This window comes from Phaseolus vulgaris, chromosome 1 (assembly GCF_000499845.2).
Source record: "Phaseolus vulgaris cultivar G19833 chromosome 1, P. vulgaris v2.0, whole genome shotgun sequence".
NCBI classification, from domain to species: Eukaryota; Viridiplantae; Streptophyta; class Magnoliopsida; order Fabales; family Fabaceae; genus Phaseolus; species Phaseolus vulgaris.
Genome location: NC_023759.2, coordinates 36,022,803 through 36,094,151, shown reverse-complemented (window position 1 = coordinate 36,094,151; position 71,349 = coordinate 36,022,803). Strand labels below are relative to the sequence as shown.

General features: G+C 33.8%; 7 protein-coding genes across 11 annotated transcripts; 3 read left to right on the top strand and 4 right to left on the bottom strand.

Annotated features, from left to right (window-relative positions):
• Positions 1-2,431: 2,431 nt before the first annotated feature.
• On the top strand, positions 2,432-8,802 carry LOC137814019 (uncharacterized). 5 transcript variants are annotated; one of them, XM_068616539.1, is made up of 8 exons: positions 2,432-2,915; positions 3,188-3,244; positions 4,102-4,167; positions 4,254-4,552; positions 5,769-5,963; positions 7,079-7,270; positions 7,387-7,696; positions 7,779-8,802. In XM_068616539.1, the coding sequence occupies exons 2-8, from the start codon at positions 3,208-3,210 to the stop codon at positions 8,471-8,473; spliced, it is 1,794 nt and encodes a 597-aa protein (XP_068472640.1). In that variant the 5' UTR covers positions 2,432-2,915; positions 3,188-3,207; the 3' UTR covers positions 8,474-8,802. The 5 variants fall into 5 exon arrangements, with proteins under 5 accessions (XP_068472640.1, XP_068472639.1, XP_068472642.1 ...); XM_068616538.1 differs by having other exon boundaries at positions 2,535-2,697; XM_068616541.1 differs by having other exon boundaries at positions 2,557-2,915; positions 3,176-3,244.
• An 8,785-nt stretch (positions 8,803-17,587) lies between these two features.
• Positions 17,588-22,102, bottom strand: LOC137814018 (glycerol-3-phosphate dehydrogenase [NAD(+)] GPDHC1, cytosolic). Its single transcript, XM_068616536.1, has 5 exons — positions 20,911-22,102; positions 19,542-19,763; positions 18,863-19,110; positions 18,216-18,355; positions 17,588-18,048 (listed from the first exon to the last, which is right to left on the bottom strand). The coding sequence occupies exons 1-5, from the start codon at positions 21,557-21,559 to the stop codon at positions 17,925-17,927; spliced, it is 1,383 nt and encodes a 460-aa protein (XP_068472637.1). The 5' UTR covers positions 21,560-22,102; the 3' UTR covers positions 17,588-17,924.
• Positions 22,103-32,165: 10,063 nt separating this feature from the next.
• LOC137814017 (chromatin-remodeling ATPase INO80) lies at positions 32,166-43,127 on the bottom strand. Its single transcript, XM_068616535.1, has 23 exons — positions 42,867-43,127; positions 42,572-42,659; positions 42,004-42,400; positions 41,485-41,917; positions 41,194-41,394; positions 40,917-41,027; positions 39,868-40,295; positions 39,597-39,705; positions 39,443-39,523; positions 39,201-39,373; positions 38,651-38,776; positions 38,279-38,440; positions 38,135-38,192; positions 37,506-37,736; positions 37,215-37,361; positions 35,822-36,367; positions 35,435-35,692; positions 35,221-35,328; positions 34,658-34,752; positions 34,386-34,542; positions 33,950-34,147; positions 33,623-33,781; positions 32,166-32,812 (listed from the first exon to the last, which is right to left on the bottom strand). Exons 1-23 carry the CDS (start codon positions 42,924-42,926, stop codon positions 32,552-32,554), a joined length of 4,587 nt encoding a protein of 1,528 aa, XP_068472636.1. The 5' UTR covers positions 42,927-43,127; the 3' UTR covers positions 32,166-32,551.
• A 1,431-nt stretch (positions 43,128-44,558) lies between these two features.
• Positions 44,559-47,813, bottom strand: LOC137816165 (alpha carbonic anhydrase 4-like). Its single transcript, XM_068619246.1, has 7 exons — positions 47,625-47,813; positions 46,495-46,706; positions 45,877-45,983; positions 45,673-45,775; positions 45,268-45,426; positions 45,119-45,172; positions 44,559-44,901 (listed from the first exon to the last, which is right to left on the bottom strand). Exons 1-7 carry the CDS (start codon positions 47,710-47,712, stop codon positions 44,812-44,814), a joined length of 813 nt encoding a protein of 270 aa, XP_068475347.1. The 5' UTR covers positions 47,713-47,813; the 3' UTR covers positions 44,559-44,811.
• A 1,891-nt stretch (positions 47,814-49,704) lies between these two features.
• Positions 49,705-54,485, top strand: LOC137815966 (uncharacterized). Its single transcript, XM_068619072.1, has 6 exons — positions 49,705-49,787; positions 51,894-52,027; positions 52,543-52,685; positions 52,772-52,901; positions 53,078-53,898; positions 54,189-54,485. Exons 1-6 carry the CDS (start codon positions 49,705-49,707, stop codon positions 54,483-54,485), a joined length of 1,608 nt encoding a protein of 535 aa, XP_068475173.1.
• A 6-nt stretch (positions 54,486-54,491) lies between these two features.
• LOC137815965 (uncharacterized) lies at positions 54,492-55,429 on the top strand. The gene is made up of 3 exons (XM_068619071.1): positions 54,492-54,992; positions 55,073-55,144; positions 55,265-55,429. Exons 1-3 carry the CDS (start codon positions 54,492-54,494, stop codon positions 55,427-55,429), a joined length of 738 nt encoding a protein of 245 aa, XP_068475172.1.
• Positions 55,430-55,881: 452 nt separating this feature from the next.
• Positions 55,882-57,555, bottom strand: LOC137815964 (protein MAIN-LIKE 2-like). Its single transcript, XM_068619070.1, has 4 exons — positions 57,307-57,555; positions 56,707-57,213; positions 56,554-56,613; positions 55,882-56,460 (listed from the first exon to the last, which is right to left on the bottom strand). Exons 1-4 carry the CDS (start codon positions 57,553-57,555, stop codon positions 55,882-55,884), a joined length of 1,395 nt encoding a protein of 464 aa, XP_068475171.1.
• Between the last annotated feature and the right edge of the window lie 13,794 nt (positions 57,556-71,349).

The following is a 71,349-nucleotide window of genomic DNA, read 5'->3' as shown; positions in this document are numbered from 1 at the left end:
AAAAATTATAAAAAATGAATTATAAATTGAAAACTAGGAATAGATAGAAATTATTAATTGACAATATATAAATTCCAAGATAAGAAAAAAGGTCACATAAAATTTCTTAATAAAGTTTATACTGAACTTAAAATTAAATAAAGTGTATTATAGTTATAGTCTCTTAAGCAATTGTGTTAATTGGGCACAATCTTGCAGAATGAAGAGCTAAAAGCAATAATGTAAGTGGTCACATAAAATTGAATGGTATGGTTGTTTATGAAGGGAAAGTGGTGGAAGTGTCTAACTTGAATAGTTGAGTCAAAACAAGAATTGGAATTGGAAAGGCAATGAGAAGGGAAGAAATAGCAAAATGAGTAACAGGGTGGAATTGCCAAATTTGAGATAGGGTTTTCAATTTAAAATGCATGTGTTGCAGTGCACCACCAAAACAAGGGAAGAAGTGCATGTGACAAATTTCAGAGTGGTTCAGCCTTCCTTGTCCTCTGTTCAACTTTTGCAAACTCAATTGCCAACATCAAACATGTCTGCTACTAAAATGATAAGGGAAATTACACAACATCATAATCATCTCAACAACAATATTGCAACTTTTCTACTTTAATCATCAAAAGGGAACTAAAATATCACAAACTCAACACAACTTAATCTAACTCTTCTTAATCCTATATTGCATTCTACATTTCAAAATACTTCATATCTTCTAACATATACATTTTCCAATACACAAAATCACTTTGGATTTTATTTAATTAGATAAGTTCTCTCTCTGCCTCCATACTTCTAACCCGTATCTTTATATTAATTATGAAAAATTAATTTTAACATTTTTAAAATGAAAAAAAGTGAAGAAAAACACAATCATTAATAATCAAAATACTATAAAACTTATCTCAACAACCAACCTTTATCATTGGTCACTATTAATCATCATAAACCATCAACCATCATCACTACTTAAAAATAAAGAAAAATACTTCACAATCTTACAATTCTCATAAGAGTATTGTCTGAACTTAAAAAAATATAAAGATATTGAGAAAAGGTATACAAATGCAAGAAGAATTTGTCTTCTAAAAAAATAAAAAATGTATATTGTGTTCCAATCAATTTTTTATTTATTCGTAGAGATTGTTTTTATAAGTTTTACATCAAATTTTATGAATATGCATTTGTATTAATAGAAAGTAAGAAAAGAATTAAAAGTCATTAATAATTAATAATAATTTATTACACTGAGAATATTTTTTTTAAATTCAACTAAATTAATTGTTTTTTATTAATTTATGCTACTGCGTTAGAAGTGTATTATTGTATAAACCACGAGAGGAATTGCACATTAGTAAAAAAAGCAATTGTTTAAAGAGTTCATAAATTAACACTACGTCAAAATAATTAAAATTATAATGTACTCTAATAAAAACTATACTGTAATAATTAAATGTCACACTGCAAAATAAAACATTTACGTAAAATCGTAAGTACATACTAAGATGGTAAGACAAAGAAAAAGACGTGGCAAATCGATATTCGACAAATAAATCTAATATATATATATATATATATTTTTTTTTTTTTAATGTAAAACTGGCTAAAACTATTCCGACTTAAAATTAGTTTTAAACCAATTTTTTGTAATAAATTATTGGTTAGTTCCATTTAATAGTAAAGATATATTAAAAGTACTTATAAAGTGACATACCCTTTTCCTTTAGTATTAAACAAAATTTCCTTTTATTAGCTTAAAAGTAAGAGATACCAAATTAACTTTTTAAAATGGCAAAGTTACAGTAATCTTTATTTGTCTTAATCAGTATATCTCACGTATAAGGAGAAAAAAGGAAGCTCAATTAATGTATAATATATTGAAAACATTAATAAATAAGAGTAGCATTAGAAAATAATTAAAATTTTCAATATTTTAAAAAATAAAACGAAGTTAAGACGCAAAAACTCTAAAACAAGAAATATAAAATAAAAAGTAAAAGTTAACATATTTCCATATTTGAAAGGAAAAAAATTTGAACACTCAACAACAAATAAAGAAGAGAAAGATACGAATATAATTAATAACCTTAGGCGATAAGAAAATAAAAAAAATAGAAACTTCATTGTATTTTAAATAGTAAATAACTTAAATAGAGAGACATTCTATAATTGACAAAGAAGAAGAGTGAGAAGAAGTCATTCATAAATATTTATTTAAAAGTTGAATAATGAGAATAATTTTATTAAATCAACATTGTTTAACTAGAAATGGTTTTTAATATTGTATCTAATGGAGATACATTTAATATATTGAAAAAATAATATATACTTTTTTTTTTATGTATTTGGTAAATAAAATAAAAAAATGTAATAGGAAAATAGAATAGACGTGTGGACCCCTATTGGTTAGCCGATAAAAATAGCACCTGAAAAAAAAAAAGACGGCCCAGAAGGGGCCCAGTCAAACAGGGCCCCACAGGAGGCAGGGCCCACGTGGTCACAGTGGGGGAATTTACAAGACAACCCCTCCCACCGCTTTCATTTTCACTTGCAGCTTTTTTGCTGCACAGAAGGCGCACGCACAGAGAATCACACACTCCAATTTTCTTCTTCTGCTGCTTTATCTATGGCGAGGCTCTGAATTTATGGGGATTGCGAAACCCTAGGCGTTCATTCACTTTCGTCGCATTTCGCGGACTCGTTTTCCAGGTGAAGTCAAAATGCGGTTCCTCGTTTTGCACTCTACCGATTTACTCTGGTTTTGTCCCCTTTTGGCACCTTCGTTTTCATAGTTGCATTGCATTTATGAGCGTGACTCGGTGGATGCGGAGAGAGAGTGCGTTGTGGTGTGTGATGTGACGATCATTCTTAATGCTTCCTTCTCTCTTCATTCATTATCAATTAATGCCATGCACTTAGCGTGGTTGGTAAGCACTAATTCCACCCCTTTTAAATTCCTCTTTCACTCTTTCTCTTTTTCCAAATCCCTTCTCTCCTTCCACGCCACTGATGCCTTCGTCGTTCCAACTCAACAACATTAGCAACCACAACAACCGCATGTTCGTTTGATTTTTATTGCACATTTCTTCCTTCAGTTTCTGTGCTTGCATGTTGTGTATTGTTATTTCTTACTATTCTATTTCTGAGGACCCTGCTTTTTTTTTTCTGCCACCTATCAAAGGAATAGTTTATGTTTCAGGTTGTAGGGACTTGCAGTTCATGGAGTGGGATCTGTGGAGTTCGACGTATGACCAAGGTTTCTATTTCTCCCTTTCTTCTCTGCTATTTGCATTCTTGTTAGTTTGTATTGCTGGTATCTGTGATGTAATTAATTGATAGTTTTGTGGGTTGATAAATTCTTTGAAAGTCGCTTTAGAATCATTCTGTGAAAAGGGTTTGTTTTAATTTTTTTGTGAGTGGATGTATTTATTTTATAAGATTTTATTAATCTATCCGTTGAATATTTTTTATTTTTTCTATGTATACCAAATTTTAGAGAGAATCAGCTTTTGTGCTTATGTAATCTTAAATTTGACATTTACTTTTATTTTTTAAAAGTACTGTATATTATATCTTGAATTTATTTAATGAAGTATCAACTAGATTTAGAATTTTATGGAAATTTGTTGTGTCTCCGAACTGTTCTTTATGCAAATTTTGCACCGGATTTCCATAAAATATTTGCAATTTGTCTTTGTTTTGAGGAAACGCAATTTCTTAATTGCTTAAAGCAAAAATCACTGCAAAAATGTCTGAATTGAGGCGGTATAAAGGAAGTTAGCCACAAAATTGTCCCAGTTGTGGTGATTAGTTAGCCACAAAATTGTCCCAGTTGAGGTGATTTTTCAGTGCTGGACTAAGGTTGCTATCTCTGTGAAACTTTGGGACACAACGAGTAATTAAGTCAATTTTTAATTTATGGGTTGAATTAATAAAATTTAATATAGAGCCGTGGAGTTGTTGAACTAAGAGTATATACACGGTAACTTGATCCCTCTTGCTACTTTTTTTCCCTCTTATTTTCTTGTTTCCTATAAATGATTGTGGACGACAGGTATATTCAAACAAATCAAATTGCTTTTGACGTGTAATTTACTTGTTTACTTTTCTCAGATGCGAGTGGTAGTAATTACTGGTCACCGCAACATGAATGTGACTTCTACTTTGGGTGTGGCCCTGGTAATCATTGTTTCTTACTCCCGCACGCCGTGCATTTTGTGTTCTCCTTGTGTTGTGTTTACTCTGGCTTTCTGTTAATTTTGTAGATGTAATAGAGGAGGACGCCTTGAACATGGAATCCTGTATTCGGGTTTTGAGAATTTTGATCACCAAGGCGGATACTGAGATTGACGAACTTGAAAGAGATCTCTTGTTGCTTCAAAAGGAGTTGGCCTGTGTTGAGCATGAAAAATGGCCTGATATATGCTGTGGAATTCTCAATGAGAGAATCAATCAGCTTGATATGGCGATTAGCACTTTAAAGAATGATTGTGCTGATGAGGCTGAAGTGAAGTTACTGCTAGACAGTGAACCTGCTGGGACACTGCATGAAATACTAGCCCAGGTTTGGAATTTGGAATCCTGTTTAAAATTTAATTTTTTGATTCTGATGATTGAAAAAGAGGATTTCGTTTTACATGAAAACTGTGTATTCGCCAGCCATAGGGATATTGTCTTTGATATTTTTCGTGCATAATGATATGTAGTCTTTGGTCGAGTTTCTTTTTGACAGTTAAAAGCTTTACTGTGAATAGTTTATCTTCTAAAGTTTTTTTTTTGTAGCAAATGGGGAGACTTTGTAAAGCATTTTCTGTAATAATTTTTCGGAAAAGTGAAATAGAGAGGATAATTCGAAATCTTTTTACAAAATATATCTATTAGTCTTGTTGCTTATTACCAAATAAAGATAGTATTAAATGCTTCAAAAGTTTCCAAATATTGTAGGAGATATAACATTACAAAACCAGAAAAAATAAATATTGTTTTTAATGTTTATTAACTTATAAAAAAGTAAAATAAGATGGCATTTTTATGATTAAAAAATGAAAACAGATTATGTTATGGGAAACCAAACATTCCCAAGTCCCTTTTAAACTGAGCATAAGCATGACATTATATGCACATCACGAGGGTATACAGGACACTACTAGTAAATAAGAGACCTAATGCAATGCAGTCCTTGTGGAATCTAAATCTGGGTAGTTTATCTGAGGACTTCAGTGTCAGAACAATTTTGTTCCTACAATAATTCAGTAAGCTTGGTAGAGTCTAATCAAAGACTTAAGCTTCAAAGTAATTATTGAAGTTGCGGATATTGAGTGGTCTATGAACCTTGTGTGACCTCGTGAGGAATTTCACTTCTTCTATTAGGAGCTGTATGAGAAGGTAGAAGGAAGATTGAAAGTAGTTGGCTCTTTGGAAACACTGCCATATATTCCTAATTTCTACTATTCAAATATTTATGCAGGAGGATGTAACTGTTATGCTACTATTGATTATAACTTATACTACTATATATAATAACTTATGCATTGTACAACTGTAATTTTTTAGTTCTTAATTTAAGGATGTATTTTCTCGGTCTTGTATTTGCTGGATAAAGAGTAATACATATTAATTTATCCCCTGCTTGCCTTTTAGGAAATATATTTACTCCTGTCTCCTTTGTTGTGTATCTTCCGGTAGTATTATGTGATGTATAAGTATTTAATTGTTAACACTTGGTTTTTGAATGTAACTGGTATTTTTTTTTCCTTCCTTGTCTTTTCGATTTGAAGCAGTATCTAGATATGAATATCTTGAGTCCAGTTGTGAATGTTACTGAACATGCATTAGACAAAGATTCTAGCACCATTGATTCTAATAAGATCATTAAGGAGGAAGGAAAAGATCTCCATGGAACCTCAGAAATCTCTGGAAGCTTGGAACTTCTTTTGGAGCTTCAAAAGAAATCAGATAATCCTGAAAAGATTGAGGTAGAGAAAGATGTTACTAAATTTAATTTAAAAACAATTATTTTCTATTCCTCCATGTGTTAATCGAATTAAAAAACACTTATTTTAAATAATTAATTGCTGCACCAATGTTTTTTTCTCAAATTTTTTAGCACATGGAGTCTGTAATATTAGACTTTTAAGAATAATGTTTATTTTATATGTTTGTGTGATGATTGATTGACATCTCATATGCATTTGCTCTTAATCGTACTAGTTTAACATAAGTGTGCAGTGATTCTTTGGCTCTTTCTAGCCTACATCTAAGGCCATGATTTAGGCATTGGATATTTGTCACTACTAATAGCATTCAAAAAATTTGAGTGTTCCATTATCCAATTGAAAACTTGATATATTGTTACTTTTAGGTCCAATTACCTAAACTGATTTTTGGTCAATGCTCACAGTTGTGTCTAATGACAAGCAGACTTCAAAGAACATGAAAAGCTTACACCCCGAAATTCCATGACCTAGCTGGCTACCCGTAGAGGAGAGTATATTGGCAGTCTCCATTCAGATGGAACTTGAGGAAGTAACTCAAGAAACAAGTTAATTTTAGATCCACCTTGTGTTGCCTGTCAACTATGAGCCATCAGATATCAGCTATGACCTAGTTTTTTTCTTTCTAGTTTTTTTTTTTTTTTTTTTTCTCTCTTTATAAGGAGAAGCTGTAAAATTAAGGACAATATTTTCTATAAGAGAAATGGCGGGTAAATAAGTAGCTTCTAAACAGCTTCACATTTAGGCCTCCTTATCTTGAACTAATCAGCATAGGACAAAGAAGCAGGTTTTAATTTTAAAGGAGCTTTCAAACTATAATGGTCAAACAGATTTTTATTTTAAGCTTTTCTTTAGAACTTTAACTTTAAGGAGCATTTAAGAAGGGATTAACCTGACAGTATGAACTTGTTTGGCGTTGAAACCTAAGCTAAATAGAGTAAATCCCAGTAAGTGGTAGGCCGATAGCAGGTTTCTGACTTTACATTGAGCTTGCGTTGACAAACTGTATTGTTTTATTTTTACTATTTTTTTAAGGTCTAACCTTGGTAGCCATTTTTATGCATGATACATTTGACTAGATTTCTTTTTTTCTTAAGGAATTGTCTGAAGAAACACTTGTGAGAAGTCCTGATTTGGGGGGCATTATTCTTGCATCCTACCACTCTGAAAGAATGAAATTATCAGAAACATTTGATGATCAAGTTGCTGGAAATGAAGTCAGAAAAAGCCAACTCATTAATACAAATACAGGTCTAATGGATTTGTTTTGCGCCAAAAGTGAAGCCAAGGTGCAAGAAGTGCTGCTCCCCTTCTAATCAATTTAAACTTATTGTATGTATCAGTTAGCATTTTACTTTTAATTTTAGACAAGGTTTTTAGTGCATATTTTTCTTAAATTGTGCAGAAAGAAAATGAATTTGTCAAAGAAAAAGATGTTAGCCCAGATGATTTTAGACCTGCAATTGACATCAGTAGGAAGAAAACGGGTCCACATTCCATTTTAGATACTTCACAACAACAAAAACGAGGAAAATTCAATTTAGACAAAGATCTATGTGATTTTGCTCCAACAGCTGCACAAAGAGACGACAGCAAAGAACCCAAGGTTGCTCCAGATGAAGATTTGAAGCCTCTGAATTTCCCTTTGCAAGTTGTTTATCCTAAAACATTATGTATCACTGATACAGAATTATGCTCCTTTAAAGATAGCAATGGTAATAATTCTGGACTAGTGCTCAACATTGAAAACACCACCCCTTATTAATGCTGAAAATTCTGCATTGATTTCACTGATAGGGATGCATACCAAGAGTGCACTGTATGCTGGGTTACAGCTGATGGATGAAGGTGAAGGGGAAGAACATGAACAAGACCTTAAATCCCAACTTACTACTAACCTCAGAAAGTCCAACATGCTTTTACCTTCAAAGCTAAAAGCTTCGGAAAAGCAGAAACTGGAACTAGGGGCATTATCTTCCAGAGAACCATTTGACAGTTGTACGGAAGTTATTCCAAGTACATCTATAATTGTATCAACCAAGAGGCAGCGAAGATCCAAATCCTGTACTGATGTTACCATTTTAAATGAGCCAATGAACCGGAAGATTACTACTAGAGGGACAGTGCAACCAGACAAGCATGAGACTGAAGGTCGTGCTATTGTTCTTTATGATAGTAAATTTTCTGAATTACAAAAGAAACGAAGAGTTACAAAGTTGCCTATCACCGTGGACATACAAAATTCAAGTGTTAATTTAGACGTACCAAATTCAGAGGGGGTTTCTTTGGACAACAAAAACCAGTTAGCTCCTCATACTAACAAGTCACATTCCTTGGTGGATTCCCATGATGAGACCTCATCTTTGAATAGCTTGACATTGACTGATTTGAGGGCCATGGCAAAGGAACACAATGTAAGAAAGTACTATAAGCTTCGAAAAGTAGATTTGGTTGAACAATTAGCTCAGCGACTCAGTAGTTGCGGAACTTAATGGTGTTAACCCATTTCTGTTCTGCCTTACTCTTTTGGGTTTCTCTTGGTTGGTTTGGACCAGGGCTTCTCTGGAATTTGATATAGGATTCTGACGTAGTTATGAATGATACATAGTCATAAAAAATGGTTTTTGTGACAGGATATTGTACAGCCTATAGATAGAATTCTTAAGGTACTTTGTAAATGAAAGGAAGTATAGGTTTTCTTCCTTGAAGCTGGTTACTCCTGTAGGAGACTTAAAACTTAACGTTATGCACCATTCACGTGCTGCTGAGATCGAGTGTAGTTGCCTGTTCCTATTCATATTAAGTTTGAATCATTATCCCAGACTCCAAAGGAAAGAAGTAACTGTAATTATTGTCAAAGCTCTAATCTAACATTAGATTTAGTAACTAAAACTGCAAAAGAATCAGATCTGGCCATGGTCTTTAACAACATCAATTTTCAAAAAGTATTTTTTCTCAAACATTAACCTCCTTACCTGTATCTCGCTGTGTTAGATTCAGGCAACTTCGATTGTCGGTGCTCCATCACTCTTTATTATCTCCAACGTAAAGAAAGGGATGATGCTATACGCAAAAACACTAATGCTTATTAAGTAAGCAAGGAACTCAGGTTTCCAAATGAAGATAGTGGAACTAGATTATCTTGGATAATTTATATGGTGGTTAGAGGTTTTGGAAATAGAATAGATATGTTATATATAAGAGTGAAGGAATATATTATTCAACCTGTCTTATTCCTCAATAGCAGAGATCCATATATACACCATATCATTCCTCAATAGCAGAGATCCATATATACACCATATCACTAGAATCATACACATTCTTTTCTAACTTAGCATCCTATAATTACGTTTCTAATTATAAATAAAATTGATATTACAAAATATGCTAATATACATTATATATTACCCATTAATAGTGATTGTATTCTGATTATTCTCTCTATCACAAATTTATTCTATTATGATTATTCTCTCTATCACAAAGTAATTATATTCGTTAATACCTCCAGTTAATACCCCTCAAGGTGTTGCATGTAAGTCTTGAATTCCCAACTTGACTAGGATGGCCCCAAACTTTTTAGCACCAAGAGCTTTGGTGAAGATATCAGCTAGTTGCGTATGTGTGGGCACATAAGATGGAAGAAGACGCTTGTGAATGATTTCATCTCGAACAAGGTGGCAGTCAACTTCAATGTGTTTGGTGTGTTCGTGGAAGACCGAATTTTTAGAAATGTGAAGCGCCGCTTGACTATCGCAGTAAAGACGAATTGGATCAGGATGAGGGACATGAAGAGAAGCGAGAATGTCTTTAATCCACTTTAATTCTCGGGTGGTCTTAGCCATTGAACGATATTCAACCTCAGTAGAAGAGGCAAAGACCGTTTTGTTGTTTCTGGGTTTTCCAAGAGATTGGGGAAGTGTCGAGTTGAATAAACCACCCCGTGAGAGATTTTCGTGTCAGAGGACAACTTGCCCAATTAGAATCACACCACCCGTTGTAAGTTGTTCTCTCGAGGTAGGAGTATGCCTTGTCCAGGATGCCCCTTTAAATATCGAACAACACGAAGAACAGCTTGTCAATGCTCGAAGCGTGGATTTTGCATAAATTGAGATAAACTTGGACACAGTAGGTAAGGTAAGGTCTAGTGAAACACATATAAATAAACCTCCCAACAAGTCTACAATAAGTAGCAGGGTCAGAAAGAAAAGAACCGATAGCAGATTCCAATTTGTGATTTTTTTCACATGGTGTGGTGGCGGGCTTTGCACCCAACAATCCGACTTCAGTAATTATATCTAAGGCATATTTCCTTTGGCAAAGGAAGATTCCGTTGGGGGAGCGAGCAACTTCAACCCCAAAAAGTACTTGAGGTGGCCTAAATCTTTCATAAGAAAGCATTGATTTAAGTAGCTTTTAAAACATTAGATGATAGTGCCATTATTCCCTGAAATCACAAGATCATAAACCAGCACAACCAATTGTATGTCATTATTATTGAGAGTAAATAGGGAATGATCCTTTTGTGATTGTTGAAACCCGTAATGAGTTAAAGCAGAAGATAATTTAGCAAACCAACACATGGGGGTCTGTCGGAGGCCATAAAGAGACTTTTGAAGCTTGCACACTGCCCCTGGTTGAGATTCTTGGAAGCCAGGAGGGAGTTTCATATAAACCTCATCATCAAGATCGCCATGGAGAAACACATTGTGAACGTCCATTTGATGAAGCTCCCAATCTTTTGCGGTTGCTTGGCTAGAGTTTTGCGAATGGTTACCATATTTGCGACAGGAGAAAATGTCTCGTTGTAATCCAAACCCTCCACTTGATGATTGCCAAGAATTACCAATCGAGCCTTGAATCTTTCAATTGTTCCATCAAAGTTGTATTTGATTTTGTAGATCCACTTACACCCAAGTGCCTTCTTTCCTAGAGGGAGAGGGGTGAGTTTCCAGGTTTCATTGAGGACCGCTTGACCAAAAGACATGGGTTCCTGTTCTGTGTGCAAAGAGGCAAGAAAACTTTGGTGGTGGTTAGAAAAGGAATCACAATTCACAAAATCATGTATAGGATACGACACACGTGAGGATTTTGTTGGAGAAGGTGACTGGATAGAGGGGCTCGATGGTATCGTGGTGGCGGCGACAAAATCGCGCAACTGGATTGAAGGCGTCTTCGCATGGTGCCCTCACCCAAGAGGAACCATGACCGTCGTTGGTGGTGAAGAAGCAGACGACGCAGTTTCCTTCGTACACGACGGTGGGTCTGCGCTCGAGTCTTCTGCGTGCAGATTGGAGATGCTGACAATGGGGTCGCAGTCGTCTGTGAGGGCAATACCCCTCCTGTCTTGGATAGGAGATGCAATAGGTTGGTTGACTGTGCATTCAACTGGGTTTGAGGAGGCAACGTCATGACAGAGGTGTGAGCCAACGTCATTTTCTAAAGGCTCTTCAACAATTAGATCTTGCAATGGTGGCTCAAGAAGTGCAATGACCTTCTTTTGGACTTCAAAATATGGAAATTCATTTTCTATAAAACATACATCACGAGAGACAAAGAAAATTTCTGTGTCCAAATCAAATAGTTTCCATCCTTTTTGCTCAAATGGATACCCGACAAACACACATTTCCGGCTATGACTATCAAATTTATCCCGCTGTCTATTTTGATTGTGAGCATAACATAATGAGCCAAATACCCGTAAGTGCGCGTAATTGAGTACACATCCATGAATCACTTCAGAGGGAGATTTTCCTTTGAGAATGGAGGATGGCTTGAGATTGATTAAGTAGCCCGCAATCAAAACACATTCCCCCAAAATTTAATAGGAAGATTGCCTTGAAACCGTAATGATCGAGCAACATTTAGAATATGTCGATGCTTGCGTTCTATGTGCCTATTTTGTTGCGGGGTCCCGACACAAGAAGTTTGGTGAAGAATACATTGCTTAATGAAATATTGTTTTAGACACATGAATTCGGTTCCATTGTCAGAGCGAACTATTTTAACATACTTGTTGTATTAGCGCTCAACGAGTGTAAACAAAAATTTCAAAGTCACTGATACCTCTATTTTTTCCTTTAACAAATAAATTCAAACTGCTCGTGAGCAATTATCCACAATTGTCAAAAAATATGAAGCACCATAGGAAGAGGGAGTTTTATAAAGACCCTACAAGTCACAATGGATTAAATAAAAAACATTCAAAGCTTGATGATCACTCAAGAAAAACTTGTCTCTTGTTTGTTTTGATTTTTCAAAAATTTCACAAACTTTATTCAACTCATCACGAGTACATTTCCCACTTATATCAGGAAGCATTTCCACAATTTTAAATGACGCATGTCCTAATCTCTGGTGCCAAAGTTTTAGTTGATTTTCCATCTTGACATGACATGCTTGAGCCTTGCGTACCCCACGATACCAATAGAGCTCATCTTTCCATTCACCTGCTCCAATCAGCGTCCTCGAAGTGCGATCCTGCATAATACACATTTTATCAGTGAATGTTACAACACAATTTTCTTCATCCGTCAATTGGGGTAGTGAAAGTAAATTGCATTTTAATTTGGGAACATGAAGGACATTTTTCAATTCAAGTCCTTCTTCAAGAGTCATTGTTCCTTGCTTGCAAGCTAGAACACGTTCACCATCGGGAAACCCCATGGGGCACCCTTATATAGTTTTTTTTTCACACAAATTTTCCAGAGATCCGGTCATATGATTGGATGCCCCACTGTCAATAATCCACAAATCCCAAATGCTCTTACCAGTCATTTTCTCTTATTCATTGGATTTTTGCTTGTTGATCATATCAACCAGTACCTTCCATTGTTCATTGGTCAAACCTGCCATCTCAAGTTTCTTGTTTTTATTGTTGGTTTGACTGTTGCTTCCACTAGCATGTGCCACATTTGCACGTGCTAGATTACCTTTCTTCCTCATCCCTTAATGTCCTTTGTCGTTCCATTTTCCTTCATTTTTGGTTTGTCACCCATCATTCGGGATATCCGATTAGTTGGAAGCATCCTTTCATGTCGTGACCATTTTTACCGCAATGAGTGCACGTCATTGATTTTTCTGCAGTATCTTCGCGCCCTTTTTCTTTGTAGTTGGCCTGCATCGCGAGACCCACGACCAACCCCCTTTCTTATGTGGATTTGGCCATCATTCTCACTCTTTCTTCTTGTATCAACATTGCGTATATGCGGTTCAGAGACGACAATGGGCTTGAGGCCAAAATGTTTGATCTCACTATCCCGTAACTTGCATAGTCCAACCCCATAAGGAGTTGATGAACCTTCTCCTCCTCCCTTCATTTTTCCAAATGAATCCCACACTTGCATCCATCACATGTACATGATGGAATTTTGTCACTGTTAGCAAGCTCATCCCAAAGAACCTTCAATTTTCCAAAGTAAGTTGCCACCATCATTCCTTCCTGCTTGCACCTTGACAAGTCCGACCTTAGTTGCTGAATTCTAGGTCCATTCACAACCGAGAATCTTTCTTTAATGTCTTCCCACAAGTTATGTGCAGTCTCAACATAAGCTATTGTGGATCGTAAGCTTGGTTCAATGGTGTTTAGAATCCAAGAGACGATCATGGACTGCACGGTCCACCAGTCTTAAGATCGGGTGCCCCATCCTTTGGTTGGATGTGTGTTCCATTGATAAATCCCCATTTCCTCCGAGCACGAAGCGAGATCTTCACTGCTCTTGCCCATTCGTCGTAATTTTCACCACGCAATTGGATTTGCGTGATTATGTTTCCAAGGTTGTCACTCGCGTTGAGATCATATGGTGAGTAGGTCTTCTTAGCACCTTTTTCGTGCTTTGGTTTGACTGCTATGGTTGTGCAGCGTTGCCTTTGTTTTGTGATTGTCAGGCATTAGAGCTTTCTGGTCTGATACCATGAAGGAATATATTATTCAACCAGTCTTATTCCTCAATAGTAGAGATCCATATATACACCCCATATATACACCATATCAGTAGAATCATACACATTCTTTCCTAACTTAGCATCCTATAATTATGTTCCTAATTATAGATAAAATTGATATTACAAAATATGTTAATATACATGATATATATTATCCATGAATAGTAATTGTATCATGATTATTCTCTCTATCACAAATTGAATCTGATTATTCTCTTTATCACAAAGTAATTATATCCGTTAATAAAGAGTTTATTTTGTTTTATTTATGTATTTTATATATAGAATAAAATGTAATAAAATATTAAATATTTATAATATCTTAATTTTATAGTTCTAAATAATAGATAAATATATTTTTATGTTTTTTAAAAGATATTTTAAATATTTCTTAAAAACTAATTAAAATAAAAAAATATTAAGTAAATATTTTCAATATTTTTTCTTGTTTTAATATTTGTTTACTTGAATTTTAAATTTAATTACTCTTCTTCCTCTTTATTTGTTTATAGTACTAGTCTTTCTTTATTTTTTCTCCGGATCATATCTTTATTTATCCACTTTTTGCTCTCTTCAAGATATATTTATATTGTGATTTTTGTGATTTTGATTTTTCTTTTGCATTTGTAGCAAACTTATTTTTCATCAAATTTAAAGAAAAAAATTATAAATTTTGAATGTTTTCAAGTTATTAACATCTTTAATCACACAAAATTTGTTTTCAAAAGACACTAGCTAAACTTTCTCTAACACCTTGAGGAACACTTAACAAATTTTTAGTATCTTAGAAATATAGAACACATAAAAAAGTATTAACATCTGAATAAATTTTAATTACAATTGTTCGTGTATCTTTCACAACAAGTTGTTCTCCATTCCCAATTCTTACTTTAGAAATATCATATTTGTTGAGCTCTTTGAAATAGTCATTTGGTTTGTACAACCACTACCTATAACTTAACCTTTTGTAGATTTGTTGGTTGTAACACATGATATCACAAGAAGTAGTTTTTCTTTTGGTTTCTTCTCTACAATCTTGACATTTTCTCGAGATGTTGGGATTTGTATATCTTTTTTACATGTTCCAATTGATCACATTTGTGGCATTTTGCATATGGTCTCCATGAATACTTGTTGCATTGGTGATTATTTTTGTAATATGGACAAAACATGTGTTATTGTTTTGATTGTATTAGTTATTTTTGCAGTTCTTGACTTTAAAAACACTTTCACCAATAAGAAGTAAAGTGTCTTCATCCACACAATTTTTTCTAATTAATTTTCATTGCTCTTGTGCTTGCAAGACATGTATGACTCTTGTCAAAATAGTTGTAGAGAGATCTTGATGTGAGTTGATTTTAAGATTGTTCATTTTATGGTATGACACTTTACTTAGATTGTGATTTTTAAGCAAGAATATGGTGAGAACTCTATGAAGATCCCCACTGGACACGAACTTAACCAAGTGGTTAAGTAAGTGTGAAGGTTCACTTCACAAAAGGAAAAGACAATTATAAGGTGAAAATGATGCTAGATGGTGCGAAATTAAGAACAAGGAAAAGAAACCAAATAGAATTGCCGAATGGAGACAAGGAAAACCAAACAAGATCATAATACAAAAAGTAAAAATGGAATGACAATGGAAGAATAGATGGAGGAAGGAGAAAGCTTATGTGATGGATTTGAGAAGTGGAACACGCCACTTGGAGTGTGATTGGCCTCCAAGATAAGTGATGATAACCTCTACTTGAGAGTTCTCAATACTCACAAGATAAGATCTAAATGCTAAGAAGAATTCAAACCTCACTAACACCTCACACAATTTGTGCAGAGTAACTTTTCTTCTATTAATTTCAACTTCTAAAATACAATGGGTAGGCCTCCTATTTATAGGGGAAGGAGCCTTGGAAAACAAGTAAGAGGGGTAAGATGGGAAAATGGAAAAAAGGGGTTGCCTTAGGGTTTGACTAAGTCAATCCCGTATCCTAGGCTTGTCATTCTAGAAACTAGGTCAAAATGTCTTCCTAAAAGACTAAGAACAAGCTAAAATGATACCTACACCCCCTATTATGCTAAAGACACCTTATTCTAGCATATATTTTAAAGTGAGCCCAAATTATTTACAAACATATTCTATTTTTTAAGAAGACCAAAAGAAAGAACTTATGATATTTTGGTTTATAGTTTCTTCTTCTTTTGTTGATTCTTTCTCAAGGCTTGGTGGAGCTTGACTTTGTATCTTGAGATGACTGACCCTTTTGGGAAGTGTTTGTTGAATTCTTAGTCATCTGTCGGTTTGTATCAAATCTTTTATGTTTTTCAATGAAGTAAATAAATGCTTTGTACCACAATGCACTATTTCATTATCTGCGATCTAAATTCCCTTATCAAATTTAACAATCTTATACCTTGAACCTTCTCACTTCCTTCATATTCTCCTTTCAAATCATTCAAAATTTATTTGATTTTAGGATCATGATCCTAGCGTGCATCATGATCCTAACAAGCATCATTTGCGAAACACTAACAAACAAACATGATTTTGCGTTTGTCTTCTTTGTCTTTTTTTTTCTTTTGCATTTGATGGTCATGGTGGGTTTCTTAGGCAACGAATCAACGATGTAATCATCTTCCACAACTTACAAAAATCTAGTAATTATATAAGTAAGTTTGCACCATCAAAAAGTAAAATAAAAACTTGTGAGAATTTTCGTTCTCCTTCCATTCTAAAGGTGCGTAAGAATAATTATTCTTGATACCACTATTGAGATTTTGGGTTTTAAAAATATATTTTGGAAATAGAAGAGATAAGTTATATGGAGGAACTTGTATTTATTTTATTCATAAACTCTATAGAGTAAAATGTAACAAAATATCAAATATTTACAATATCTCAATCTAAATTTTCCAAATCTAAATAATAAATAAATATATTTTGATCTTTGTATAAAAGATATTTCTAAAAAACTAAAAGATGTTTTAAAAATTAATTTAAATAAAAAAATATTAAACAAATATTTTCAACAAATGCTAGTATAAATATGAAGGTTGTATCCCAATTAAGTTGATTTAGGAAAGTGTTGGAATTTAGCAACCATATAATTAATAGGATAATTAATCTGGATATATTTCTAACGTGATCCTTATAAATGGTCGATTTTAATATGATAACATCAACCTAATTTGACATAGATGAGATCCAATTATAATTGTAATATATAAATAAGATGTAAATTTACTTATTGATAATATCAAAATCATTTAGAATATATTTTAACCATATTTGATGCAACTATTCTCTTAATGTTATCTTTTCTTTCTTTTTAATAGAAATGGTTCTCTCTCGTACACACATTTAAAGTGAATGATGCACTTCAAAAGATAAAGTATAAGCTAAAACAAATGCTTAAATATTTCAGATTCACACAGGAAGGGGAATAATCCTCTTGTTTGGGGTTTGAAAATGCATGGGAAGGGAAAGGAACCCAAGGGTTGTTCTCCTCAAATATACAATTTTGGTAATCCAAAATTGAGGTGGAATTTGGAGAAATAAAGTAAACATATTACATTCCATTCAAGGCATAATTTAACCTCTAAACAAAATTTGGTTCTACTCCTTTCCCAAATTAATCTTCCAAACAAGAAGAAAGCAACCTCTGTTTCATTCCTTCCATTCCATTCCATTAATCAAAAATAAAAATAATCCAAAAACAGTGTTTCTCTCATTTTGGCCACAATGTTGCAGTGCCCATTAGGCAGTAGTGAATTCTCAGCTAAGTTTGGTCCATAAAGATAAACTCTTGTTGGGTAAGTGTAGTGTTTTTGGGACAAATCAGTAGAATTGCATAGGGGATTATATTTGAACATATATACATGCAACTTTGTAAAGCAAAATCCTTCAGAAACAATACATTCATGCTCATGAAAATATTCCCTTCCACAAGTGCTTCCCATATATGGTTGCCTCCACATTGGCTTTTGCCAAAGAGAAAACAATCAGGACTGTCCAAGAAGTGAAGGCTTGTAGAAAACATGGCTTTGTGCAATCTCAATTCGTTCGCGAGGATCATTCAAATTTTCATCCCTCAATGCTTTTAGAATAGCTTGTGATGATTGTTCCCTGAGAAATACATCAAGCACCACAAGCAATTCAAACTTATTTCGTAAGTTGGCAAGATGATAGAGATTAGCAAATATAGTACTTGGAGTTGGGAATGTTCAAAGCTAACTAGCATAATGTAAGAAAACAGACTACCAAGGCTTGAGTCAATCATTGCAGGATTTTACCTTGATATCAAAATTTTGTAGAGTGTCTTCAAGATGGGACAAAGCTCCACAGGAGCAACAGGCTTGTTTTCTTCAGGATGCAACACATTCAGGCTAGATTGGCTCAGAAGTTCAAAGAATGCTTCCACTGCAGACACACCCTGGAAATAAATGGAAGGGATAGCATTTTGTTTAGTTATTGGAATTTGATTGAAGGAAAAAACATGACTCAGGAGAAATACACAAGGATGATTTCTATTTCTTATGTAAATGATATTAGTTCCAACTCTGGTGTGGCATCTATGAGGACAAGAAGTGAAAAGTGTGGCTTATGTCAAGTAAAAATTGGAACATCATATTCATCAACCCATCTAAGAATAACCACATAAACCTTTGAAAATGAAGCATATACATACATAGCGTTGTTGTGTTGTGTTTTGTCCTAACGAGTTAAAAACAAACACTCCTACTAAACTATGAATACAAGTGCAATGATGCAAACCAGCAACCCCTGGCACAGGATGCTGCTAAATTATCTGTGGTGCGTTATCATTTTTATATGTATGTAATTATTGAACTTTCACATTTTAAAGATGCAATTGGAACTCCTCAAGAACGTAGCATGAGTTTGGAAGAAACTAGGACAAGAAAAAAATTACAAAATATACCTGAATCATTCCTTTGCCACTAATGCTGTCACCCATGTCTGGTCTTAATTGACCCTTAGCCAACATTTGACCATACCAAGCGTTACGGCCTTTCAACAAGGTTACATAAGTGTCAGCCAGTAAGGGGCCTGCAAGTTTCTCAGGTTCTTCAGCCAACAAGTGAGTGATGAATATCATTTCTGATGTGCAGTGTGCAAAGTACACAGATTTGCTTGTGGCACTCTCATTGGTAAGGGCAGCTACCATTCCTGACAATATTAAAAATGAAAACAGGATATATAGATTGCAGATCAGAAAGCAAGTGTAGGACATGGGAATTCTTATTATAAAATGAGGCAGTTAAACCCTTTTCTTTTCCAAGTTAATGCCAACTAGAGCTAGTCTCTACAGCATGTGAAAACACATAAATGCCTTGATTTGTATCATGAAACTTAATCTATATACCTAGATATGTTCCATGCATGGAAAAAATCGTATGACTATTTGTCATTGATGCTTCCTTTTCTATTTTCTTTAGATTGTAGAATCTTTTTGAGATAATGTGCATTAGTATGTGTGAAATAGGAAGAGAAGCAACTTGTCAAATAGACAACATTACACGAACCAAAACATGATGATATGGACTACTTCCAGTTTGATATTAGATGTAAAGTGATAACAATTATGATTAGAAACTTACCAGCTCCAATTGCATAGACGTTTTTCAAACCACCCATGACCTCATGTGTGACAAGGTCACTGTTATCCCAGACAATAAATTGTGGCTGTCGTAAAAACTTGGCCAGATGTTTTCTCCATTTCTCGGCTCCACATATTCTTGCATTGGCATACTCCTTGTTGTAGATTTCTGAGGCAATATTTGGACCCCCAAGATAGAGTATGTTCTCCATTGGCACTCTAGCTGTCAAGTTTGCAGTGCAGAGAGTAGTGAATCAGTGAAGAACTCAAATATTATTGCATAGTAAGAAAGAAGGCTATGACCTATGATAATACAATATCAGATGAAGGAAAAAAAGAGTAACTGCTAGAAAACAAGGATGTGAAGTAATAACTTAGCATGAATTTTTTTGCTTAGCATCAAATTCTGGGTTAAAAATAGATGTAATTCGGCAAGAGAATTATCACAATTGATCTGTAACATGCTCGGCATGAATATGAACAATATAGACTTTGTAAATTGAATGTGTTAAGAACAACTCCCAAGATTATTGATAAAATTTCATAGTTACTAACATGAAAGATTAACTATAACAATACTGACTAAAAAGATAGAAGTTACTCATTAAGCATACAAAAAACGCATATTTGTAGATGTTTCATATCGGAAGTAAAAAAATAAAATAATAATGAGATCCTGACACGTATAAAGGTGTTGCTTCCACTCATCTTCACCTTCATACAAACGACTTGTATCATCCCTTCTATTTCTCTCAACCATACTAATTGCAGCATCAACTTAATTTACTAAAAATTGAAGATTCTGAGCAACTTTAATTTGTAGGCTTAAAAGGAAAATTAAACATTACAGTTATTTTATTCCTCATCAAGATTTCATGAGATGATTCATTCCCATAAATTGCTGAGTTCTCACTGATAATGAAGCATGTTTGGATTAGATTCTTCTTCAAGATTATATCTGCTTGATAGAAAACATTGCTGGTGTTACTATTCAAATGTGTTCGTTTTATAAATACAACTAATTTTGTAATTACTTCGACTAACTTCTTACCCTTTTTCTAATTTTGTTATAAAATGTTATATTAAATAAGTCAATCAAAATAACCTATCTTAGAACCACTTTTTACCTAACATATTCAAATATAAAACTTTGTTTCACATGATCAATTATAACATTGATAGATAATTAATTAATTTAGTTCCCACAACTCTTTGAAGGCACACTAAATTAGAACAAGTGACCAAAATGTAAGCATCACACTGTTTTTGGTTATTCATCCTGGCAAAGGCATGATGCAGATACTTATTTTTTACTCATTAGAAAGAAGTAAAAAATGTACAGAGAAAAGGTAACAAAGAAAGGGTCTTACTTGCTTGGTTAATCATCTTTGTGGGAGTAATAATATGTGGCAGAGGGTCCAATGCAGCCTCTATACCCTTTGACAAAGAGATAATTATAGGCACTGTGATTCTCTCGTTCCAATACTTACTAATCTCTTCAAAGATCTCACGTGTTTCTGTAGAAGGCAAACCATTGACCACAATATCAGCATCCCAAACAGCTTCCTGCAAGTTTGTGACCACCTTCAAAGGACAAAGTGGGGTATCAATCATGTTCAAGCAAAAACCATCTTTGAGAATTTCATCAGCAAAGAGGGTCCTGTCACCAAGCCTTGCCTCCACATATTTCAGATATGCACAACGCCTGATCAACCTCCTCAACACATCTTCCCTTGAGTTGATGACCTCAAAGAGATGTTCAGCAGTGCCTCTATCCACTGCCCTTCCTGCTCTTCTCCATATCCTGATCTGTATCTTGTCCCTGAATTGCCCATAAGTGTCTTGTAGCAAAGCTGCAAAAACACTGCCCCAAGCACCAGCTCCAACACTCACAATTCTCAGAGGATCACCATCAGCTTTCCCAATGAGCCTCCTCAAATCATCAAGCTTCTCCTCCACCCCATTACAATTCTGACCACCAACACTTCCATTTGAGTATGCATTATGAACCACTCCCATTATGCTTCCCTCTATGCTCTATAGGACCAACAAGTCTTGAAAAAACAACCAGGGATGACTTATGAACTTCAATAACTCAGACTCTTATATAACCTCAATCTTATGCACCCACTTTCCCCTTACCGACCAATGAATACTTTTCTATTTACCATAAGAATTGACTTAGCAAAACATACAGCAATGGAAAATCAAATCCTTTTGGTGGGTGTTGCTTGACCAAAGCTGAACATTAATTTTGGTCTGAGCAAAATTTTCTAACCAGAAAATTAAGCCTATCCTACTCTAAAATTAATTGAAGCATGCAATGCATGAAACCTTGCTTACTTATATACACACATAGACACAAAGTAGTGCTCTTCAATTTTTCTTCTAGTTTTGAAGAATGGCACGTGGGAAGCCAAGAGAATAGGTATGAGGGAAGGGGAAAAAAACCAAACACCATCAAACTTTGTTTTCTCCGTCTCTTGTTAGTTGATCTACCCAACTATAAGACGCGGTTGTGTCAATATAAAACCAAACTTTCGTGCTGGTAACTACAAACTTATGGTCCTACACTGCTGGGTTGATTTACTTCAACTCATTCATCTCATGACCCCACTTTTTTTTTTTTTTTTTTCATTCCTACCTTTCTATTGCTACAACTTGTACACTAAAACCAAATAACATATCAAAAATAAAATTTGTAATAGAAATTACACCAAAATACATTTTAGTTTATCCTATACTTTTTAAAAATAAAAAGTACTTAAATATCTCGAAATTAATACGCTAGATCTAATTAGTTTTTCTATTAGTTTATTATACTAATCTAGTCAACTTAATAGCACGTATAAATATATAAAAAATGTTAAATGTTTGTCACATCAATTGAAATTAATACTACTAATATAAAAAATCAACAGAATGATCAATTTATGGAACTAAATTAAGACTAAAAAAATAAGATAAAAATTATTTTTTGGTTTTATTCAAGACAAAGTTGCTCAAAACAAAATTAAGTAGTAAACATTAACGCTTCCCTTCATGCAAGTTCAAACGTTTTGAGAAGTATCTCTTATGTTTTAAGCACTAATGAATCCATTTGTATTGGTGTAATTTATATAACATCCAAAAGATGCATAAGGCAACTCTAATGGGAGTTGTTCTTTCACCTGAATTCAAATTGGTAATTGTAGCAACCACGTACTCCTGAATCTAATTAGTTACTAACTAATTAGTCTATTTAATAATTTAAAATTCGTCTCCATTAACATGATTTTTATATACTGAATGAGATTCGAAATTAAGGAAAAAAAATTTGATAGGGTTGAAAGGAGAGTGTAGCCTTTTGGTTTTGGTGATGTGAGATGGATAAACAGGTGTAATGAAGATTGATTTGGTGTATGATATTAATGTGGAGTGATTTTGAGAAGGGTGGCACCCATATGAAAGTATTGGCATTAAAAGTGTTTGGGTGAGGCCAACTTCCCCAACGGTAATTAATATTAATTAGTATATGACTTTCCTCAAATCTTCATGTGAACTCTCCTTCCCAATCTTTGAATATGACATATACTCATACTTTTTGTCCTTTTTTGGTGTTACCGGACACACATTTAATGTTCTGTTTCTTATGTCTCTCTGCCTATGTTTGAGCTCCTCTTTTTTAAATTATTCATGTTCATCAATTTCTTCTTAGATGGACCATTTTTAGCCTCTGGATAAATGTAATTAGATTCAGGTATAACTAATTCTCAAGTACTATGCCACTTCAATTTAGGTGATCCAATTGATATTCATAATTAATGTTCACGTGATTATCTCTCTTTGATGTGAATGTTTGTGTTAGTTTAGAGATGAGGTGTTCCTTTGATTTATCAATGAAGTTAGACTATATTTAAGTTGGATTAATTAGTTCAATTTTTTTATTAATAATATATATTTATGTGTATAAGACGAATTTAAATAATATAAATTTATAATTTTAAAAAATCTTAGAAGTGTTTTGGTAGGTCTCAATATAATCTCATATTTTTTAGGGGTTTGAGACTAATAACAATTTATATTCATATTTCTACTTTAACTTTTCAAGGTGTCTTTTAAGGACAAAATTGTGACGGAGCTTTAAATTTCAAAACAGACAATACATCAAGATGTGGTGATTCATAAAATATTAGACATTTTTTTATTTACTATTTTTTATTTTTTCTGATTGGGCCTGCTCATATGTAATATGAGTTTGTATGTATTTTAGTCTAGTTAGTATCTCTGCACCCCCATGTATCTCAGGCTCTTTTTTACTCTTTTCGAATGCAATTGAATAATATTCAAATTCTACACAAGGGTTTCCTCTCTTCTCTGTTCTTCTCTCTGTTTCACTGTTCCCCCCCCCTGAAGCACCCAATTTTCCCCTCTTCTTATTTCTGTAATTGTCCTGGTATCCTGCAATATGGTATCAAAGCTCTGTTACGTGCACTACGATCCCTCCTTCATTCTTAATGTCTTGTTCTTCCGCAATTCTTTTTCGATTGTTCTCTCTTTTTTATTAACGAGTTTTTCTCTTTTGCAGTTTTAAAGCTTTGGTTTCAATGGCTACGAAAAACCCCAATCAAAACGAAAACCCTAACCTTAACCAGAACAAGAACTCTACTCAAAGTGACAATCTCGCTCAGAACTTCTTGTATTTGCACCCGAGTGAAAACCCTGCGACCCCTCTCGTATCTCCTGTTCTCGATTCACCAAATTACCACTTTTGGAGTCGCTTGGTCATCACTGCGCTAAGTGCAAAGAACAAGTTAGATTTTATCAAAGGTGTGATACCTTAACCCTTTGAATTGGATCCCACCTTCGCGTCTTAGATGCGCTACAATAACATGGTGGCGGTGGCGTCTTGGCTTGTGCATTCGGTTTCTGTCTCCATATGCAAAAGCATCATATAGATGGAAAATGCACTGGATGTCTGGAATGACCTTAAAGCTCGCTTCTCACAAGGTGATTTGTCTCGTATTTCTGACCTTTCAAATAGAGGCATCTTCTCTCAATCAAGATGATCTTTTTGTTACTGATTATTTCACCAAACTTAGGGTCATCTGGGATGAGTTAGATAATTTTAGACCTGATCATGTTTTCACCTATAATGGTTCTTCTGTTATTGCCCAAAGAAAAAGAGAGGATCAGGCCATGCAATTTTTGCGTGGCCTCATGATCAGTACAATAACATAAAGGCCCATGTTCTTCTCATGGAGCATGTCCCTTCTATTACTAAGATTTTTTCTCTAGTTGTTCAACAAGAACGACAATTTAACAGTAGTGTTTTAGTTGCTCATGTCAATAACAATAATTCTATTATTCATACCAATGTCAATTTTGTCACCTATTCTTTTTGTGGAAAGCTGGGTCATAATGAAACTGTATGTTTCAAGAAAAATGGCTATCCTAACCAAGATGAAAAAGGGTCAAGATCTAGTGACAATAATAAAAGGGTTTTTACTTACTGTAATAAGAATGGGCACACTGTGGATGTCTACTATAAGAAGCATGGATACCCCCCGGGGTATAGATTTCAAAATAGTAATTTTTCTCATGGCAATATTATTGCTCAAGAAGACGTTGCTGGTGGCCAAGATCATAATAAAAATATTGGTAGTGGTGACTTCCGTATTAACCAAAGTCAGTTCAAAATCCTTTCAGATTTTTTGAAGAATGTAAGTGTCTCAAACAGTCAAGCACAAGTGAACCAGATTGGTTCCCTTTTTGTCGATCCTAAGGATCAAAATTATGCTATAACAAGTAATCAGAATAGATTTCAAAATTTTATCTTCAATAAGCATGCTTGGATTCTAGATTCTGGTGCAACAGATCATGTTTGTTTTGACATATCTAATTTTACATCATATATATTAAACCCATTATTATTAAAATTCCTAACGGAAATTTTGTCACTGCCTCCTACTCTGGTACAGTCTTTTTCAACAATAAATTTGTTTTGAAAAATGTTTTATATGTGCCAAATTTTTCTTTTAATTTGATTTCTATATCTCCATTGACCACATCACTTAAATGTGAGCTTATTTTCTCTTCAGCTGAGTGTTTGATATAGAATTCCATAACCAAAGACAAGATTGGTACAGTTGATGTTGTGGCTGGTCTATATGTCTTCAACAAAGTTGACAAAAATGTTCTAAGTTATACTACAAAACAAACAAATATCTGGCACCTCAGAATGGGTCATCCTTCAGAAGAAAGGTTAAAATTTCTGCAAACCTATTACCCTAATATTCATATTGATAAAGATTTCATTTGTGATGTTTGTCATCAAGCAAAACAAAGAAAACTTTATTTTTTCCCTTAGTGATACTAGAACTGCTCAACCTTTTGAATTACTTCATATTGACATTTGGGGTCCTTGTTCTGTTGTTTCAATGCTTGGTCATAATTTTTTCTTACTATAGTAGATGATTTTACTAGGTATACCTGGATTTTTCCTATGCATAATAAATCTGAAGTCAGGGCTAATGTTACCAATTTTATAACCTATGTTGAAAATCAGTTTTCTACCAAAGTTAAAATTATTCGCACTGAAAATGGCATTGAATTTTCCATGCATGATTTATTTGCATCCAAAGGCATTATACATCAAACTACTTGTATTGAGACACCCGAACAAAATGGCATTATTGAGAGAAAACATCAACACCTCTTGAATGTCACTCGGGCTTTACTTTTTCATTCTAGTATTCTTGCTATATTTTGGTGTTTTAGTGTGCAACATGCTGCTTTTTTTTATTAATTGTATGCCTACTCCGTTGCTTAATAATGCTTCTCCCTATGAAAAATTATACAAAAAATTGTGTGATATTTATCATCTGCGTGTTTTTGGATGTCTATGTTACTCTTCTACCATTTTTGCTCATAGAAAAAAAATGGACAACCGTGTTGTTTCTGGTGTTTTTCTCGGTTTTAAACCTAATACAAAAGGTTTCCTCTTTTTAAACCTCAAAAATCAAAAAATAGATTTATCCAGAAATGTTGTTTTTCATGAGAATTGTTTTCCTAATCACTCCAAGCATGTACAAAACAATGATTGAAATAGTCTATCTTTGCCTATTCCCGATCATTATGCCCAGACTTATGATGATCTTGATATGCAATCTGAAAATAATGTTCATGATGTTTTACTTGATAACACTTTTGAAACTAATGTTGAGATTGAACAAAGTGATAATGTTATTGTTTCTCCTAGAAGATCAACTCGCAGCAGATGAAGGCCAACTTATTTACAAGACTTTGAGGTATCCAATATCAGTAATAATACAGTAAGTACTAAGTACCCAATTAATTCCTTTTTAAATTACAATTCTTTGTCTGATAATTTCAAACATACAATCATGTTGATTTCATCTACCGAGGAGCCTCAAAACTATGAGGAAGCTATCGTGCACCCATATTGGGTCCAAGCAACGAAGGAAGAACTTAAGGCACTTGAAGATAATAAAACCTGGTCCATAATCGAGCTCCCTCCAGGGAAAATTGCCACTGGGGGTATAAAATTAAACACAAGGTTGATGGCCCTACTGAACGTTACAAAGCCCGTTTAGTAGCAAAGAGCTACACCCAAATCGAGGGTCTTGATTTTCTACATACCTTTGCTCTTGTAGCAAAGTTAACTACTCTTAGGCTGCTTCTTGCCTTGACACCAACTAACAACTGGACACTAAAGCAACTTGATGTCAACAATGTTTTTCTACATGGGGAGTTAGATGAAGAAATATACATGGTTCTGCCTCCAAGACTTCACTCTTTATCTACAAACCTGGTTTGTCGCCTCAGAAAGTCACTTTATGGCCTCAAACAAGCAGGAAGGCAATTGTATGCTAAGCTTTCAATTTTTGTAATTTCTCACAAATATAATATTTCCACTGCTGCACTCTTTGTTTTTGAAACATGATGACAAATAGACCATGGAAATCCTTGTCTATGTGGATGACATTGTCCTCACCGGGAACAACCCCATGGAGATATCCAATATAACAAATCTGTTGAACAATTTCTTCCTCATCAAAAATCTGGATGACTTAACCTATTTTCTGGGCATTGAAGTAGCATGCAATGACACTGGCATCCACTTAAGTCAAAGAAGTACGCCCTGGATTTACTCAAAGACGTTGGAATGCTTGGTTGTGCTTCTGTGTGTTGAAAATGAAGTTTTGATGCCTCCAAATCCATGAAGACAACTTGAAGACTTTGTTGTTGTGTTTAGGGTTTAGTTCTAGGTAGTTTAGAATTTGCTAGATACACTCTTAATCAAATTCACAACTGAATCAATCTGGTTTTAAAAAGAAAAACGTTTTTCAAAGCTAAGTGAAAAACAACCTGTTGATTTCTCGTTTTAATTGGTTGTTTTTCCTTCACAGCCTGTGTGAAGGGTTTTTGAACTTTTTTGGTTTTTGTTGGCTTAACTGTTAAACCAATTCAACCAGATAAATTGACATTTCAACCGGTTATTTTTTAATTTCTTAACAACTTTTCATAAATCTGTTATATTTGTTTTCAATTATTTACAAACTATTTTGGCTCATATTTAACTGATTAAAACGGGTAGTTTGATGAGCTATAAAGCTGGGGTTACCCTTCCTATTTCAAGAGAGAGAAAAGTGATTGAGAATACATTTTTGTGAAAGTTTGGATTCAAGAAAGCAAGATTGTCTTGAGCTATGCTTTGGTTAAAAAGTGGATTAGGAGTAACTGTGATTTCCTGTAATAAGGTGTAATATGTTCCATATTCTCTTGTAATTGTTTTTCAGTTTTAATACTTGTAATATGTGTATCTATAAAGTCAGAGGGTTGTTTTTATTGTGTGTGTTAGAAATCAAAGAGGGTGTGTGTTCTTGAGTGGTCAAGATCACCTCTTTATGGTTGTGGTGTGTTGTAATCTGTTGTTGGATACCTAGTGGAATACCTAATGGTTTGCTGGGGACTGGATGTAGCTATGGTAAGGAGTGAACCAATATAATTGTTTGTGTGATCTTCTCTCTCTCACTCATTTAAAATCTGTTTGACTTGTGATTTCATCTCTGCTGCCATAAACAATCGGTTAAATCGTATTTTCAACCGATTGTTTTTCTGATAACAGTTTTAATAAATTTGTTTTCTTGGTTGATCTGATTCTTTGATCTGTAAATCATCATTAATCTTCATTCTTAACCAGTATTTGCGAAAAAAATTCTTTAAACAATTCACCCCCTCTTGTTAAGGTCATTAATTCTAACATTGTGCATACACGTATGCTTCACACATCAAAATTATCAGCAACCAAAGGTGTTCCTCTTGATAAGGAAGTCACTACATATAGGCATCTCATTGGATGTCTCATCTATCTAACAAATACCCGTCTTAATATTGCTTTCTCGGTAAATCACCTCAGCCAATTTGTCTCCAAACCGACAAATGAGCATCATCAGGCAGCCATGCGTGTTCTTCGATATCTGAATAATGCTCCTGGAACAGGTATATTCTTTTATAGTCAAACTTCCATTCAATTAAAAGTCTATAGTGATTCTGATTGGGCAACTTGTCCCGAAACTAGAAAATATATAATTGGTTTTTCTGTTTATTTGGAAATCTAAAAAACAACAAACCATATAAGGAAGTTCATCTAAAACCGAGTATTGTGCCCTAGCTGCCACTACCTATGAGATCCAGTGGATCACATACCTGCTAGATGATCTTCACATACCTGCTAGCCATCTTTGCTTTACTATGACAATTAAGCTGCAATTCAGATTGTAAACAACCAAGTGTTCCATGAAAGGACAAAGCATATCGAAATCGACTGCCATGTGGTGAGGGAAAAACTCAATGCTGGACTTCTTAAACTTCTGCCAATATCATCCTCTCTTCAAGCTGCATATTTATTCACCAAACCTCTTCCTACAACCCAGTTCAACACTCTGCTTTCCAAGTTGGGAACGAGAAACATATACTCCCAGTTTGAGGGGGGCTGATAAAATATTAGACATTTTTTATTTACTGTTTTTATTTTTTCTGATTGGGCCTATATGTAATATGGGCCTGCTCATATGTAATATGAGCCTGTATGTATTTTAGTCTAGTTAGTATCTTTGTACCCCCATGTATATCAGACTCTTTTTTACTCTTTTCGAATGCAATTGAATAATATTCAGATTCTACACGAGAGTTTCCTCTATTCTTTGTTCTTCTCTCTGTTTCATTGTTCCTCCCAAATCACCAAAATTTCCCCTCTTCTTATTTTTGTAATTGTCTCTGGTATCTTGCAATAGTAATTGACTCTAGTGATACTATCTCAAAACCAAAACAAGCCCCCAGTCAAGAAATAATTGATGTGAAACTATATTGTCCGCTTTGGAGTTGAAAGCTTCGTTACGATGTTGTTCTTAAAAGACGTCTCTGGTTAAGAGAGGAAGGTATATATAAATATGTCATTGACATCAACTCCTGAATGATGTGATACTATATTAGACATAGATGATTATATTAAATATTGACATGAACTTTGATCTCAATTGCTAATTAACTACTACAGGAAAATCCCTCACAAAAATAGAAATTTTTATCATACATTTTCTAAAATAAGGACAAACACCTTTACACATAATGTAAAACATAGCAACAATATGCAATAATATAATGAGAATTAATGACCAATCTTAATATACTTATTAAAATTAAATTTTTCCATATAATATGACAAACTCTTTGTGTTAGAAGGTTGATTGAAGGAAACAACTTTATCTTGCATCTCGAGAAATCTTTGATATCTGATTTTGAACGAATCTTTTTGGAAGACGGGCATTCCCTGTAAACATAGAGTAAGCACATGGATATTTAATTTAAGTATGATGTATGTATTGTTTGATACTTGGTGCGCATTACAAATGGTGTATGATTTGCAGCATACACTTGATGAAATTACATATATGAGTGTCGAGTGGGGCCAATTGCATGAGATATTGACAAGATCTCTAGAGCATTAATAAATATCGGGAATATGCATGACCTAGTAAGGATAAAAAACGAATAAGAAATGTGGGAAATCATTAGCACAATCTAAATATTTTTTGGTTCATAGCTTATTATATGTTAAGTTTCTCAATTTAGAAATTGTTCATTACATCTTAGATGAGACTCATGATTTTCTTCTTTATTTCTATTGCCTTTTGCAATATGTGAAAGATTGTTGTGAATTTTGAATATTACAAAAAGTATATAGTTACATGTTGCCTAGATTACACACTCTCAAAATATTTATATATCAAGCTACTCCTTACACTCCTAAATTGAGTAGTAAACCAAGTGAGCCTTGTGCACATAAATTTGTAGACCTCATTTGATGTTATTAAACTATACAAAAAAAAAAAAGTTATTGTTGTTCATGCAACTTATATCAAGGTTTCCATGTGTAAACATGTACCAGCTACTTTTTGTAATTTTTTATGGTTTTTCTCACTTGTTATGGGGGAAAGCTAATGTTCCACCCCTTTATACTTTAATCACAGTTATGATCGTTCTAGTTATTTTATTTTTCACCTTCATAGACTATCACATCCACCATCATGCTCAATAAAACCTTTGTCTTGTATATATTATGCACTTTGGTGTATAGAATATTTCATCAACTGTACTTAATTTACTTAACATTATTTGTTAGTGATACCTTCGATTATATCCATACTCGGATATGAACTTGTGTTTCATGGCCTCACACCTGGTCGAAACTATTTCTATAAGCCAGTAATGTATATTACATTATATAATATGATTATCAACACCAAACATCAAACAAGTTAAGTTTTAATTAAAAATAGTAAAGAAAGATTTTGATGCAGTATCTTCGGTTGTTTGGACAACAAGCACATGCAAAATGCACTACATTTAATCATTATAGGAAAGATAAACGATAACATATTTAATGTGTTTGGAAGAGTTTACTTCAAATTTTTTGCGGAGATGATTGAGAGATCTCATGAAAAATAGTTAAAGATATATCTATGAAAGCTATTTTAACTTATTTCAATAAACTCTTTACGCTTTTAGTTTTTGGAAGTAATACCAGTATGGCTGGTATGAACTGGCTTGAACTACTGAGGGTTATTTTTTTGCAGACAAAAACCCACCAGAAATTTAATATGATTGCAGTTAAGATCAATAATTTTGACAGTTTCAAAGAATTTGTATCCATTTTTTTCTAGCCACCTTTAGAAAAGAAAAGATTGACATGCTTTTAAATGATCTAAAACAACCCTACACTGCTAATTTCAATACAATCTTTTTGTAACTTATATTTATATATTATAAGAAATAGCTGAGATTGGTCAATCACCTCCACATCCTTGCAGTTGCAGAGATGATGATTAATAGCCTTATTTAATAAAACGGGAAATTAAAGCTGATTTACAAGCATTCACTGTATGGAGATTATTTGAACAAGTTTGGTCCTTTTGTGAAATACTAAAAGATGGAGTACAGAGGTGATCCCTACATCACTACTGATAATGAGATTGATACTCTTCAAGCTTAGCATTTATCCACCACCGGCTTCTAAGTTTGATCAATCCCACAACTAGTTGATACAGATTAATTGAACAAGTTATTTTTAAACTTGGTAAAGAGAGATTCAAATCATGGTATATTAATCATGCGGCGGACTTACAAGAGTGGCAAGCAAGATCATGGTATATATTAAACATTTGAAATAAATATTGGCTGTGGCGCACAAAAAATCAACTCGAGTAAGGATGGCCCAATCTGTACAAACTATCAGTATATCGTTAAGGACTAATATATACAACCTGAACCTAGGATATACAGCTTCGTCTGTCTTGACTCAACTTTGCCACCAGTATTTGCAGTTAGACTTGAACCAAGAAATTGGGAACTAGGAACTGTTGATCAACAAGAGAGCCAATGTAGCAGTCTCCCCAAAAATGTCAATCCACAGGGCTGGAAATATGCGAGACATTAGTTACAAAATCTTCAGTTGTCTTGGCCGGATTCTGCTTTAGAACTTCCGGCATTAAAATCACGTGGAGGTGGAAATTGGTTCTGCTCTGGGACAATGGTAGCAGTCCCAGTAAAAGCATCTTCAACGTTCACATTCTTCTTTACCCTCTTCGGTCTCTTGGGCTTCTGACCCACTGGATCGACATCCTCCAATTCGCTGTCCATGGGTGCAGTACTAAATTCACTCATCTTTTGAGAATTCTTTGGCTTGTGTTTATCCGACGCAGCTTTTCTCTACACAAAAACAGTATTATGTTACCAAGTTAAACATAACAATCAAAATACAAAAAATATTTGGATTCCATGAACATGAGTACACCCAAAATTTCAAGTCACTCAAATTCACATAAATGATCAAACTAACAAAAGTATAAGAGATTTTAAAAATTCACCGTGTTGGAAAGAGATGTTCTTTTGCGTATGAACCCACTGTCATGGATAACACGATCGATTAATGGTCAATTAGTTTTATTGAAAATAATTGTCTATCTTTTTTTCTATCAAGGTAGATTGAAGAGTTAAGGGTTAACTAGTTTTAAGGATAGTTAGTTTGTGACATTTGTACATTGCATATAAATAGACTACTCTTTCAAAATTATTGCATCCTTGTTCTGCTCTAAAGGTAAGGAGACTAATAATCAACATCTCAACAAAAAACACTGAAATTTCCCACTTTGACTACTAAATTTCCTTTCAAACAACAGTACAGTAATATATAGATAAACTTATTGCAACGGAATTTACCCAAAGAACAACTTTTATCACATGAGTTTCCAGCTTTCTTTTCAGGCAAAAACATTTACATAAAAAGCAAGCAAAAGTGTGATCAACCACATGCAACGGATAATTCCATTCTAATAAGAAACTACAAACTTCTAATATAAATTAACAATTTTCTTTATCATGCAACGATCTGAAATGAGTATCTAGAATTTTGTAAACAATAAATTAGAGATATAGTCAATCAGCATCATCAACAACAAAAAAGCCTCATTAGAGGTCAAATCCTCTCCAAAAAGTAAATAGAAGCCTTATCATTGATACCTTTTTATTACTGGACTTTGAACCCTCCGGATCCACGGCAGGATCAAAATCTGAAGTACCCTGAGCTGCAGAGTTTGTTAGATCTTCTAGTGATGCATCACCATCTTCATTTACCCTAATGCCTCTCATAGGTTGTTTTTTCTTTTGCTTATCCTTTACCTGGAAGGATAAGTAATGAAGGATAAGAAAGGTCAAACAATCAGAAAACTTTTCAAAATTGTTCTAAGGTTTAAGGAACTTTTTCTAAAAGTGTTTCATTTAGTTAGTCAGAGGAATATTAAATACTTAGTAAAATAATGAAGTTTGGTAGGCAGATTCACAACCAACCTGGATAGGGATCTCCTTTAATTTCTGCTCCAACTGAGCATCATCTAGAAGCAAAGATACAACATCCTCGGGAGCTAAAAGATCACCACCGACAGATCCACCAGTCATGACAAGGTTCTGTACAGTACTTTTCTGACTCGCTCTAAGAAGAATCTTCTCTTCAACTGTCTCTTTACATATAAGTCGGTAAACAGTAACCTACAAGTTCAAAAATACCTCAAAAATCAGTAAAGCACTTGCAAACTAAAAAGGAGTAGGTTTAATGTCTGAGAAAGAAAAAATGTGCATGAACCAGAGAAAGGCAAAGCATCAATTCCAGATATGCAATGAAGGAAAATCCAGAGACCAATTGTTGATATTCACAAAAAATATGTTAAGATTAACATCGTAGAACAAGTGATTTGAGGGAGAAGTTGGTGTGAGAGGTGGAACTAACATCTTTTGTCTGGCCCAAACGATGAGCTCGGTCCATTGCCTGAAGATCCAAGGTTGGATTCCAATCACTCTCGTAAAATATGACTGTGTCAGCAGCTGTCAAGTTGATACCTAACCCACCAGCTCTTGTACTCAGTAAGAACACAAAAATATCATTCCTGCAACAAATTAATAAGAAATATCAAAAACATATCTATAATCAAAGTAAGTAATGATAAGTAGTCGAGCTAGAGTACAATACAAAAAGATTACAAATAAATTAGAAGACATTACCTATGCTGAAAGTCTCTGACCATGTCTCTACGATCCTGGATAGTGGATGATCCATCAAGTCTAAAATACTTATATTTTCTATAGTTCATGTAGTCCTGAAGATGATTGAATTAGAAGTCAGCATATATAAAAAAATACTCGAGTGTTAAAGGACAAGAGGAACGCTTATGTTCATGTCCTCTGTATACTGATCTTGGCAGGAATATTTCCATTTAATCACATAAAATTTGAACTTTACCTATAAATCCAGGTTCCCAACTTTCTAAAAACATAATTGAACCCAAGTCATCTAATACCTTTAGGAAAATAAAAACAAACATACGTGTATACACACAAAACATGCAACTTCTAGGTCTCCTCATAAGTTGATTTGAGTTGTAATCACTACATTTAAAGCAAATAAACTTGTGCTTAAGGGTTATAGTAGTAACTAATTTTGTTCATTCACTTACCCATGTTTCACATCTTTGATTTGGACATCTCAGAAATATACAATCCTGGATTTTTATATTTATTTACACAATCAATATCAAAAGTGGATCATTATAAAATGTTGAAAGTACCTCCAAAATATTCAACATTTTGGTCATCTGAGCAAACAAGAGAACACGATGATTTCCTGCTCTTAAGCGTTTTAGTAATATATCAAGTGTTTGGAGCTTTCCAGAGTCCTATAAGAAAATTATGTAAATTAGATGATCTATTCAAGATGAAAGTTGAAAGAAAAGAGGAAATTTCATGAGCTAGAGAATGAACAAAACTAAAAGCATCACTTACAGTGAGCAATTTTGAAGGGTCAAAATTACGCATTGGTGGACAAGTTCCAAAAATGCTGTGTGTTAACTGAAGAGCAGGGTGAGAAACAGGTAGTTCAGAATCTATCTCTTGAATTAAATGGTGAGGAGCATCTGGCTTTCTAGGCCCATTGTAATCAGATGTACGCGCAAATCCCAGAAACAACCTCTTAACCAAGGGATCATGTAATTCTTCAATCATTTTATAGTAGAAGTTTCTATTTGAGCAGTGAAGACCAATCTATGAAGACAGAAAGAAAAAAAATGGTCAATAATCAATTATCATTCTATTTAAAAAGAAAATAAAAACAAGGCAACAAATTTGGGAAAATCATAAATAAAGAGCAGATAATAGAAAAACGTAACATACTGGGGGAGCTCTACTTTGTGGGATATATGTGTAAGCAGAGTGAACAAGCCTAGCGTTTGATAACAGCCTATCTTCATGTGGGACAATCAAGGCCTCAAAAGGAGCATGGCTGGGCCCAGTTTGCAATTTTTCCTGCAGAAACTGAGCCTCAGATCTCGTTGGCACCAGTAACATTCGTGTAACCGTTCTAACTTTTTCTTTCTCAAGGTAACTACAGTCTGGATCATCATCTATGGTCTCCGTTAGAAAGTCTACAGCTTCATCAATGAATTTACGTTCCCTTCTAGTAATAGAAAATAATAGTCTCTCCACAAAAGTAGCAGTAGCCAGAAACATCACCTCTTGGGGAGACAAATCCATCAAATGGGTAAAACCTAGGTTTCCACTTTTACTGTAAGTGTCTTCTGAGAATACAGATCGAAAAACATTTTCTGGTCTAAAAATACTAAAATGTTTGTGAAAAGATTCTCTGGAGACACCACCACCAACAGCTGATCTGAAAGTCTCTGAATTTTGTATAATTTCTTCATAGACAAGTTTTGGCATCTGAAAAATCATTGGGAATTGTAACAAAAGTAAAAAAGAATTAAAGGAAGCATAGTTGACATTAAATAGCAGAAGCAACTAATTGTAGGGAAAAGAAAAAACCCTAATCGAAAGAAGAAAAACCAATATCATCATGACATGGGATATTGAAAATACTTCTTTTTTAAACAATAAAAATGCAACAGGTGCCATGCTTATCAAGTTTTACCATTAAGGCAGCAACTCATAACACGTGGAATCCACTAACCTTTTCATTAGAGCATTAATTTATCCTCTATCTTCCCTCAGTTCTACATTATTTGTTTCTTTCTATATACATTTTCTCACATTAAAAAGATATAGCATCACTTTAACCTTCTATATCCTCTTTCCTTCTTCTCAAATCTCAACCTTGAGTCAACCAGTGTCAGTGTTACTGTCTAATACCATTAAAAAACCCTCTTTATAATAACAACCACTTATTATAGACCATAAAAGTTACCAACTCAATAACAGGGTATAAACTAAAAAACACACTAAAATTTCAATTGCTGGCCTTCTAAATGAATAAGAAACTGAACTGTGGCAACATTTCAACAAGGTCCAGAGTCCTGAATGAATTTGCATGTATCATAAAATTGTTCATGGATCAAATTAGCTTTTAATTCTAAACTAGAGCATCAAAGATAGTTTCAGCCGTACAAAACCAAATATAATACAATATGAAAATTTCCTACAGTTAACACATGATCTAACAGAAATGGAGAGACCTAATTCTTAAGGAACCAATGTGGCCAAGTTTGCAACAATACACAACAAAATAAATTGAATGTTTTGACCGAGTAAATAAGGCATGATGAGGAAATACCTCATATGATATGGGGTTGTGACCACCAGAATAATAAACATCCTCCAATTCCCCAAATGGAGGAGGTGGAAGGGAATTTGGAATCTCTGCAAAGTAAAGGTATGTGCTTCCCTCACTCCTTTCAAACAACTCTGGATGGTTGCAAACCTATCATATGTGCAAGAGTAATATTTTTTACAGCCTCACTTGGTGGAAAAAAAAATCCTTATTTCAAAATGAATTAATACAAAACTAGTTTTAAAAATTATGAACAACGAGAAAAGAAAGCCAGAAATACTATGGATTGTCTACCTTCCTTAGTTGAATAACAATGTTCATTAAATTCAGAATTCTCTTCTCATTGAGCTGCCCACGGTTACTGTCAAACAATTCAGCAAGAGAGATCTTGTTCTTAATTGCTTGATAAAAAGCCTGCTGCCGAGAACTCAGCTTACAATGCACAGTAACCTCAGTTTTTCTAGTCAGCTCAGAAACCACATCCTTTTTAACACGCCGCAGCATGAAAGGCTTTAGAATTGAATGCTGTTAGGAGAAGCAATAATTAGAGCTCAAACATAAGGATTTAAAATGATGTAAAAATAAGTTATAAAAGGCAGTTAGCACAATAATAAAATAAGAGTCACCACATAACAAATCCTACTGTAATTTTAATCATCATATCCCAGTTTTAACAGAATTCTATAAATTGTGAATATAACAATTCCTAAAAAATTTAACACACAACCACAAAGATAAGAGCTTGATGAATGCCATCAACAACTTCCCCTATTGTGAAACACCAAGCAATTACCCTACATTCCAAAAAATAGGCTATTTATATGCCCATAAAAGTTCTAGTTGTTCGTAAAAAAACAGTATAATGTAAATTATATAATAACACATCCTAACCATCTCATCATGACTATCAACAAGAAACTTACCAATCGATTAAGTTGGTGCTCATTCAAAGTACCTCCATGTTCTGCATGGTTCTCAATTCTGACATGGGTAGATCATAAAAGATTGTTAGACCATAGTTAAATACCCACCTAACATATCCAAGGACTTTAAGGTGGAATATATACCCTTTAGAAAACCACTCATTAAACTGCTCGTGGCTGTCAAATAAAGTTGGCATGATGAAGTGAAGAAGAGCCCATAACTCAGCCATGTTATTCTGAATGGGTGTACCAGTCAGCAGTAGGCGATTCCGACAATTAAAACTAAGAAGTGTCTTCCATCTTATACTGTCAAACAAAAGAAATTAAAAGGGAAATCATAATGCGTTAATACAACTTCTTCACTGACCACATAATCAACACAATACATGCAAAATTGGTGAAGATACAATCCCTAAAAATTGCAAAATATAAAATAATTAACCATATTTTTCAGTTAAAAGGATGGAATAATGATCAATTAACAATAAATTTCATTGACTAATGCACCACACAAACCTTGTTGAACTTTTGATTGCCTGGGCTTCATCTAAGACCATATACTGCCATTTCACACGACGAAAATACTTCTCATCAGATACTAATAGCTGATAGCTTGTGATGAGAATGTGAAATTTAGCTTCCCTGGTAAAACAATTACAATACAAAAAAGAATGAAAATTAAAGACCAAACAAATAGATTACAATGGAACTTATAATGGTAGCTGAGGGACAAAACATAGATTAGATCAATCACACAGTCCCAAAGGTTGCAAAACAAGATGATTCTATGCAGATGAGTAGTGTATCCATAATGACCAAATCTTTCTATACTTACTAAAACAAAAGGGATTCCACCATTGACATCCATTTTTTACTCAGTTAAAAAACCAATTGTTTTGTTTAACAATAACTTAAAAGTGAGAAAACCATTATTCCATGTCAAAAAGCTCAAGTTTTAATGAACTTCAAAATTTACATTGTATAATACAGTTCTACACCAGCTTTTTTTTAGTTTTCAAATTTCAATTAAATATAGTTGAAATTTTGCAAAAGAAATTAACATTACCTACGGTAAAGATCCTTTGGGTTAATACTTTTCCTAAGTACTGTCCGTTCTGAAAGTCCGCCCCAATATGGAAGTCTTTTCAGTTCCGGGCAGAAGCGCTCAAGTTCCTCATTCCAATTATTTAATACTGAAGCGGGTGCAACAACCAAAAAAGGTCCCCATATGTTTTTTTCCTGATAAGGACAATAAGGTTACAATAAAGTCCCACAATAATGTACAAAAAAAGGTGAATGAATAGCTACCTCAGCTAAATGGGCCAAGAATGCCATGGCCTGAATTGTCTTTCCAAGTCCCATTTCATCCGCCAGAATACCATTTAAACCCTGAAAGTAACCAAAATCCTTCAAATTAACAACCAAATGAAATAAATCATACTTTATCAAGGATTGCTCGAACCTGTTCATAACAATTTACAAGCCACTGAAGACCCTTTAGCTGATATTCCTTAAGAACCCCTTTAAATAATTCAGGTGTCCGAACCGTGGATGCCACTGGCATGGTAGAGCTGCAACACAACAATCCAAAACCTCGATTCAAATGAATACAATAATGCTTAACACATCCCTCAACATTATCCAGATGAATATCAAGAAAGACCTGCATGTACAGATCCATGCAGTACAGAAGTACATTTACACGGCAACCGATAAAGATAGAAGAAACTTACGGGGTTTGCAAATCAATATTACTTGCTCCAGCAACATCTGGTGGAAGTGACTCTGTTTCACCAGCTTGGCGCAGCCTCAAGCATTCAGTGTCAAAAGCACTTGTCAAACTTCTCTGCTTAAAAACTGCTTCTTGTGCAGCCTTCAAAGCTTCCCTCTTCAATTCAGCCTCTTCAGGATCTTCCTCCTCATCAGGCTTAGCATCTGAAGAGTCATCAACCATTGCATCTTGATCATTTGCATCTTCATCTACGTTGGGTAAAGTTTCTGAAGATAGTAAGTTTGACTTGTTCTGCATAAAGTGACTGTACAGCTCAGTTTGTTGTATAAGAAAATTGAGCCTTTGTTGTTGCCTCTTTGCCTCTCGAAGCTCCTGTTCACGCCTCAAAGCTTCTGCGGCTTCTTTTTCCTCCCTCTTCCTCACTTCTGTCTGTCAAGGAATGAGATAAAATATTTACAGCATATCCAAGTCTAATGTACAAGTTACAAATGAACACTAGCACAACATATTTAGATTCAAAAAATAAATCCAGGTACATGTTGCCATATCTGCATGTCTCTACCAAATGGACCACCCATTTTTATATAAAGTGTCAAGACCAACAACGTGGTCTCATTGATATCAATTTTAAAATATCCCAATTCATCTTCAGTATCCCAAATGGACAAAAAACATCTAAATTCAGTATTAGACCCAAAATTAAATAATTTGGTTTGAAAGAACTATACAGTAGCGCCTTCATCAATCATTATCACTACATGCAAAATACAGTGACATCATTCCAATGGTAAGAGATTACAAGACTATTATCCATTAGACAAACCGACATCAATCAAATGCAAACAGATACACAAGTGGGTAAAAACTAGTCTTGACTATGATCCATGAAACCTGATTTTAAAGGTGAAGGTAGTGTGCAAGGGAGGTATGCAGCCATCATGACACACAAAAGTCCCCACAATCAATAAACTTCTTGATATCCATGTCCTTCCAGTGTTCAATATTCAACATCCGAAAATCAATCAATTTCAGGAAGGAATTAAAATATACCATCTCTTTATCTATTCGTTTCCAGAACAGCAACATGTCTCTAGCTAGTTTCCGGGTGCGCATTCCGGCTGCCCTTGTCAATTTAAGGGATCTACTAACTTTCATTCTAACCTGAAAGAGAAAAAGGTCCAGATAAGTTAATGTAGACAAAGTTCCATGTACAAAGCCTACCATCAAAATCTTTAGACTAGACAGCAAGACTCTAGGTACACTACAAATCAATACAAAAATATAACAGACAGGAAATGTATAAAAGGAGTGCAATAAGGGACCATGCCTCTCTTTGACAAGTCTCTGAGACCCTCTTGGCATCAATGAGCTGCTTTCGATGAAAAGTAGTGAAGTTCCTATGATGCTTTGGTATGTCCCTTCTCACAATATTTACCCAAATCTTACCACATCGTTCTATTTCCTCCTTCTCTATCAAAGCAGGGTCCTTTTTCACTTTTTGTTTCTTAGGTAGGCTTCTTTCAATGATCTAAAACAGTCCAAAGACAAAGCTAAATGATAAAAAGAAATAGACGGAGAGTATAAAGGGAAAAACATTTTCATGTTATATGATAGATACCTCATAGGTGTCACCTTTCTCCAAAACTTTCACATAATAAACCTGCAATACACCACCCTCGGACAAAATAGATCGCCTAATGCTTCCTGCTGCACCCTCTGGAATGGAGGAATTCAAACCAGCATCAGACACTTTCAGACTGAACGTATGAGCAGAATTTGAAGCTCCCATGAGCTTCAACCGTGCCTGCAGTGATTCAAATTGGGGTAATGCTTCCCCCATGCCGGCTCGGTTTCTATTCCCAAATCTTTTATCAGCAGCCATAATTTCAGCCAATGAACCCAAATCCAAGGTGCCTTTTAAGTAAAAATCCTCAACATGGATATCGGAGAAGCTTGGGAGGTTCAGAGCTCCAGCCAACTTATCATAGATTGGAGGAATCCTGTAAATGATTCCATCCCCAATATCCAAAGATGCAGGTTCATACACAATCCTGAAAGGGGTTCACAAACGCAAGGTAAATTTCATCTTAAACAATGATTCATGATTCCAAAACTCAAACACCATAAAAAGGCAAACCTATCAGTGGTGCCATATGGTGGCGTGAAATCTGCATCACGGTAGTTTCCTGGTTTCTGGGAACTCGAATCATTCATCCATTCTGATGTAGTCTCGACAGCATGTAATCCTCCCCTGCGCTCATTCCCCGACTTTCGAGCCTTCAACCCTGTGCTGCTTTTCACAGGTGGAACAGAAGCTTGATTTTGGGCAGGACTACTCATCGTATCCTTATACCTCCTCTTGTATTTCTGAATATGCTCTCCCAACATTGATCGATATCGCTCTTCTGTCATGTGTGTCTCATAAAAACCGCTCCTATCCTCATTGTCACTGTTTAGAGACCACCTCCTCTTCTTTAACAAACTCAACTCCCTTCCATGCACATTCCCATTACTGTGATTTGCAATCCCCCCACCTACTCATGAAAGTATCACAAAGATACAGAACACACTTATATTCAAGTCTCAACTCTCAAAGCAACAAGCAAAACAACCACTCACTAGCCAAACAGTAATATCTACAATACTGAAAATCCAAGTAACAGTGTCTCATATAAACAGAAAAAAAATATTGAAATAGTGTCTACCTTGGCTGCCTCTGCTCTCATCCTGACTACTATTCCCATAATAATCAAAATCATCATCTTGTTGTGGAAGTTGAAAGTTCACCAAAGACTACAAAACAATGCAGTCAGAAACAGCAGAAGAAAAAATACCAAAATCCTCAAATTTCTTTTTTTGAAAGAAAATGCAAACTGTTAAAATCAAATTCAAATAAATTCCCACAGGTAAATCATAAGAAACCCCGGAAAAGGCTAATTAGGACAGAAACGGTGAGAAGAAGCGCAAAGGTTTCCCTCGAAGAAGATAACTGGTACCGACCTCGAGATTGAAAAGAGTGGAGTAAGGGAGTGAATCTTTCGATTTCGGTCTGTGATCCATGTGGTGCGACGCGACTACTTTGAGAACGAAGGAACCCTAGTTTTTGGACGAAGCATGAGAAGAAGATGAAGAAGAAGAAGAAGCGTAGCCCTAAAAGAAAAAAGGGGAACGGAGTGGTGCGCAGGATAAGGCGAGGGAAAGAGACGAGAAAGAAAGAGTATCGAGAATGGAAGCACTGACGTTGACTAACGTGCGCTGGACAGGTGACACTAATGCTAAAGTGCGCTTACCTGTGTGTTACGATTGACGGTGGGATTTTCCCGTGTCTAGACGGCGAGAAGAAACGGAAGGGAGATGGAATTATCTATATAAAAAAAAAACCGTACATTAGCAACATTAAATGTAAATATTTTCTTAGTGAAACTAAATATTTAATTTTCAATATCAATAAACTAATTCCTTTTTTTCATATATTTTAATATATGTGTACTCTAATATAATAATAATTTTTTTCATTATGTATTTTAATATATTTTCCTTTTTTAGTAGTACAATATTACCATTTTAATACATATAATTGAAAGAAAAATAATTTTTCACAAAATCTTATAAAAACTTATATCATTGAGTTGTAAATTTAAAATATAATAAAACTAAAATTGGATTAGTAAAAAATATTTGAAGAATTTCGGACTCCCTCAACTAAACATGATTTTTTGAATGGTTCTTAATTTGTATATATCTATAAATAAATATATCTATAAAGTTACATTTCTTATTTTTCGTACTCTTTATTTCTTTTCGTACTCTTTATTTCTTTTCGTACGCATGATAAAAAAATATGACTAGTTTTATTGTGATTTATAATATACATCAATTATTTTCTTTATATATGGAATTATTTATTAATTTTTAAGTAAATTTAAGTTTATTATTGAAAGTAATATAATTATATCAACTTATTAAATAATTAGCATTTGTTCGTAAGTGAAAGCACGGTTAGGATGTATAAACCTTTTTTTACTTTATTGAAAATCTGAAGTTTAAAAAGTTTGTTTTCCATGTTTTATATACTTTTAAAATTTAAAATTGTAAAAAAAATAAGAGGGACAGAGAGTGTTTTATTATTATTTTTAATTCTGAATATTTAAATATTGTAATTATTTTTTACGACTAACTTGCATTAAGAAAAACTAATATAATTTTTATATTTTTAAATTAATTTTTTAAGTAGTATAATTTTCTTATTTTTTAAATATATACTTATTTCTCTCTTTTCTAACAAAACGTAATATACTAATTCTTCCTCATTATAAGAGTTTATTTTCTTAAATAAATAAAACATTAAATTTTTAATTATAAAATAAAATATTTTAGTTTAATAGTAGAAATAATTTAATTTTATAATGTTATTTATGAATTATTATTTAAAAAAACTGAGTTAAAATATCTTTAGAACACTAGTTGAGAAATTTTAAAAAAATATTATAAATCCAATGAAACCCCATTGATGCATCACATATGAGCACATTCATACCTCTGCTGGTTAACAATTAGTAACAACTGGTTTCATAAAGAAGTTTTACAAATTAATACAAAAGTGTTGCTCTTCTTTAACACCTTATTTGTCTAAAGTGAATAAAGAAAAAAAATATTATTTAAGTGATTGAAAATAGAAAAAGAAGGAAGTGATTTTATGAATTAGTTTATTGAAATGGGTAAAAAAAGAGTTACACCATTTTATAACATTTAGATACCATTTTCATTCACTTAACACCTAAAAATTATAATATTTTATTTCAAAAAGCAGTTGTAGAGTTTACTGATAGAGTGTGAAGAAAACTTTATTCTAAAGATAATATATATCATTCCAGATGCTTCACCCTGCTCTCATCATCTATCCTTCAGGCTTCATCTCCATTCCTTCATATCTTCATACAAATATCTAAGTAGTCTTTGCATTTTCCTTAGCTCTGTATAACCAAACTTCTCTTCCATTAACTTCCTGTGTAGGTCTTGCATTGTCCTCATATTCCTATGGAAAAAATGTGACTTAGATAAGGATTGTAGTGGTACTTGCATGCTCATTTGTTCCTTGTTAAAAAGTCAACAGTTTCTAAGTATATGATAATCCATAATTAGATGAGAATGTTAAAAAGTCTTGAAATATTTGTGGATTTTAATTAAATTAAAGAACAGTTGGTTTAGGAATTTGCTTTTGAGAAATCTATAGTTGGTGCTTAGTTACTTACATGATGAAGAGCTGCTTTCAATGCTCTCAACTGCTCCCTTGAGACTGTCCTCACCTGTGATAAACATGCAATATGAGTTTACAAAAGGGTGTTTAGTACAAACCAGTCTACACTAGTTAGTTACAAAAAATCATGTGAAAGTACAGAACCTTCTTGACTATTGTCCAAACAACACCTTCAGTGCATGGTGGAGTTGTAAGAGAACCAACATATCTGTAGTACTTTCTGCTTCCAAATTTGATGATTCCTGGGTTAATCACTCCTAAATCTAGGTCCTTGTCCCCAAGTGATTTTAAGTCCTTCAGAAGCTGCCCAAAAGTTGGGATTAATCACTCATGCACAATACACAATCATTTCCAGCACAAATTAAATTCCATTTGATATTAACAGGATCACAAATAAGGCAAAGTTATCTTAAAATTTAAAGGGAGAGAACTATGTGCACTTAATTTATATATTTGTACACATTCATTTCATCTGCATAACACAGGTATGAGTGATCTATACTCTGTACAAGCATGTATGTATAAATATATTCACAAACAATTGCAAACCTTTGAAAGCAAGCGATCTGGACGACCAATTTTATACCATATTCCAATAACAGCAGTCTCTCCTTTAGAGTTTTGATGGACTGCATGCAGTTCCAAGTCAAACCTACAAAACAAACAGAAGAATCATGTCAATGCAATCCTGAAGAGGTTCACCACCACTACATCAGGCACTCAGAGTAGCTAAATGAAAAAGGGCAAACTCACTTCCTTCCATTCAACGTGTGCTCTGAAGGTGTGTGCCAATGACATTGAATCAGTTTGTAGTAAGTTCCATTTATGTTAAGCTGCCCTGCATTCCCATTCCATTGCATCTGTCAAAACATGAAGCACAAATATTAGTTCATCATGCAAATGTGTCAGGTTTTGAGAAAGTATTGATTTGTATAAATAAGTATTATTAAGAAGTGTATTTTAAGTCTAATTCAATCTTATAAAATTGATTTATAAGGTGAAGTTTGCCACCATGAAACATTATGTAACTTCCTTATCTTTAGTTTGATCATATCTCCACCAAGGATTTCTATATGTGACTAGAAAAACTTTGTCCTAGTTAATAAGTTGGTATTAAACTAAAACAGTGAGAGGTATTTTAACTTAACAGAGATCTCAGACTAAAAGATTCAATCTATTAGATACTTATAAAAGAAATATCTGTTAGATATTGAAAACAAGAATGAATTATATAATGACAAACTCAAACTTATTTAAACTTCAAAATATTAAAATATCTATCACTTCACTTGGAAATCAAACTTAGTCTCAAATCAATTTTGTAAAGGCTGATCCCAATACTCAAGTGTGTGTGGTGGTTTAATGGCTCACCATGATGGCATGACCAGTATTCTTTAGGACAGCAGGAGCTGGTTGGTAATCTTTTTGAAGTTTACCCAATTGAGGAAATTCCTGCACCCTTTTGTCAAGGATATCAATGGGAGATTGTAGTTTTCCATTCCCACACACTTTCCATTTTGGGTTGATACGCCACCAATTCTTTGGCCCTTTGCTACTCTCTTCTTTGTAGGTATATTCCTCATCTGTTCATATAAGGAAGAAGCCAAGGACAATTTCAATAAACAAAAATGAGCCATTATTAAGGATTCCAGTTGTTATTCTTTATCACTGATTTTAGGAATTGGACCACAATATTAGAAAAGACTAAAAATGTTCCAAGAAATGTAAACAGGTTGTTCCTTTCCCTGCTTTCAGTATTTTTCTATTTAAACAATGAAGGGTGAGTAAGTTGAGTGAGAATAAAAAAAATTGGTAACAGAAGATAACATAAAAAAGTGGGAAAATCCTAGGGGGGGAAAGTATATAGCTTCACAAATATGGGAAGAGAATATTTATTTATGATGTGAACTCATAAAATGTAAATGAAAAGAAATAGTCATTTGGTGGTGACTCTCAGAAAGTTGTAAAAGTATTATTAAGGCCCATTAACATAAAAGAAATGTAAATGTAAAGCGTTTTCTTTTGATGTTTCTTCCTTAATTCTAATCCACATTTTATAAGCCAATGGTAAAAGAAAACCAAAAGGAATAAAAAAATCAACTATAGGAGAAACAAATGTTGTCCTATGAATGCTGCAAAGGACAAAGTTCATTCCAGTTAATCAGTAAGAAATCAACAACCAGGTTATATATATCATATGCATTCATTTGGAAAAACAAGGGAAATCATACTTCAACTACTAGAGAAATTAAGTTTTATTGAAACAAATGCTTATAAAAAGATTGTGCACATAACAGCTTTCAGAACACAAACACAAAAACTGGCAAAACATGATGCTGTGAGGAACAGAAAGATAAAGATATTACTAATATCCCAGGTTATCTTTGCCAAATGATGTATAACAACAATGATACCTTCTCATTCTGAATTTCTCTAACATGAAAAAGAAAAAGAAAAAATCAAAGGTGTTGTTAATCACAATACTTGTAAATGATTCATACCAACTTTAGCTAATGCAAGAAAGGAAGAAGAGACAATGAACAGGAACAGGAGAACAGAAAAAAAGTTGAGATTGGTGTGGAGATTCATTGTGCTTGACTATTGGTCTTAAGGTGATGTAATAGTCATGAACACCAATTGCATGTCCATGTATGCATGTTGGTGTGTGCCTCTCTCTATATATATGTGAGTGGATGCTCCTGAGACTTTGAAAATTTACAAGAATATGTGGTGGCTCTTCTCATTCATGGCTTGTTAAAAATGTGACAACTTTTCACCTTATAGAATGGAGAAACCAAATGGTGAATTAGTTAATCAATGCTATATTAATCTTAGTTAATAAGTTAAAAATTGATATATTGGTTTTTTTAATCTGTAACTGTTGTGTTGGTTTAATCTTCTGAAACGCACAAACCATAAGGTTTTTCATTTAATTAGTTATTAAAAATAATATTTATTATTATTTATTAACCAGATCACTTGTTAACACGTAATATAATGTATCACTTCATTATCAATGACCAATATTTAATAAATTAAGTCCAAAAAAAAAATTCTGTAGCACTGATGAATCATGTGATAAAAAAATATATAGACAAAATTTTACTTGCTTACTTTTTTTATTAATTGAAAATTTATTACATTCATATGATCTTTTTCAGTTGTTATAGTATAAAATAAAAGAATTTTATAAAAAAAATTGAAAGTAATGAAGTATTAAAACTTAATTTTTCAACAATTGAAACACGTTAAAATTAAGAATTTTTGACCAAAAACACATTCAGAGCATTTATTTCTTCCAATAGAATATTATATTAAATATTTACCAAAACAGCATATTATTTTAAATAATTACCCAAATAGTACTGTTTGATGTAGGAGTTCAGAGTTTGTTTCCATTCTGAACTTGATTTTTTTTAATTTAAAAATAACGGAAAGATAAATTTAAAATTTTATAATAAAATATTATCTTTAAATAAATATTTTTTTTAAATAAATATTTTGAATAACATTGTAAAAATATACATTTTAAAAAATACAAGTTTAGAAAGATAATTTTAAAATTTTAGAATAAAAATATTATCTTTAAATAAATATTTTGAATAACATTGTAAATATATATAAATTAAGGAATAATGTTCTGTATAAAAAAATTATAAACTATTACTTTTCTTTGAATAACTATTTTAAAAAATAATTAATACATTAAAAAATAATTAATACATTTATAAATATTTTAATAATTATATTTATTATTCCCAAATCAATAATTTAAATTATATAAAACATTTTCCACTATATTTTAAAAAAATCCCTTTTTCTATACAATTTTCAAACCAAATTTTCAAAAATAAATTATTTCAAATTTATAAATGTTAATTTGGTTAACAAATTTTTCTTATTTACGTATTTTTTAAATAATTATTGCTTAAAATATATGTTTTTGTAAATAATCTTTTTATAAATTATTATAAATACTATATAATTATTTTTCTAAATAAATTTATAAGAAATTATTTTTCAAACCATTTTTTTAAATAATTATTTTTAAAAGCTAAAAAATTATCAGTTATCTTTTATCCTTTTTTAAATAAATAAAAAATCAAATTTAAAATAAAACTGAATTCTGAACTGCTATAATAAACCATGCTATTTGAATAATTTTTTGACACAATATATTATTTAGGTAAATATTTCACACAATATTCTATTAAAAGAAGTAAAGGAGCCAAATATAATATTTGGGTGAAAATTTCTTAAAATTACTCTATGGAAAAATTTCACTAATCCAATATGAGAAACTTTATTTCATAATGTATATGCACATGTGTTATTAATAAGTAAGTCAATGACTAGATAAAAAAGTTAAACTTTATTAAATATTTGCATATAAAAATTATGTTCAAAATATATATAAATTAAATTAAAAGAAAATATAAATAAAAATCGACACTTTGCAAGAAACAATTAAAAAATTTATTTAAATAACTTTTTTTTTAAATTGTTGGGGATAGCTCCTTAATATAATGGGAGACCATAACTAAAGAATATTGGTAATTGATCTATTGAGTATATTCAATGATGGACATTCCAAAGTCTTGGAATTGTATCTCTCGTGAAGACTTTGAAGTTCAACTTAACATGTTGAAGATAGTGATTTCAAGGTATCTTGAAAATGTGACAAACATTCTTTATCCATTATCTCTTTATGAAGAAGCATTCATCTCATTCTCTATATAAAGGGTACCCGTGAGAAAGAAAAATGTAAGCAAGGGGGAAATATATAGAGAGAGTAAATAAGAGAATAGATATACATCATAGTGTGAGATTAGAAATCTTAGTGAGATGCTAAAGATACTTTGTATTCCTCCCTTCTTGGGTGAGATTAAGTGGTATTCTTACAAGGTGAACGAAACAAATATTGTAATCTTACTTTCATAGAAAAAATATTTTCTGAACTAGGTTCCGTGGTTTTTACTTCTCAACTTGAAAAAGTTTTTCAAGTTAAAATTTTCTGTTATTATTTCTTTATTGTCAAGTGTCGAGTTTTTACCGATACTAAAAAGAAAAATTAGTTATAATTTTAAAGAGAAGAATTAGTTATAACTTTTTCAACTGAAGTATAGAAGAAAAGAATCTTGCTTCAAGTTAACCATTAACTTTTTGTGAAAAAAGAGAAGAAGCTATTATGATGATACTTTGATTAAATTTTAATTAGGCATCTATACATAGGGTGTTTGCTAATTTCTTATATTCTTGCATTAGGAATGTTTTTCTTCTTCTTGGCTTCAATTAGGTGCAAGAAGAAGACAAAAAAATATATATGCCATACACTGATTTTGCTTAAAGTTTGAGCTACCATTCACTTCTATTTTAATTTACCCTTCATCAATATGTTTTTTTTATATCATCAGCAATATTATTTCATAAACTTTTACTTAAAACAAGAAAATCACATGTTTTTATTTACATTGTTGGAACATCTAGGTTTATCCATAAACTTTTACAGAAAAAAAGGTAAGTAATCATTCTTAAAAAGTATTTGAGAAATTGGTAATAATTTTTGTTTTGTGTTATCATAATAAGTCATTAAGTTTCATACATGTTCGTTTACTTAAAAAATAGTTTCTCTTTTTTATTTTTGGATTTTTTTTTACTTAAATTAAGTATACATGTTTTTTTTAATTCTATATTTTTTTTAGTTTATTAACTTATAATACAATTCAATATTATAACATCTAAATATCTAATAACAAAATAACACATTTCAAACAATAAATGCATGTACAATAATATGTTTTCTTAATAGGTTTTTCATTTTTTCAAACAAATCACAAAAACTCTAAACTTTATTTTCATACTCTTTACCAATAGTATGAACATTTGTTCAACTTTCATCATAATTACATATTAGTTTAAAATTATTTATATAATACCTGAATTTTAAAAAAACTATTCATTTAGAATTAAATGAATTTACTCAATATCAAAATTCAATCGAATTTAAATACTGAATACTTTGTTACTCTCTGTATGGTATGATATAGTTATGTAAAAGATGAGAAAGAGAATCAAAATTGGAAAGAGAAATTGGAGACAAGGGATAAGAAAAGAGCATGCAAACTGAAAAACTCCCGAAAGAAAAAAAGAAAAAAAATGAGAAAATTAATAGCCTTGGCCCAGTTCAGGTTCTTACAAATATAGTTAAGAACTTGGCAATTACTTCCTGCACCTGAACCTGATCAATGTGAAACACGTTTTTGGATTTGGATTTTCAGAATATTTTTCTGAGTTCTAGAAATATTTTTTCAGAATATGTTTCTAGATTTTCTTTTTCACAATGTATTTTTTACATTTTGACATTTTTTTAATGAAATTTTAATTTTCTAATTCTATTTTAAAATTTTATTTTCCAAACATAATAATCTACTTCAAATTTGTTTGTCTGGAATGTAATTTTAAAACTTTGAATTTTCAGTTCAAATAAAAGATAATTTTGGAAAAGGAATTGGGTGTAGAAGCTACATAAGACTTTGCCAAGGACTTTAGAAAACAATGTTTTCCAATTATTTTTTATTTAAAAAAAAACATGAAAAGCAAACTTAAAAAAGAAAACTGAAATTCAAATTATGTTAGGAGTGATTCTTCCTGCACCTCCATCCCTTCTTCAGCCACCCCCATACACTTTTAAAATTCCAAAATTGTCCTTCAGTAAAAAAAGATAAAAATAGAAAATTTGTTTTACCTTTCTTCGCATAGTGAAAACGAAGGTGTTTGGTGCTTGGTGTTTGGTGCTTGGTGCTTGCCGGTGGTGATAGTGGTGCTTGTGGTGGTAACCGTGGTGGTGGTGCTGTTGCTGTTGCTGTGGTGGATGGTCTTCACGGCTCATATTCTCCGTTCGTAGGTAAGTCTTCGTGCTTTAAACACTTATTTCTCCGGATTGGGTTAATTCGCTAGATCACCGGATTGTATAATCCGTGCAATGAACTTCATGTTATCCACCCCTATAATCCGGAATGTTTTTACAATCCGTAAGACAACATTAAAGTGTTCCGGATTAGTTAAATCGGGGGTAAATCGGATCCAGAACAAACATACTCACTTTTCCGGATTGTGTAATCCGGTAAGAAATGAACTATGGATTACGTAATTCAGAAGTCATTTTAGAACTTTAAATATGACTTATGGATTATGTAATCCGGAATGCAATTTGCTGTTTTAATTTGACTTATGGATTAAACAATCCGAAAGTCACTTTGAAGTTGAGAAATGCATTACGGATTATCTAATCTGGAAGGTACTATTTTACTTATGGATTACACTATCTGGAAGGGTAATTGAATGTTGTTTTTATTTTGCATAGTTGTGTGAATTTATGTAAATTAGAATAAAATAGAAATTTATGTTTTATGAATGAAGGTGTAAGTATGGACATGGAGGTTGGATTGATTACAAAAAGATCGGATGAAGTAGAAATGATATATATGGAAGAATTAATGAATTTTGTGCATCAACATGAATTAGTTGAAGAGGATTATGGTACTCATTTTACAACAGATGAGGTGAATAAAATTTCATTCTATTTATGTTTATTGCTTTATAATTTGAAGAAGTGCTTTTGTAATATTGTTGGAATAACTTTGTGTAGGTTTTTCCTTCGCGAGAAGACTTACTTGAATGGGTCCGTAGGGTTGCTTATAGACTTGGTTTTGTTATTGTCATTATTAGGTCTGACATAGCAAATGGGAAGCAAGGGAGAAAAACATATGTCTTGTTAGGTTATGAAAGGGGGGTAGTTACAGAAAGTATAAGGATGGTTTGGAGGTTACTGTAACTGGTACTCGAAAATGTCAATGTCCCTTTAAATTGCGAGGTAAACCTATTGGAAAGGGTCAATGTTGGGTACTTAAGGTAATATGTGGTACTCATAATCATGATTTGTATGATACATTAGTTGGTCATCCATATGCGGACAAATTAAAAGCGAATGAACATTCCATGCTTGTTGATATGACTAAAAACATGGTTAAACCGAGTAGCATACTACGTACTTTGAAGGAGAATAATGAGGATAATATGACAACAATAAAGCAAGTATACAATGCAAGATACTCATACAAGAGATCAGTTAGAGGACCACGAACTGAATTACAACAGTTAATGATGTTGTTAGACCGTGACAACTATCTTCACTGGAGTACGTGTCATGAGTCTTCCAATATTGTTAGTGATATTTTTTGGACTCATCCTAATGCTGTGAAACTTTTGAATGCATTTAACATTGTATTCTTGATGGATACGACTTACAAAACAAACAAGTATCGACTACCTTTGCTTGAGATTATTGGTGTGACTTGTACAGGTTTGTCCTTTTCTGCTGGTTTTGCATTCTTATCTAGCGAGAAGGAAAAGAACTTCATATGGGCACTACAAAAATTTAAAGGGTCACTTTTGACATCGCATATGGGGCCTGAAGTCATTGTTTGTGATAGAGATCTTGCTTTGATGAGTGCCATCAATATTGTGTTTCCTAAAGCAAGAAACCTTCTTTGTCGGTTTCATATCAATAAGAATGTTAAAGCAAACTGTAAAATGTTGGTTGATTCTGTCGAGGCCTGGGAAGTTGTGATGGATTCATGGAGGACTATCATTGATTGTACAGATATTGCTCAATTTGATGAGTTTGTTAAAAGTTTTGAAACTATTTGTTCACCGTTGCCATTACTTGTTGAATATGTGAAGAACACATGGATTATTCCGCACAAAGAAAAATTTGTAAAGTGTTGGACAGATTCATTAATGCATTTGGGAAATACAACATCAAACAGGTATATCAATGCCTTTACTTTGTTTAGAACATGTATAACGTCTAATTGTTTTATGTTTTATACTTATACAAGGTTGAATCAGCTCATTGGTCTTTGAAACGAATATTACAAAATAGCATGGGAGACTTGTGCTCATGTTGGGATGCTATCAAGCATGTTATTATACTTCAACATAACGAAATCAAGGCATCCTTTGAAATGAGTCTACATGTGATAGGACACACATTCAATGTGTAGTTGTACAAGATGTTGGTTGGCTTTGTATCTAAACATGCTTTGATTCTCATTGCTGAAGAGTTTGATCAGGTCAATGATGTGGGGTTTGATAGTGAATGTTGTGGATGTGTACTTAGACGAACTCACGGATTACCATGTGCTTGTCAATTAGCCAGATATGCTATGGGTGTCATTCCTCTTAATGAAGTTCATGTTATGTGGACGAGACTAAGCTTTTCAGATTTATCTGAATGTGATTCATCATCTGAGTTGTCAATTCAACAAGAATGGGATGTCATTCTATCCCGGTTCAAATAGGTTGACATGTGTGGCAAAGTGACAATTAAAAACAAGTTGCGTGAAATTGCCTACCCAGACATGACAACATTATGTGCACCACTTAATGTAGTCAAGACAAAAGGATCCCAAAAGAGCCAAACAAACAAATTTCAGAGATCTACAAAACGCATCCCTTCATATTTTGAGCATGTAGATCGTATCCATATTGTAAATGATAGCTCATCATCTTTGAAGACTCCTAAGGGAAAGGTGACGACCAACACCAATGCAATTCCCATGCTTAATCAATTTCATCCGAAATGTCACCCTTATATTTTCGATGTAATAGATGTTAAAGCGGATGGACATTGTGGGTTTCGTGCTATTGCCTCCTTGTTGGGGATGGGTGAAGAGTCATGGCCACTTATCAGAATAGATTTATTTAAAGAAATATCTCAGTGGCGTGAAGAATACGCAACATTATTAGGTGGTCATCAACGGGTAGAACATATCAAGAGATCCCTACTAATGGATGAGTTGTCAGTGGTAAGTGTATATTCATAAGAGTCATGTGCATTGATTAATTGAACTTGTATGTTATCTAATTTCATTATTGTATTTTGCAGGCTAGTGTTGACAAATGGATGACAATACCGGATATGGGATACTTAATAGCAAGCAGATACAATATTATCTTAGTTTGTTTGTCTTTGAAACAAAATATTACTATTTTCCCATTGCATACTGCACCCTCTACCGATGTTGGTCTACACCGATTACTATGTATTGGTCATGTATATGATTCACACTTTGTGCAGGTAAAAATGGTTGATGATTGTCCCATACCTACCGCTGACATTTTATGGTGTACACATTGTTACCCAGAGGCAAGGTCATGGTCATCATATTACGTTGGTAGGATGCAATCTTTTACCCAATTAATTAGTATTAGTCTGACATATGTGAACCTTGGAGACGATTGATGTAGACATAATTTATAATGTGGGGTTCTTATTCATAATTTATTACTTAACTTCTGATTCATAATTTATTACTTCATTTCCGATTCATAACGAATTCGTGTTTATGTCAGATAAAAATAAAATAGAAAACACTACAACATAAATTAATTAAACCATATTGCACACATACAAAGTTATTATTATTACAATCATGTAAGTAAACAAAATATCAACGACGTCCCCGAACATTACGTGATCGTCTAGTGTACACCGCCCCTTCATCTGTCACGCTTCGGGCTAAATGCAGTGTTGCCTCTGTACTCTCATATGCGCAGTGCCTTCAGTGACCTGACGACAATCTATCATGCGTTGGAGAATACTAACAATGCGCCTAAATATACCCTGCACCAACTTCAAAATAAATTAAACTTCTCAAATATATTGTTTAATCACATAACAATAAAAAAAAAAACTTACGAATGTGCACGCTCATCTTGAGACGAGAGACCTGCCTGCTCAACATTTGTACTACGAAGGCGACGACGTGGTACAACACTGGGTCGATCTCCAAGCTCACCTCTGCGAATGTATGGGTGTGACACCGTCCTGAACCAAGACATGTACTCAGGAACATATGCAGATGGACTAGAAGCAGCTGTCAAACCTGTCACCAAGTGGTGATCAAATTGCAACCACCTTTGATCAATGACATGTGCACCAGGACTCTCAATTGGCATCGGTGATGGTGGAATGCTCTGCTCGTAGCCAAATTGGCGCAACACACGCTCGGGCATATGTCTCTGTGATAAGCTGCCCAATCGTAGGTGACCCGAGAATAAATAAATGGTCTCAAATGGCCTGCTCAATCTGTGGTCCTCATATGGAGTCCAGATGACGTCATCGTGTGTGAGCCCATCCAACTGCACCCGCACATCACCAACCGCACAAATCTGATGGGCAACAATGTATCGTGCTGCCCGCGGATGTACCTCGTCATATGAGGGATTAATATCCCTTCTTCCCATGCCCGAGAAGTGCTCATAAATCCATGCCTGCATAATTCCATTATATTAATTATAAAATATTTAATACAAAAAATTATGGAATGTAACATGTGATTGCTAATTATTTGTATGGTTTCATACCTGAACAAGTGTCACATAACTGCCCAACTGCTTTGTGTTAAAGTAGGAGGCATCCTTCAACTGCTCATATAGATGTGTAAGTGTTGTTGCTCCCCATGCGTATCCACCTCACATACGAAGATTGTTGAATAACAACAAGTACGAAACAGATACAGATGTGGCACTTTTATCTGCAAAAATAGTGCATCCAACCACATGCAACAAGTAAGCTCTAGCAGCACATTCCCAAGCCTCTTGAGCGCAACATTCCGCATATATATCTCGAAGCCAACTCAATCGTACATGGACGCCTCGACATTGCCTCATCTCAGCCTTCCCACGAGCCTCCTCCACCCCTAATAACTCAGTTAAAATAGTTGCAGCTCTGTTGTACTCTAAGGGCACATACGTAGGGAATTGACCCAAAATGGGGAGGTGTAAAAGAGATGACACATCATCAAGTGTGATGGTCATCTCACCTATGGGAAGGTGGAAGGAGTTTGTCTCAGCATGCCACCTTTCAACAAAGGCTGAAATCAACCCCTTGTCCCCCACCTCATAGCTTATATTGCAGAGACTAAATAATCCAGAATTTTGTATAAGAACTTCAATCTCAGCATGAGGCATCCCAAATTTACGTAATTTCCTACTGTGGGATACCAATTTAAGTTCTCCCCGATCCTAATACAAAATTTGTATATATTTAATATAATTAAATCAATTTAAACAATAATTAACAAAAAAAAATTTAATTGAAGGTTTTTTCGTTCTTACCTCACCATCCCAAAGCTTAACAGCAACATGGTCAGCAAAATTTACCAGCAAAGACATATCAGAAGGTCCTCCAGGAAACCCTTCTCCCTGATCCATTTTCCTATTATCATGTAATTCTTGTTGATTGTCATTATCAATATTAACATCACCAATTCTTTCCTCCACAACACCTCGATCTCTTCTACGGACGGATGCCGTTGGTCTTGTTCGATCATGACCTTGAGATCCACCACCTCTTGTTTTAGCCATATCTGTCATAGGTGAACCATGGCACATAATCTAAAAAAAAGTTCTTCAACTGGAAACAAAATAAACTAAAAAGGATTGCATAAGTGAAACTCCAAAAAAAAGTCACTTCCGGATTAACTAATCTGAAATCCTAAAATTAATACTACCGGATTATCTAATCCGAAACCTTAACCAACAATTAAAAAACACATACAGGATTATATAACTAATTAAACACTACCGGATTATTTAATCTGAAAACCTGTGTAATCCAGAACTATTCAAAAAGACTACCGGATTATTTAATCCGAAAATCTATGTAATCTGGAACTATTCAAAAAGACTACCGGATTATTTAATCCGAAAACCTATGTAATCCAGAACTATTAAAAAAGACTACCGGATTTGGAACTATTGAAAAAGACTATCGGATTATTAAATACGGAACCTAACTACACACTACCGGATTATAAATCTCTGTGATGTGGAACAAAAACAATGCATGCTTTAAAACAATTCCTTTACAAAAAAATCCAGAACTAACCTTTTCTGTGTTGGATGAAGAGGCTCAATGCTTCAACAATGATTTGGAGTTACAATGGAAGTGAATGGTGGCGAGGATGGGGGCTGCTGGGCGCGAGGATGGGGTTTGTTGGTCGTTTGAAGAAAATGAGGTGAATGAGAGGGGTGGGTGTCGCCGCGCCTTCTGTTGCTGCTGGTGAAACGAAGCAAAGAGATAAAACAAAGTGGGTTGGAGTAAAATTAGGTTTAGTTTTAAATTTTTAATATTATTTTACTGAGGGGCATAATAGTAAATCAAGTTTACTATGGGGGTGGCTGAAGAAGGGATGGAGGTGCAGGAAGAAGCACTCTTATGTTAGCTCTTAGGAATACTGTTAGAGTATTGGGCCTCCAAGAGAGCATGCCCATCAGACAGAAGAAGAAGCCCTCATGAATGAAAGACTATGTTATGTAATAGAAGCCCTCATGAATGAAAGACTATGTTATGTAATAGATTAGGCAGTTTCTTCTTGCACCCCCACGGGAAGAAGAAGCCACTAGATTATTTGCATTGTCATGTCTAATTTTGGTTATAGAAATTTAGGGCCCAATGACTTGTATCAGTCCACATCATCTCCTGTTTAGGTGATGAGAAACGTAAATAAAAGACATGAGAAAAGTTTCTTAAACCTAGAGTAGAATATTCAGAGTTTAACATCTCTCTTAGTAGGCAACAATAATCATAACCTATCATTGGTGCTTTCATTGCTCTCCACATGCCTCTCTCACGCCAACCTAAGGACCTTGAGGAAATTCTCCTTACCATCCACGAACGTCTTTCAGCCATACAAGCACAAATGGAAACCACCGAAACCAGGCAGACCAACATAGAGGCCAATAAAGAGTTCCTTCAAACCACCCTCACATCCTTGGTGAACCAAGTTTCCCCTAATTTCCCTTCTACTTTTTCCCCACACATGTCCACACAAGACCAACCACATATTTCGCCCACCATACGACCACCAAAACTACAACTAGCCTTCTTTGAAGGACCAAACCCCTTGGATTGGTTATTCCAAGCTGAATAGTATTTTACATTCTACCAAATTTCCCCAGACCAAAGATTATCATGGTTCCCTTTCACATGAAAGGGGATGCCCTTAGCTGGTTTAAGTGGATGCATCAGAACAACCTTCTCGCAGATTGGCCCTCTTTTACCCGTGTCTTAAAGTTGCGTTTTGGCCTCTCTTCCTATACCAACCACCAAGCTGAACTATTCAAACTACACCAACATTCTTCGGTTTCAGAATACCAGGCACACTTTGAAAAAATATGTAACTATGTCAAGGGTTTGTCCCCAGAAACCGTTCTGAATTGTTTCACTTCAGGCCTCCATCCCGAAATCCGAAGGGAACTTGCTATACTTAATCCCTACTCCATTTCCCAGGCTATTGGCCTTGCTAAACTCATCGAAGACAAAATAAGAGACTCCAAACCTAAACTCTTTTGTTCACCAAACCTTACCAATTTTCAGCACCACACCACCAACAACTTACGCCACCCACACCTTCCTCCAACAACCACGATTACCCAAACCAATCTCAATCACCCTGTTGTACCCCATAACCTCCCGCCCCTAACCTACCAATTAAATGTCTCACATGCACAACTTCAGGAAAGAAGAGCATTAGGTCTATGCTATAACTGTGATGAAATTTTTTACCCAGGCCACAAGTGTTCTAGCTCCAGATCTCTTTTACTCCTAGAGAACCCTGACTGACCCTCTGCCTCCACTGAAGAAACCCTAGAACTCGCACGTATAAATGACATGATCCATTTCCACCTTTCACCCCATGCTCTAAACGGCACCCTCTCACCACAAACCCTCAAATTCACGGGTCTCATCCACAACCTTCCAGTCACAGTCCTAATAGACTCCGGTAGCTCCCACAATATTTTACTGCCCTGCATTGCCCATCACCTTCATCTAACCATCTCACCCAGTCCCCTATTTACCATCATGATTCGAAATGGAGCTTTTATCGCATGTCAGGGCATTTGTCCCTCAATTAATATCGCTCTCCAAAATGCTACCTTCACATTTACCTCCTTCCCAAAGAAGGAGCGGATGTCGTTTTAGGGATCGATTGGTTGCGCACTCTAGGCCCAATTACAACTGATTTCTCTATCCCCAGCATAGCCTTCACCCATCTCAACCAACAGATCACTCTAAAAGCCAACACACCCACCACACCAACCTCAGCTACATATCATCAGTTCTGCCAACTCCTTTCCACAAAAGCCATGGCATCCCTCCATCTTTTACCATTGTTACACCATCAGATTCCACCCTCCCTCTAAAAATCAGCATACAAACCCCATCCTCTCCTTTATTCTCTCTTCCATTTTCAATAAAATCCATCCTACTTCAACATCACACCATTTTTCAAATTCCTCGAGGCTTACCACCTCCACAATCCCATGACCACCACATACTGCTCCTCTCTCACACATCACCCATCAATGTTAAACCATATCGCTACTCTCACTCACAAAAATCCACCATCTCTACCCTTATTCAAACAATGCTTCACGAAGGTATTATCAAACCAAGCACTAGCCCTTTCTGCTCCCCAGTTATTCTGATAAAGAAAAAAGACAGTACATGGCGTTTTTGCATAGACTACAGAGCCTTAAATGCAGCCCCAATCCGTGACCGCTTCCCCATCCCCACCATTGATGAATTGCTAGATGAATTGAGTTCAGCTACTGTTTTCACTAAGATTGACTTATACTCTGGATACCACCAAATTCGCCTTACCCCCACAAATACTCACAAAACAGCTTTCAAAACAATGGATGGTCACTATGAATTCCTAGTGATGACTTTCGACTTGACAAATGCACCATCAACTTTTCAAGTAGCAATGAATGATCTACTAAGGCCTTACCTCAGACGGTTTGTTCTTGTTTTTTTTATGATATTTTAGTCTACAGTCCCACACTTCAGGACCACCAAACTCATTTAGAGCTTATTTTGCAATTATTGGCACAACATCATTAATTTGCTAAGCTATCTAAATGCAGTTTCGCTACAACCCAAGTTAGCTATTTAGGCCAACTTATTTCATCTAAAGGTGTCGCACCAAACCTATAAAAAATTCAAGCAATCACAAGTTGGCCACAACCACGTTCACTCATGGATTTACAAGCTTTCCTCGGCCTCACTGGTTTTTATAGAAAATTTGTTCACCACTACGCCACTCTCGCCTCTCCGCTCATCGATTCATTACAACACAAACAATTTACATGGACATCAGCAGCACAAGAGGCCTTTCAAATATTACAAGCACACATGGCAAAAATTCCTACACTATGCCTTCCAGACTTCCAACAACTCTTCACCGTGGAAACAAATGCCTCTGTTGTAGTCGTAGGGGTTGTCCTCAGCCAAGCCAACCATCCCATAACTTTCTTCAGCAAAAAAAATGTGTCCCCACCTCCAATCTGCATCAGTTTACGTCCGAGAAATGCATGCCATTACACAAGCAATTAAAAAGTGGCGTCAGTATTTACTTAGCACACATTTCACCATTTTCACAGATCAGAAAAGCCTCAACACCCTGTTATCCCAAACAATCCAAACCCCAGAACAACAAAAGTGGACTGCCAAGTTACAAGGATATGATTTTAAGATAGTGTACAAACTTGGAAAAACAAATGTCGTAGCTGATGCCCTGTCCCGCCAAGAATCGACACCCAAATCACTATTTGTGTCCATCTCTTCTCCCATGTCGACCATCTTCCAAACCCTCCAACATTACTTCGCCACCAGTGAAGGCCTCCAAATAATACAACAGTACACTCACAACCAACATTCACCATCCCTATTCCACAAACGCAAAGGACTGTTATTTTTTCGCAACAAAATTTTTCTTCCAGAGACCGACAATTTTCGCCAACAGGTACTCCGAGAATGCCACGAATCTCCCACCGCAGGTCACTCGGGTTTAAAACCCACATTGGCATGAGTAGCCGCCTCATTCTACTGGCCGGAATGGATGAGGGACGTCAAAAGCTTCATACAACAGTGCTCTCCATGTCAACGCAACAAGTACCTGCCAAAGAAAACTCAAGGGTTAATACAACCTCTGCCAATACCAGATCAAGTGTGGAAGACTTATCCATGGATTTTATTACACACCTACCTTCATCCGCGGGGCACACCGTCATTTGGGTCATCTGTGACTGACTTACAAAATACGCCCACTTTCTCGCGCTTCCAACCCACTACACAACTCAGAGTATTGCACGATGATTCTCAAGCAAAATATGCCGCCTTCATGGGATTCCCAAATCCATCGTGTCTGACCGTGACCCCATTTTCATTAGCAACTTCTGGAAAACCTTGTTTCAAGCACAAGGCATGACCCTCGAGTTCAATTCATCATACCACCCCAGACAGATGGGCAAACAGAAGTGATAAACATAGGCTTAGAAGCATACCTTTGTTGTTTTACTAGTGACCACCCGACCTCGTGGTATCGCTTTCTTCACCTTGCGGAATTGTGGTACAACACATCCCATCATTCAGCCATAGGCACATCACCCTTCACAGCGCTTTACGGTCGTCCACTACCATCCACTTTGGATTTGCTCCATACCCCAGACTCCGGAACCACCGTGACCGAGCTTCTCCACCAACACACCGTCATCTTACACGAATTGAAGAAGTATCTCCAGTGCACATGCCAACGCATGCGGGACAACGCTTACCAACACCGCTCGGACGTGTCCTTCAACGTTGGCGAATAGGTGTGGCTCTGCTTCCAACCGTATCGACAACAATCCGTGGAACGCCGCGTTTCACATAAGCTTGCGCTGCACTACTCCGACCCGTTTGAAATCCTTCGCCGTATTGGCACGGTGGCGTATGAACTCCGACTGCCAACGACTTCAAAGATCCACCCCGTCTTCTATGCTTCGTTACTTCAAAGCTACAAAGGGCACCCACCCTTACACTTTTCAAACTCAAGTCGCATCTCTCTGCCTACTGAAAATAATTCTAACTCAAACTCCCTCTCACCTACTTCAATAGCCACACCAACCCTGCCCACAACAATCAATGTTACCTCACAACCCCTCTCACCTAATTCAATAGCCACACCTACCTTGCCCACGAAAATTAACGTTACCACACCCCCTCTCTCACCTAATTTCCTAGCCGCACCACCCCTCTTACCCAATGACCATCTGCCACGTCAAAAGTTGCATGTGGAAATGGAAAAGCACCTTGAGCCCCTCTCCCACTCACCATTCCAGCACGCTCCCTCCTTCTCTCACCTAATAATAATGTCAACCCCACCAACCCACTCTTAGAATATATGGCCCTAAACAAGACGGGGGGGGGGGGGGGGGGGTGGAGGATTGTTTATAAAAGATTTTCGAAAACTTTGAAGGTATAATGAAAGTCAATGAAGAATCACAGAGAAAGAAACTAAGGAAAGCAAAGCATAAAGTTGTTTTAGTTGATTTCCAGAAAATCAACTGGTTGTTTTTATCAGCAGTTAATAAAAACAACTTAAAACATATATATGTAAGATCAGGGAAAGAGAGAATCACATAAACAGATTTATATTGGTTCACTCTTACACCAAGAGCTACATCTAGTCCTCAGAAACTACTGGGTAATCCACTATGCAATCAAAACCAGATTACAAACACGACACACCAAAGTAGTGACCTTAAACCCCTCAAGAAACACAATACCTTTGGCAAACCACACCAAGAGTGTTGATCTTGAACACCTCAAGAACACACAACACTCCTTGGCAACACAAATACAGTAATCAAGGAAGAAAAGAATAGAATACACATGGGTATTACAAAGCTTAAAGTTCATAATACAACCCAATCCTATTCCACACACTTAAGAATGATCCAAAGCTCTTTCAAATCTTGGAAAAACTGTTTTGATAAACTTGTTTTCTTACACAAAGATTAGGAGCGTAAAACCACCTTTATATGGACCAACCAAGTGGTCAAAAACATTTAGTAAAGGAGCCAAGGTAGTTAGGATCATTTAAAACATATTAAAACCACTTAACAGAATTCTGTTAAGGTTTTCAGGAAAAACAATCGATTGATTTGTCGAAACAATCGGTTGAATTGACTTAACAACAAAGTCAAGCTTTTCAAGATTTATACTGGGTTCATTCTTACACCAAGAGCTATATCCAGTCCCTAGAAACCACTGGGTAATCCACTATGCAATCAAAACCAGATTACAAACACGACACACCAAAGTAATGACCTTAAACCCCTCAAGAAACACACTACCTTTGGCAAACCACACCAAAAGTGTTGATCTTGAACACCTCCAGAACACACAACACTCCTTGACAACATAAATACAGAAATACAGTAATCAAGGAAGAAGAGAATAGAATACACCTGGGTATTACAAAGCTTAAAGTTCATAATACAACCCAATCCTATTCCACACACTTAAGAATGATCCAAAGCTCTTTCGAATCTTGGAAAAATTGTTTTGATAAACTTTTTTTCTTACACAAAGATTAGGAGTGTAAAACCACCTTTATATAGACCAACCAAGTGGTCAAAAACGTTTAATAAAGGAGCCAAGGTTGTTAGGATCATTTAAAATATATTAAAATCACTTAACATAATTATGTTAAGGTTTTCAGGAAAAAAAATCGATTGATTTGTCGAAACAATCGGTTGAATTGACTTAACAACAAAGTCAAGCTTTTCAAGATATATACTGGTTCACTCTTACACCAAGAGCTACATCCAGTCCCCAGAAACCATTGGGTAATCCACTATGCAATCAAAACTAGATTACAAACACGACGCACCAAAGTAGTGACCTTAAACCCCTCAAGAAACACATTAGCTTTGGCAAACCACACCGAGAGTGTTGATCTTGAACACCTCAAGAACACGCAACACTCCTTGACAACACAAATACAAAAATACAGTAATCAATGAAGAAGAGAATAAAATACACCTGGGTATTACAAAGCTTAAAGTTCATAATACAACCCAATCCTATTCCACACACTTAAGAATGATCCAAAGCTCTTTCAAATCTTGGAAAAACTGTTTCAATAAACTTTTTTTCTTACACAAAGATTAGGAGCGTAAAACCACCTTTATATAAACCAACCAAGTGGTAAAAAATAAAGGAGTCAAGGTAGTTAGGATCATTTAAAACATATTAAAACCACTTAACATAATTATGTTAAGGTTTTCAGGAAAAACAATCAATTGATTTGTCGAAACAATCGGTTGAATTGACTTGACAACAAAATCAAGCTTTTCAAAATCTACTAAGGTAAAACAACCTATTGTTTCGAAATTTCAACCTGTTGAAATTTAAACAGCTTTTTAGAAAACCCATCTTTTCAAAAGGTTAAAGATTCAAATGAACTTGAATCATCTTAAGGAGGGAATTAACAAGTTTCAAACAACTAGACAACACACACACCCAACAACAAGGTCTTCAAGCTTTCCACTTGGATTTGGAGACATCAAAGCATCTTGTTCAACACCCACCATTACCTAGCCACGTGGACATTAACCTCGAGCCCCTCTCCCACTCAACACTTCAGAACACTCCTTTTACCCTCCCCTGTAAACCTAATATCAGTACCATCAACCCACAAAGTCCAAGCCCAACCCAATATGATATCCCTTCCACTTTGAGGACAAAGCGTCTCCACAAGCGGATGGAAATGTTAGAGTATTGGGCCTCCAAGACAGCAGATAGAAAAAGAAGCCCTCATGGATGAAAGACTGTGTTATGTAATAGATTATTAGCATTGTCATGTCTAATTTTGGTTATAGAGCTTTAGGGCCCAATGACTTGTATAAGCCCACATCATCTCCTATTTAGGTGATGAGAAACGTAAGACATGAGAAAAGTTTCTTAAACCTAGAGTAGAATATTTAGAGTTTAACATCTCTCTCAGTAAGTAGGCAACAATAGCCATAACCTATCAAATACATATTAATTTTGATGAGAAATATTTCCTCTACCTTCGTACGTTTCTTCTCCACCTTCATATTAATTGTGAAAAATTGGTTTTAATTTTTTCAAAAAATTTAAATAATCCTAAATTAAGTAAAATCTCACATTTTTAAATAATCCCAGTTGCACCCTGTATTCTCATTCCATTCTTCCAGTCACGATACTTCCATTATTCTCCAACCATAGTGTTTAAGAAAACAGTTCCACAATTTAACATATTTTAATTTACTTTATAAGATAAATTCACACCTATCAGAGGGTTTGAGTCTCTTATGGTTAGAAGTTTTTCTTTATTGAGCAATGCACAATAAAAAATATGTTATTGATTTTAATCAATTACTTTAGAATAGCAATAACTCTACTTAAATAAGTTATGTCGTGTTAGTTTATTATAAGATAAATTTATGGAAGCAATACCTACCAATAAATAAGGACAAATAATCAAGGAATTTGAATGGAATGATTAGAAGATTCAAACTAATAAATAACTAAATATTATTATAATTCAAATTGATCGACGGTAATACAATACCATCAAATAGAAAATAATTTTAAGAATAAAAAATAATTAATCAATATATTTATTAACTAAATGATATATTATTTTATAGACAAAAAATTTATTGATATCTAACATAATTTTTATTATTAATGAAATTTATAAATTAATATCTAATTAACTATCGAAGTTTTAGATATTAATTAGAAACCAATCAACTAAATATCAATTTATAAACTAATTTATAAATTTAAAATTACTTTAAATACAAATAATTTTTTAATTTATAATTTACAAGAAAAATATTCACTTTATTTAATTCATTACCTTATGTAATAATTAGTGTATGTTTTGAATTTTATTTTCATGACTTCAGTAATATTTTTTTTACCTTCTGAATATTTTTGCTTGTGTAAAATTGTAGATATTTCATTATTTTGCTATGTAACGTGAATAAAATAGTATTTTTTGATGTTTCATGACAAGTCTAACGGTACTAAGGAAATTCATCATGACATTAAGAAATGTTGTACTACAATTGAATTCAAGAAACACAAAATATTATTATTTAAATTCTAATTTGCCAGTAAAATTATTTGTAATGTATTTTAGTATTTACAGAGTTAGTGATTCAAAAAGCAATTAATATGTAGTATCGGCAACAATGTTTTATAACAATCGCGGAAAATATTTTGGACTATGGAAAGTGTTTGAATTTTTTTTAATAAATTAATCAATAAACATTAATGGTTGGAATTGTTTAAATTCAAATAATATAAATTAATTTTAATCTAAGCACGTATAATTTTAAATGAACAATTAATAAAATAAACAAGTTTTTGATAGATTTTTGTTTTATTAACATTCAATGAAAACTTTTTCTTTAAATTCAGTATTATTAATTAGTATTCAAGAATTTATAGATTTATTGATTGGAGATCTTATTGAATAGAGATATGATCTAAAATTATATCATATAAGTGGATATAAAGTTAGTTTTGTGATGTTGATTTTATAAGATGATATTAGAATTTATTAAATTTATTGAGATTATCTTGTCAACGGTCATTAAACCTTTCTATTCCTATGTTAAAGATGTTTAGTCTTTAACATGATTTATGTGTTGAAAATATTACATCAACTGGAAATATCACCAAAATTTATATATTGATAGTTGTTTTTTTTTTCTAAATTAAAATGATATTCAACATAAACAGTATAACACTAAAGAGATGACAATATAATTGTGGTCACATAATTCTAAATCATCTTTCAACGAATCCAATAGTGAAATAAATAAATCAGTGTTCAAAATAATCTATTTGCAACTAAGAAAAGTTAACAATAGTAAGAAAGTAAATGTGAGTGAGTTTGTTTAGCTCAAAACATAACAAGGATAAAAAAACAGTAAAAAAAGTTGACTCCAAGCTTTTTCAAAAATAAATTATTCATCAGTTGATAAATACATCATTCATCCAATCATCTAAACAAAATTGAATTGACCAAACATGCATCAGCTAAAGACAAACGAGTCTCAATAATGAAACATACGTCAACTAATTTATTTAGTACCTTACTCATTTTCATACATCTATACTCATAAGGTTTTTAAATTTTACCTCTTGAACCATGCATCTAAGAGATTTTTCAGAGAATTAAACAAGAGTTTAATTAAAGCAAAAATAATCCCCAAAATAGCAATTAAACTCATAAAAGACCAAATATTTAGTATTGTAAAATATTAAAGATCAAAATTTTAATTTTTGAATTCATTGTGAAATTACAAGAGAATCAATCTAAATGAGTCTAACATTCCATGCAGAGGCAAAACAAAAATATTACAAAGAAGAAAATAAAGAAAACTCTTAATGCTTCCCTTTTTTTTCGGCAATGAATTAATTAAATAAATAAAGGGAACACTTAAGGGGTGTTCCTAACCCATATACAAAGATCTCCTACTGAGATTATCTATAAGAAACATAACCATAAAGCTATAAAGATGTCTTTCACCATCCCTTACATCCCCACAACCAAGCTCCAGCCACCAACACACCCCACAACTAAGTTCCAACCACCATCAAACCCCACAACCAAGTTCAAACCACCAACAAAGAGAAAATTGTTAGTGTGTTGTCTACCTTCAAAGTCCAACAAGTGTTCCAGTAACGCTCAGACACCACCAGCAAACGTGATTCGAAGCTATCACCTATGTGCCCGGTTTTAAGACAACACACTAAAACAGAGAATAAAAGATAGCAAAGCATGCTTTGCTGTGAAAACCCATAATCTCTCTGCTGAATGATCTAAAAAAACAATATTTTTTCGTGGCCATATCTATTCCAGTCTTCTTCATGGTTCGTATTACGAAGTGGACTTTAAGCCTAACTCAACCCCATAAAACCGGCTCATGGGGTGAGGTTTGCACCCACTTATATACAATGAAAGGCTCTAATCTCTAGTCAATGTGGGATCTCCAACACACCCCTCATGCCGAGACTGCCAACTCGTGCGTGGGACTATATATTATGGGTGGTCCGATAGCAGCCCGATAGCGGGTGGCACGATAGGCCCAACACAAACACTCGCTAGGATAGGCTCGAAATGGCTCAGATACCATATTACGAAGTGGACTTTAAGCCTAACTCAACCCCATAAAACCGGCTCATAGGGTGAGGTTTGCACCCACTTATATACAATGAAAGGCTCTAATCTCTAGTCGATGTGGGATCTCCAACAGTTCGTCCTTATTATACTCAGTTCCTACAAGGTTAACTTCAACAAATTTTTAAAAATAACGTGAGCTGTGAGTCACTCTAGTGAGAGATACTGAGCTTTTCCTTCACTCTTCATCAGTATAACCTTGCCCACATCAGCTTTGTCAATCTGTCCCTAGCCAGCGGCATAACCAAGAATACCAACCTTTGACCTGTGTTCTTCTAATGCTTCAACCTGCACCAAAAATGAGTACTTCTTTCCTTTGAGTCAACACTTTTCCTTTGTCATGTGTTCTTCTAGTGATTCAACCTGCACTAAATAACACTACCTTCCAAACCTTTCAACTAATTCAACTTACAATACATACACATGACATTAATCAAAGAATAAAATCATTTGATAGATTTTGCAATAAGACCAACAAATCATGTATTTAATTGATAAAGCAGTGATTATACCTACCTACATTTATTTTGTTGCTATAGGGAATTAAACCCTAAAATCTTAATGCTTCCTGAAATTTGATGATTTTCTCCTTAAAACTTGTATATTTTTCTGCTCGAAGGATCTCGAGAATATATGTTGGTTTTGTTAACCGTTCTCAACTTTCCAGATTTCTTGAATTATGTTTCAGTTTTATTATGATTTTGTTTCTTTGTATTTTTGCTAAAAATTACAACAGAATCAATCCAAATGAGTCTAATCTTCCATACAGAGGCAAAACAAAAATATTACAAAGAAGAAAAAAAAACTCTTAATGCTTCCTGAAACTTGATGATTTTCTCCTTAAAACTTATATATTTTTCTACTTGAAGGATCTCGAGAATATATGTTGATTTTGTTAACCGTTTATCAGTTCTCAACTTTCTAGATTTCTTGAATTATGTTTCAGTTTTATTACGTTTTTTTTATTTTTGCTAAAATTTTGTTTTCAATTTTATTTCTTAAATATGATAGATTTTTCTCTTTTATTTTTTTCTTCACATTTCATTTTCTATTTTGATTAAAAAAACAACTTAAACCAGACATCTACTCTAAACTCATATAATTAACAAAAATAATAGTTAAAACTCAAATAATTCAATTAGAAGAATCTTAATTAAATAATAGATTTATTCATAATTATAATTTAAAAATCCATGATTTAAGTATGAATAAAATTATACTTTTATATATATAAATAAAAGTGGATACAAAGTTTACTTTATAAAACAATAAAACAAAATATATTTATAAAAAGTTGGTTTACTTTATAAATAAGTATTGTTATATATTGTTAAAATATATTAGGTATTGTTATGTTGATTATTTTAATTGATCTTGAAATATTTTTAAGTTTATCCTTTAAACTTATTTTTTTATAACTGTAACTGATATATTTTCCAATATAGTGACTTATTTTTGTTTATATATATATATATATAATTTAGGGAATATATGGACAGCAGAACTTACAAAGGTAATTCATATACTTAAATCAAAGTTTCTAATTTATTAGTTACCTAATTTGAAGAAAAATAATAATTAAGTATTTGAAACAAAAAATAATTATATATTTCATGTGAAAAAAAATTATATATTAGAGACCTGAAATTTATATTTAACTCTAAAATAATATAAATTATTATAAAGAAACAATAAAGGAATATGTTAAAAATTTCAACTAATATATAAGTTATGACATATTTATTTGTAGTTATCTCACATTGTTTTATTACATATTTAAAATTATAATTTAAAAAGTCATGTAACATTCTCTTATTGAATGTGATTTTGACATATATTAAAATATTTGGATTAAAAATCAAATTGATTACATTAAATAATTTGATTAGTTTTTGTCTTTTCATTCCTTTATTCAAATTATATATATATATATATATATGAACCAGTAATTATGATTAAAATTAAATTGAATTCTAATAATAATTTATATTGTGGGAAATGAATGGTTAAAACTTGAGAAAGAAATATTTGTGTGCATTGGGCAGTGTTGTAATGATTGTTGATTAAGGCAAAACTTAGAAGAAGAATTAGAAAGGAAGAT

Excerpts from the sequence above, each read along its gene's own strand:
- LOC137815964 (XM_068619070.1), bottom strand. The coding sequence starts at position 57,555 with ATGGCTAAAACAAGAGGTGGTGGATCTCAAGGTCATGATCGAACAAGA. Across the intron at positions 57,214-57,306 it reads TTAAGCTTTGGGATGGTGAG|GATCGGGGAGAACTTAAATT; the intron begins GTAAGAACGAAA and ends ATTTTGTATTAG. Across the intron at positions 56,461-56,553 it reads GTTATGTGACACTTGTTCAG|GCATGGATTTATGAGCACTT; the intron begins GTATGAAACCAT and ends GGAATTATGCAG.
- LOC137815965 (XM_068619071.1), top strand. The coding sequence starts at position 54,492 with ATGTGTGGCAAAGTGACAATTAAAAACAAGTTGCGTGAAATTGCCTAC. Across the intron at positions 54,993-55,072 it reads TAATGGATGAGTTGTCAGTG|GCTAGTGTTGACAAATGGAT; the intron begins GTAAGTGTATAT and ends TGTATTTTGCAG. Across the intron at positions 55,145-55,264 it reads GCAGATACAATATTATCTTA|GTAAAAATGGTTGATGATTG; the intron begins GTTTGTTTGTCT and ends CACTTTGTGCAG.
- LOC137815966 (XM_068619072.1), top strand. The coding sequence starts at position 49,705 with ATGGACATTCCAAAGTCTTGGAATTGTATCTCTCGTGAAGACTTTGAA. Across the intron at positions 49,788-51,893 it reads TTGAAGATAGTGATTTCAAG|GTGTTTGGTGCTTGGTGTTT; the intron begins GTATCTTGAAAA and ends GTGAAAACGAAG. Across the intron at positions 52,028-52,542 it reads CTCATATTCTCCGTTCGTAG|GTGTAAGTATGGACATGGAG; the intron begins GTAAGTCTTCGT and ends TTATGAATGAAG.
- LOC137814018 (XM_068616536.1), bottom strand. The coding sequence starts at position 21,559 with ATGGGAGTGGTTCATAATGCATACTCAAATGGAAGTGTTGGTGGTCAG. Across the intron at positions 18,356-18,862 it reads GTGGCAAAGGAATGATTCAG|GGTGTGTCTGCAGTGGAAGC; the intron begins GTATATTTTGTA and ends ATTTATTTCCAG. Across the intron at positions 18,049-18,215 it reads TACAAAATTTTGATATCAAG|GGAACAATCATCACAAGCTA; the intron begins GTAAAATCCTGC and ends TGTATTTCTCAG.
- LOC137816165 (XM_068619246.1), bottom strand. The coding sequence starts at position 47,712 with ATGAATCTCCACACCAATCTCAACTTTTTTTCTGTTCTCCTGTTCCTG. Across the intron at positions 46,707-47,624 it reads TCTTGCATTAGCTAAAGTTG|ATGAGGAATATACCTACAAA; the intron begins GTATGAATCATT and ends TTATATGAACAG. Across the intron at positions 45,776-45,876 it reads CACACGTTGAATGGAAGGAA|GTTTGACTTGGAACTGCATG; the intron begins GTGAGTTTGCCC and ends TTTGTTTTGTAG.
- LOC137814017 (XM_068616535.1), bottom strand. The coding sequence starts at position 42,926 with ATGGATCACAGACCGAAATCGAAAGATTCACTCCCTTACTCCACTCTT. Across the intron at positions 40,296-40,916 it reads AACGAATAGATAAAGAGATG|ACAGAAGTGAGGAAGAGGGA; the intron begins GTATATTTTAAT and ends ATTCCTTGACAG. Across the intron at positions 39,524-39,596 it reads TTGTAAATTGTTATGAACAG|GGTTTAAATGGTATTCTGGC; the intron begins GTTCGAGCAATC and ends GGTTACTTTCAG.
- LOC137814019 (XM_068616539.1), top strand. The coding sequence starts at position 3,208 with ATGGAGTGGGATCTGTGGAGTTCGACGTATGACCAAG. Across the intron at positions 4,553-5,768 it reads TGCATGAAATACTAGCCCAG|TATCTAGATATGAATATCTT; the intron begins GTTTGGAATTTG and ends GATTTGAAGCAG. Across the intron at positions 7,271-7,386 it reads GCGCCAAAAGTGAAGCCAAG|AAAGAAAATGAATTTGTCAA; the intron begins GTGCAAGAAGTG and ends TAAATTGTGCAG.